We start from the raw sequence: 72,089 nt of genomic DNA, 5'->3' as shown, positions 1-72,089 counted from the left end.
GCAAACTCCCATCATGCTTCTTCTGGAATAGCACTGGCACTCAGAAAGGGGCCTTTGATGGTCGAATGAACCCGGCTTGTAGAAGCTCATCTAACTGTTTTCTCAGCTCGGCCAACTCTGGCGGGGCCATGCGATAGGGAGCTTTAGCAGGGGGTTTTACTCTTGGAAGGAGCTCAATTTCGTGGTCCACTGCTCGTCGAGGGGGTAGAACCTTAGGCAGCATCTCTGGCATCACCTCTCCGAATTCTTCTAACACTTTCTTTACGCCATCGGGTATTGGTTCTACTTTCGACCCTTCTTTGTAGATCAGCATGGCCACAAACGAGGGTTCCCCTCTCTTTACCCCTTTCTTGAATTGCAAAGCCGAAATCATTTTCTTCCCACTCTTTGGCAAGATATTGGCTGGCACCACACATGGGTGCTCTCCTAAGAACAACAAGCAGCTAGCCACGGGGATAGGGATCGCCTGAGCCAACGTCATGAAGTCCAACCCGAGAACTACATCAAAGTCATCCATAGGGGAGACTGTGAAGTCTACTTTCCCTTCCCATGGTCCCAATCGGGTTGTCACACTTTTTGAGCTTCCACTGATTGCAAAGGCTGGCGAATTGACCGCCTTCATTCGCCCACAGTCCTTACTAATCTGAAGACCACACCTCTTTGCTTCTTCTGGTGTGATGAACGTGTCGATCGCACCCGTGTCCACCATGGCCTTGGTGGCTTTCCCATTGATCGTCAAGTTCACGTACATCAAGCCTCTACTTTGCTCTTTTTTTATAGTGTTCAATTGGGTGCGGAGGGCACTGAGGAACCTTATTGAGCCCATCTTGGTTGGCTCCTCTTCAGCTTCTTCAACGCTCTCTGGCGCTTTCATGGACTCTTGGGATGAGGTCCTTAAGGCATTCAGGGCTCCTCGGTGCGGGCATTCAGCCACTCGATGCGATCCCTTGCAAAGAAAGCAAGCTAGCGGTTGTCTGGGCCTGAAAATCCCCGTGTTGTTTGTCTTAGGCTGGGTGCTATCTCGCCCAAAAGACCTCCTGTCTGATCCCCCACCGAAGGGTCGATCCAACCTAGTGATCTTTCCCCCACTCCTAAGGTTAAAGCTACTGCCCGTTGATGGAGGATTTTTTCATTTTAAGGAGCCATCATTGTAATCATGACGGCGTTCCGCTGCAGCCATGACCGTGGCCACATCTTGCACTTTCTGCCTTTGTAGCTCTGTCCTCGCCCACGGCTTGAGGCCCTCAAGAAAATAGAACATCTTATCCTTTTCGGACATGTCCCGAATATCTAGCATCAAGGTAAAAAAGTTCCTTACGAACTCTCGCACCGTTCCGGTTTGCACCAACTCTCAAAGTCTCTTTCGAGCCATGTACTCCACATTCTCCGAAAAAAATTAGTTTTTCAGCTTTCGCTTCAGATCCGTCCAAGTCTTGATCGGGCACTCGTCATCGACAAACTTGGAGCGTCACCACAACTTGGCATCCCCTACGAGGTACATCGATGCCATTGTCACCTTGTCTTCCTCTGAACTGATGTGTATAGCTCGAAAGTATTGTTCCATGTCGAACAAGAAATTCTCAAGTTCCTTAGCATCCTTTGCCCCCTCATAGCATCGAGGCTCCGGCACCTTGGGTCTTTATCCCCTGTCTATCGAGCTCGAACCCGATCTGGCCACAGCCAATTGTAGGATGCTCACCTGAGCCCTGAGCTCCTCAAACTCCTTTTGGAGAATGATCAAGGCATCTCTAGCCTCTTCGCTCACATTGTGGAGAGTATCGGATAACTCCCGCTGGGTTGTCTCGATCTCCCTCACTCGATCTTTTGTCACCATATGAGTTTTCATAGCGGCCACCACGACCTCTAGTTCCTCAATTCTTTGCTGATGATCCGGTCCACCACTTGTGGCCATCTCATCCATTTCTCTAGCACTTCTCAACCGTGCTCTGATACCACATGTCACGGACTAAGCTTTTCTCTCAACAAGCACTAGCCCGTGCGGTACTTGAATGGACGCTTCCACCCAAGTCAACCTTCAATAGATCGAGATCTGAACAAACAACCATAAACCATGGTTAGTCTCAAGCATTCACAATAAGGCACAATATAGCGAGGTCAATCTCAAGCATACACACAACAAGGCACATTCACATCGAGAAAGAAAGAAACACATCGAGGCAACAATCGGGACAAATTATATTATAAACGGGAATCATACATCGGGACCTCCCACCATCACCAGGGCCAGGGGGCAGCCCTTGGTGGGTGGCCTAAGCTCGCATAGCACCCGGTGAGACAGCCCAACACTACGCTGCCGGCTCACTCCCCCTAAAGAGCCTTAGAACTTTTAGAGCTATGCTACCAGTAACCGTTATAATGTTTGAAATGTGGACACTTTTTCTAGTACAAGTGATCTACCCGATCATGGCCCTATACATGGGTGGCTCATGGCAATCTAAGTCCCGGTCATGACCCTATACAGGGTGGCTCATGACACCCAGCTTGCGGACCATTAAGCGAAAAGTGGCCGTGGGTAAACGAACAAGCATTCCTATGTGTTTCTCACTGTCACTTCAGTCTTCACAAACCAAGGAAAGATTAGTCAATAGCCATAACTCCTCTTGCTGGCTCAAGCTCCCTATGAAATGGACCACTTTAATAAGAAGGATTAACACAGAAAAGAAGTCACTATGCCTTGATTTTGCCTTGTAATTTAATATTTTCAATGGTGGAGGTCGCCAAATTCTTCAGTTTACACCCACCATTTCTGACATGTCCCGGATTTCAGACTGGTTTCCTTTCTCACGTAACTCTTATTTTTTGCCAAGTGACGTCCATATGCATGGGGAGAGGACCCAATATTCTTCTGGATGTCTTCTTTCCCTGATGGTTTTTTCCTTAACAGATTACCTTTTTGTCTCCTTCTCTGAACAACCATCCAAGGGCCAAAACCCTCTTCGCTTTTGTCACTGCAAGTGGAAATGGTTTCCTTCACCCGTGGTAGTTGATTCCCGTTTGAACCCTCTTCGCCGTTTGAACCACCTCCTCTATTAACTCCATTCGTGGCTTCTGGGCATATTTCCTGTCGATGACCAAGTTTATCACAATTGAAACACAAGGCTCCTATGCTTTCATACACTATGACTTGTTTCCTGCCCTCAACCCTAATAAATATTGGTAAAGGTTTATCCAAATTCAACCGAACAAAAATGCGAGGGTATCTACCTCTTTCCCCTGCTAATGTGTGGCAATCAACTCTTAAGAGTCCTCCAATGCTTTTCCCTATCTTCTTCAGGATTCCCAAATCGAAGTATTCAACTCGGAGCTCAGGGAGTCTTAACCATACCGCCACTGAGGAAAGAGATGCCTCGGACGCCCTGAAATTTGGTTCCCATTTTCAAATGGCAAGGAAACGACCTCCAAAGAACCAAGGTCCTCCTTTTAAAACATAGTCATAGTCTTCGACATGCTTGAACTTCAACAGAAAGAAATCCCTCCCCAGGTCAATCACATAAGGACTATCTTTTAGTTTCCAGAGCTGATTAATCTTTAAAACTAAGTACTTATAGTCCACAGTATTACCAAAAACTTTGACGATAATTGAGTGCGATCATCTGTCCCTCACTCTTTGTCTTTCCTCCACCGTGAGTCTAACTTCCAACTCATCAGCATCTCTATTATCCTCTTGAACCAGATCTTCAGTTGCTTCCATGGGAAGATCTTCGTTGATTCTATCATCCTCAACATTATAGCAACCATACTCTCCCCCCAAGAGAGAATCTTTATACGAAATTCTGGGTCTCGAACTAGGACTTTCAAGAAGAACACTCCCAGCCTTATCATCGATTATTTCATGCTTATCCTTGACCTTCTTCGTGCTTCGATGAAGTTCAGCCACCTCTTCTCCCGTGAGTTCGTTTCTCTCAACCTCCATAGAGACTCCTCCAACTGGTATTTGCGTGTAATTAATGATGTATCATTTACAATCGAAGAACGGAAGAGTGGTTATGTCATTTTTTTAATATCTTATTTTTAGATTATTAGGTGATCTTGCATAATTCAGCTGCTTTGATCAGTTTTGATGCACGGATGTTTATTGGACTAGCTAAATCAAACCCTTGATTGTTATTATTCATAGTGTTTGCCAGTCATCAAATCAATCACAGTCAGTCACTTTGAGTTCCTTGGATATTTTAAAATTATATTTTTTTAACATTTAAAATTTTTATTTTTACATTTTAAAATTAATTTTTATGATTTTTTATTTTTTAAAATTAAAAATCATGAAATTTTAATTTTAATATTAAATATATTAAGATTAAAATTTTTTTCTTAAATTCTATAAAAATTAATATCCACCAAATAATTTGGGAGAGAGAGAAATGAAAAAGTTCTTTTTTTTTCCTTTCCGTTGTTGTTTTGACTTTCATAGACCATGACGTCAACCTTTTTTACCGTCCGTGGCAATTCCGTAGTTTTCCCTCAAGTCAGCGCCTATTTTAAAACCCAAAATAAACCAGGACTCTTTCACTCAGCCGAGCTGCCTTTGCCTCCTTCCCGCGACCGAAAAATACCATTCGTTTTTCTCACTCCTCCGACGTCGTTTAACTATATGGTTTTTTAGCTAAAAATCGCTAGTGTTTTTCCGTTTATCGGAGTACATTCCCATGCATTTGCCTTGAGATAATGGGTTGCGTCTTCGGGAAGCAATCACAATCACCGTCATCTGATCACAGGCGGAGCAACACAACTTCTCTACCTCATACTCCTCGTACTCGTCGTCACCGGAGCTCTGACGAGCCATCCACGGTATTTTCAGTCACTGATGCCGTTGACGGCGTTGTGGATGTCAAAGAGCAGGAGAGACCGAGGCAACAGAAGCTAAAAGAGAGACACAACGGTGATTTCCCGGTTAACATTCCGGCGCCCGAGAGGCGGCGAACGCCGCCGGACCTGATCGACAAGGGTGGTCTTCTTGGCTGATGGCCGTCGCTGGGGAAGCCATCCATGACTGGACCCCGAGGCGTGCCAACACCTTTGAGAAGCTCGACAAGGTATCAACTTTTCTTCAACTTGATTAAAAAGCTCCCATTTTTATGATTATTTTTATCTTAACAATTATGGGTTTTTTTTTTTTTTTTTTTGTTCTGGGTTTAAAGATTGGGCAAGGGACTTATAGCAATGTGTACAAAGCCAGGGCTCTATTAACAGGGAAGATAGTGGCATTAAAGAAGGTTAGGTTTGACAATTTGGAGCCAGAAAATGTAAAGTTTCTGGCTAGAGAGATTCTTGTATTAAGGAAGCTTGATAGCTTGACCATCCCAATGTAATCAAGCTTCAAGGTTTAGTTACTTCAAGGATGTCATCTAGTCTTTACTTGGTTTTTGAATACATGGAACATGATCTTGCCGGCCTCGCTGCCTGCCAAGGAATCAAGTTCACTGAGCCTCAGGCACTATTCTTTCTTCAAATGGGTCGTTAGTTGTTCCTGTTTACTGCTTGTTTTTTTTTGTTAAGATTCGAGTTGGATTTTGGAGTTAATATGCATGTTAGATTAGTTACATATTTTGCTCTTGCTTGTCTAACTGAGATTTTGGGACTATATGGTTCTTGTACTTTTTTGCATTGCTTGTTGTGGGCTTTTGATGTTACTCTAAGTATTTCTCTAGCTACTTGGGTCCCATGTCTAGCGGTTTTGATACCCAAATTTCTTATCTTTATTTTGTACTATTTTTGGGTATGCAAATCATGAAACTTTCGTGCTTCACATCAATTTTTGGAGTTGGATTTACGGTTCTTTTAAATTATTCCTTTATTTGGACAGTTTCTAGATGTAATGAATGACAAATAACAAGAAAAGAAAAGAGGCTACTTTTTTAGATGCCTAAGAAAACTAAAACCTCCATTCATTTTTTTAAGAGTTAGTTAATAGTATAGCTACTTATCTATCTTCTGGTTTCTAGAAACAGAACAAGCTGGTAAATTGTAAACAGATGATTCATTACCAATTTACTCCTCTCATCCTTCATTTCCTTGGCAGCAAATAGGAAATGATAATTGTTTCCTATAAGTGATTATGTAGAGAGATACCTAGGTTTTTCAGATATTTACAACAATGATTCACATCATGCAAGGCATATTGTGACTTATGTTCCTCTAACATGCTGATTTCCCACCTTTTTCGAAGCTAAATTCCTTGGGGAAAAATTATTTGTGTTTTGTGAAATTTAGAAGTGTATAAGCTTTTATGGTCGTTTGCTTTAGAAGGTTGGTTAATTGTTGAATTTAGATATTTGTTGCACAATGTGGAAAAGTGCTGAGAAATGTCATTAGTTTATAATTATGATGCTGTTTATGAAGGTATTTCTAAGAGTAAATTAGAATTAGAATGATCATCTCAAATTAAATTAGGATGGAATTGAGTTTAATTAGCATCTTGCAGAAAGGAATGTAGAAATTCTCATGTAAGGTTGGTTATGGCTTGTGGCGTTATGCACTTGTGATTGTCAGTGTTTGGGTAATGAGGTTTACGTGGCTGAAGATGTCAAACTTAGATGATCGGTTTATTTGATGAATCTTCCCTCTGGCAGGTAAAGTGCTATATGAAGCAGTTACTTTCTGGGTTAGAGCATTGCCACAAACAAGGTGTTTTGCATCAAGATATCAAGGGTTCTAATCTGCTTATTGACAATGAAGGAATTCTAAAAATTGCTGATTTTGGACTGGCTACCTTTTATGATCCTGAGCGGAAGAAGCCCCTGACTAGCCGAGTAGTCACTCTCTGGTACCGTCCACCTGAACTACTTCTCGGGGCAACTTATTATGGTGTTGGGGTTGACCTTTGGAGTGCTGGCTGCATTTTGGCAGAGCTAATTTCTGGGAAGCCGATAATGCCAGGAAGGACAGAGGTATTGACTTTCCGTGTCTCTGTTGTTGATCTGTTCTTAAAGTCTGTATTATTTTCTAGTCTGTATTATTTTCTAAATCAAATCAGATCTTTTGATTTTCTGTGAATCTGGTGGAATGTGAGTTGGTATCCTTGATGAAAGCCCGCATTTAACTATGCTTAGAAATATTTGTTATCGTATATTGCTTACTGTATTTGATTTCAGTGTATGGTATATTAATGCATATAATCATGGGCCAGTATGGGTTGAGTTTTAGATGTTTAGAAACACATTGTGGTCAGGTTTGGGACCTTTGTTGGTGAAGCCTTTGGAAATTGAACATTGTAGCTGCTCTTATTAAGCTAATTCTGAATGGTCTTGGCTTATTCTTCTGTACCTAGTGTCAATTGACAACAGAAACAATGCTTAACATAATTCTAGGCAAGGTTTTCCTTTTTCTCCTTTTCCAAGTTTGTTGTTAACATGGTTGGGAACTGCCATTGTCAAGTCAAATAAATATATATACTGTGCTTATGATGTATCAATTAATAGTGCATCACTCTTGGGAAGTCTTAAAATCTAAGTAGTGGTTTTGTGTTATAACCAATATTGCTTCCAGTTGGTTTAATTTTGTAGTGTATTGTTTTCAATCTGTTGATAAAAATCTTCCCTTTTCTCTTTTTGGTCTAACATCGGATTTGTCTCCTGCTTAGGTTGAACAATTGCATAAGATATTTATGTGGATTCCCTTCCGAGGAATATTGGAAGAAATCCAAATTACCAAATGCTATACTCTTTAAGCCACAGCAGCCATACAAATGCTGTATAGCAGAAACTTTCAAGGATTTTCCATCTTCTTCTTTACCTCTAATCGAAACTCTTCTTTCAATAGACCCTGAACAGCGAAGTATTGCCACTGCAGCTCTTAATAGTGAAGTGAGTTGTATTAGCTTATTAATGCATCTCTCAAGCAAATCAATATTTGTGTTGTACCTGTAATCTGCATTTCAGGGCCTTGCATAATGTATATCCTTTGCATTATCATATATCTACTTTGGAATACTTGATATTCTGTTCTCGCCATTAGCTTGCTGCAATATTGATAAACTAGTTTGTGAAATATTTGGTTTTCTGTTTGCAGTTCTTTACCACTGAACCATATGCTTGTGAACCATCCGGTTTACCAATATATCCTCCCAGTAAAGAAATGGATGTAAAATTGAGAGATGAAGCAAGAAGGTTGGCTGGCTTTCTTTTTTCTCCTTTTGTTTTCTTTTCTAAGTTTGCTACATGCATGTAGCTGATATATATTTTTCCTGTATAGGCAAAGAGTTCTAGCCAGCAAAGCTAATGCAGTTGATGGTGCCAGGAGAATTAAAGTTCGTGAACATGCTAGTCGGGCAATTCCAGCCCCTGAAGCAAATGCAGAGATTCAAACAAACTTAGATGTGAGTGGGAAAAAAACTCTAATCCAACTTCAAACGACTACTGTCTGTTTGATTGCGTTTGTTCTGTTTTGCCCATGGTTTTCTTATGAGCTTCAGTCACTTTTTGTTTGCTGGTTTCCAGAAATGGAGAGTCATCATGACAAAACCAAATGCTAAGAGCAAGAGTGAGAAATTCCCACCTCCCCATCAAGATGGAGCTGTTGGGCACCCTGTAGATGCATCATATAAAGGGCCTATATCTTTTGGTGCCAGTGACACTTCTCTCAGCTCATCAATCTTCAACTTCAAGTCATCAGGATCTGCTAAAAGTTCTGTATCCATTTCCAGAAGAAGGAAAACCAATAAAGGCCCCCAGAAGGCTCCATCTCGAAATTTCATCCGTGGTTTCAAACTATCCTCAATAGGCCTATCAATGGATATGCTATTCAGGGGTAAATCTGAGGTATTTCATAGCCAGAAATGTTAGAAGTTCATAAATCCTTTCTATTTGGAGGTGGTGTGATCTGCCAATGCAATTCTAGTGGTAGTTCTTTCGAATATTGACACTATTTTTATGTAAAGCCAATCTTGCTCAAGATTGACATGGTCCCAAGTTAAATTATTGTATCTGGAAGGTAGGAGTGATAATGGTTCAGATCGAATTTGGTTCAGTTTTTTTAGATAATGTATATTATTAAGAATTTTTAAAATTCAATCCGAATCTGAATGATTGTTTTTTTAAATTGATCTGATCTAAATTTAATTTTACTAATTTGGTTTGGTTCATTTATTTTTAAAATTTTTTATTTTTTATATATTATTTTAATAAGATTTTTAATTTATTTAAATGAATTTATATATAAAATAATTATTTTTATTTTATAAAAATTTAAAATATATATAATTCTATTCGATTTTTTTTTTTGTATATTTTGATTTGAAATTTGATTTAAATTTAATATATATATATATATATATAATATTTGACTTTGATCTGAATTGAAAAAGAAAATAATTAATTCAAATTGAATTAAATATTAAAATTTCAAATCGATTTTTTATTTTTTGATTTTTTTTTGCTCCTATTAAATAGATAGAAATTAATTTATAATCTTTTCATATTAGCCCTACTATGAGTGCCATCATCAGCCAATGCAAATATGGGATCATATGTGAAGTTGTTGAGCTATCTTGGAAATTCTTTCATCCCATGAATTATAAAATTCTTTTTGAAACAATGGATCATGGTCATTTTCATCAATTTATTTTATTAATTTCATAACAAAAAAATTACAAAAAAAACCCATTAAAAATTGTACGTAAATCTATTCATAGATTGGATTGGCTTAAGCTATTAATCTTTGAAAATTTTTGTTCAAAGTCTGATCTAGTTCAAAACATATTAGATTACTATTAAAAATATTTAAGTATTGAAATACTAATTTTTATGTTAATATTTTATATTATTTTAAATCAAATTTAAATAAAAAAATAAAATTTTTATTTATTACATAATGATTCAAACTAATCAAACCAAATCCAAAATTTAAAAAGCATGTTCAAAACTCAATCCTGATTATTTGCACTTCAGTATTTTCTCTTTACACTTTAATTTTTTTTCGATTTTTTGTAAGTAAAATTATTTAATTATTTTTTTTCATAATTTTTCAAAATTTTATAACTTTTAAGAAAAGAATTTTTGTAAAATCATAAATTTTTTCAAAAATAAAATTTTCAAAAATTATAAACTTTTTTAAAAGTTTATTTACGAAAAATTATAAAATTTTGGAAAGTTACGAGAAAGATAAATAATTTTATTAACAAAAAATTTTAAAAATAAAATTAGAGTATGAAAGGAAAAAGTTGGATAGCATTTAGTGTGTTGTATTCATATTTGTTGCCGTGGTCCATCCCTTGACAAAATGAACACAACGACTTTAGAAAGACTTTGGCCGGTCCAATCAACGTTTAAAGAGTCACAAATTTAATGAAAAGCCCTCCTTTTTTGCTACATAAAAATTTTATTTGTACTGATTTCTCCTTCGTTATTGTCCTTTCCGTTCCTTCATTATTAAGACTCCGCCACTCTGCCCTTTTGACGATTCACCCCTTCAAGTAACATTAAAAATTGAGGTAATATTATAAATGATTTTTGAATTATAATAAAATATTTAATTTAATATTTAAAAAATTAATTACATTAAAGATGAATATCAAATTAATTAAAAAATTACATTAAAATTTTTTACAATTTAAATATTATATTAAATAATTTATTATAATTCAAGACTAATAACGTTAACCTTAAAAAATTTAAATAATTAATTGATCCCTACGGAAAGTAACAGTAATTTGGGACTTTTAAAATTGAATTCGTTAATGGAATAATGAAGCATTTGGCATTTGATATTTACTGAAAAATAATATATTCCATAAAAATCATGTAAAATATAAACTAATAAAGTATTCAAGGGGATTTTTTAAAATAAAAAAAAATAATTTTTAATTCAATATTTGTTATAACATTTTTGAAATAATAAGGCACATTTTTTTAAACTCAAAATTTTTCTAATTGCAACAATAATACTAAACTAATCTTAAATAACAAATTTATACTTGGCTAATCTTAAATAACAAATTTATACTTTGGAACAAAATCAAGAAAACCCATGCAAGATTTCTATAATAAAATCAAATAATTTTATTTTTTTATCTATAAATATTTAATCGATTAATTTAATTAATATAAAATATAATCAAATACTAAAATTTTTTATATTCTTGAAATTTATAAATCAAAAATATTTTTTTTACATATTATTAATTATGTGATGGAAGCCAATAAAACCGACATAATTATATGCCATTCAATCAAATAAACCCATTTTTCCATTACCAATTTCATCGAATAATTTTAACTTTCATATATTAAAAAACTCATCAATTTTCCACACTTTGGGAAAGGGGAAGACCAAATCTTTTGGAAAAGGAGAAGACTAAGACTTTTTTTTTTTTTTTTTTAACAAATCATTCAAAAGACTCCTCTTACCGTACAATTGACTTAGAGTAAAAAACTAAGAGAAAACTTTTTAATTATTTCAACTTTATTTTAATAAGTTGTTATATGTTTATTATATTTGAATAAATTTTTATATTTCCATTTGAATTTATATAAATATTTATTTTAAATAAAAATTAATATATATTAAAATTTTATTTAAGTATAAATTATAAATTAAAGTTTTAATATTTTTTAAATGAAAATTAAATATTAAAAATTTATTTAGAGCTAATAAAAATATAAAAATTTATTTAAATAAAATGATAAAATTTAAGAAATTTTTTTATTATTTTAGTCATTAACTTTTTATTGAGAATTTTTTTATTTATATCATGTAAAATATTAATGATTTATATATTTATATCATATTTTATATATAAATTATATATAATAATTTTTATTCACATAAAAATATAAAATATATTTTTGATTTTATTAAATTTATATATAATTTTTATTAAAATTTTAAATTACGTCATTTTTATATTTTTTTCTCATTTTTATCCCCGTACGCGCTTTTTTTTTTTTTTTTTTCTTTTAAAGCTACTGCTTCTTAACTAAGTTTCCCTCCCATATGGGTTTCTTCCCTACGCTATTTAAGTCTTCACTTCATTTTCTTCATTCAAGCTCTCACACTCTCTCAACTTTCATTTTTTTCTGAAAAAAAAGTACAGTGTTAGCAATGGCTACGCCTAAAGAACACATCAAGCAGATCAGGAAAACAAAGTTCTCCATAGGAGGAGAACCCAACCCTTTGACTGAGGACCTTCATCAAGCTGTTAGGAACTTGTCTGCTGAGCTTTACACCAAAGACGTCCATTTCCTCATGGAACTCATCCAGGTAATATATCTGTTAAAATTATTTTGTTTTACATTTTCTTTTCTTTACATAAAAGGGTATCTTTAGGCAGCTGAGGAAGTGAAAAAAAACAAGTAAAAGCCTGGGTCGAATCACTTGGGAATTAGGGTTATAATCTTTTTATCTTTGTCGTTCTTTGTGTCACAGAATGCAGAAGACAATGAGTACGTGGAGGGGGTGGATCCATCGCTTGAGTTTGTCATAACCACCCGAGACATCACGGCCACAGGAGCTCCAGCCACATTGCTGATGTTCAATAATGAGAAGGGGTTTTCCTCGAAAAACATAGAGTCGATTTGCAGTGTTGGGCGTTCCACCAAGAAAGGGAACAGGAAACGTGGTTATATTGGGGAGAAAGGTACGTATATTTGCCTTGTCTAACTTTTCACTTATTTGGCTGCATTTGCATGGCTGTTTTATGTATTTCATCATTCTTATTCTTAAAGCGGTGATATCCACATTTATTAAATATTGGTTTTATAAAGTGTAAGTCAACTTATAATTTGTAGATATGATAATTTAAAATATAATACGATGACATAATATAAAATAATATTAATAAAAAATATAAAAATAATATTGCTTAAAATTTTAAAAAAATTATAAATAAGTTTAATAAAATCAAAAAATTATATTTTATATTTTCGTATCGATATAAATTATAACATATAATTTTCATGTAAAATATAATATGAATATAATATTTTACACGACACGATGATACAAGTTACTAGATCTAATAATTAGATACAATAAAGAAGTTATCACTATTTTTTTTGTTTAAGTACAATTGATCACTTAATTAAATTTATCTCATTTTAAATATATATGCGAAAATGTTATTCTTAGTAATTTTATATTTGAGATTGAAAATCAATATTCATTTTCAGAAAATATTTTTCATTATGTTGACAAATTTTTTTGTCTAAAAATTCATCCTCCAATATATTAATAAAATTTTCTTGAAAATTATTTTTCTTCTTCAAGATATATATTTTTTAATATTATGATAAAACTTTTATTTTTAGATTTTTTAAAAATTCACAAATCTTTCAATATATTGATAAAATTTTTTATTTAAAATTTATTTTTAAAACCTTCTATATATTGGTAAAGTTTATTTATTTAAAATATCATTTTTTAAAATACAAAACCTTCTAATATACCGATAAAATTTGTTTTTTGAATTTTTATTATACTTCAAAAAGAGAAAGCAAAAGAATCCCAAAGCTTTTATTTCTCGAATCCCAAAGCTTTCATTTTTCTTTCTTCTCTCCTTCCTAATCACTTACCTTCTTTCTTAAAATTATTTTATATTATCATGAGTAAATATTACAAGTAATCTCTAAATTTTGGTTTAAATTTTATTTTAATTTTTAAATTTTAAAAATCTTTAATTGAGTATTTAATTATTTAAATATATATCAATATAGTCATTCTGTATTCTATCTATGAAATTATTTAAATTAACGATAAATATTAATTAATATCTCATGATGATGTTAACAAAAATCTCATATGATAGATAAGAGATTAAATAAAATTCTTTTAAAGTTTAAGAATCAAAATAAAATTCTCACTTAATTGTAAGTTTTGAATATTTATTTTTTATTTAAAACAAAAATCTATTTAATAAGTTATATTATAAAAAATATAATTTTAAATTATATTTGCATATTTTTGCATTATATTTTTTGTTATAATATAACTTATTAGATAGATTTTTGTTTTAAATAGAAAATAAATATTCAAAACTTAAAATTAAGTTAAAATTTTTAAATTCTTTTTTTTAAAAATTTAATATATTTTAAAAAACAAAAAAATTATGAAAAATATTAATTTACTCATAAATCATAATAAAGCATATTATTTTTATCCAAATAATTTATTTTTAAATATTAAATATCTTTTATTTTTCTTTTTAAAATATTTTATAAAATGCATTTTATAAAAAAAGAAAATATAAAAATCTTTTAAATTATATTTTTATTTTATATGAATATAAAGTTTTTATATTTTTGAATAGATTAATAAATCTATTTTTGAAAATAATATGAAAAATTTTACATAATATTTTAAAATGATATAAAGTTTTTATTTAATTTATTAAATCGATATAAAAATTTTTACTTAATTTTTAAAATAATATGTAATTTTAAAATATTATTTTGAAAATTTCAACTTAATTTTAATTTTTTAAAAATCTAATTTCTATTAAAAATATTATTTTATTGATAAATAATATTATAATAAAAATTAAAAAATATTTTAAATTATAATATTTTAAAAATATATATTTGAAAAATATAAAAATCAATTTTTTCTTAAATTATTTTTATCTTTTTCTTTATTTATTTTTTATAAAATATATTTGGAAAAGGAAAATAAAAGATATTTAATATTTTTAAATATATATTTTATGAATAGAAAATAATATTTTTATTATAATTTATGAATAAAATAATATTTTTAATAGAAAATAAATTTTTTGTTTTTAAAATGATATTGAAATTTCAATTTATTTTAATTAAAAACGATTTTATATTAAAAAAATATAATTAACAAATTATATTATAATAAAAATATAGAAATATAATTTTAAATTTAATATTTTATAATACATATATATGAAATAAATAGAATTTTGAGATAGTTTTGTCATTAGTACTTAAATTTTGAAAGAATTTTATTTTGGTCCCTAAATTTCGAGAGGATTCTATTTTGATTTTTTATATCACGTAAGATGTTAACTAACGTTATCACGTTATGTCAGTTGACATTTATTATTAATTTAGACGATTTCATAGAAGGAGAGATCACATTAATACATATTTAGACAATTAATGACTCAATTAAAATTTTTTAAAATTTAAGAACTAAAATAAAATTTAACCCAAGACCACAAATACTATTTACTATATTATTATGAAAAAATTAATATTTATCTCTAAAAATTTAAACTCAAACCTAGTTCTAATAACCTTATCACTACGCTCCATCACCTACCCTTTTCCCAATTTGATTTTCGGTCAGTCAACCTCTTTTTGTATAATTATCTTTCTTTTTTTATACCCAAGAAATAAGATAAATAAAATAATCAATAAAACTAAATATAAAAAAATATAAAATAAAAACAAGATAAATATATATAAATAACATAAATTCAACAAATAAAAAAATAAAATAAGAAAAAATAAAAATAAAAATTCAAAGTTTATAATTGAGTTCAAAAAGTCTGAATTCAATCGATTTAGATATCGAATTAAGTAAAATATATACAATTAGATTTCATTATAATCTTATGTTAAATTGGGTCTCTTCACTTTGTCAATTGATTTTATATTAAAGCCTAGATTACTTTTATCTGTTTATCTCTTCTAAGTTTGTCACATATTACCGTTAAATATTGGGTTTGACCCCTACATTTGTATCTATAGAACTTACAAGTGTTTGGGGCATTTGTATAACCGGTTGATATTTTAGCCAAAAATTTGAGAAATGGAGCAACACATGTCAAAATGTTTCAATGAAATATGAGAGTGGTTTACATGCCACGAAATCTGCTATGAATTTTGTAAGCTAGTCTGTTCAACTTGCTTGATTCTTTGTTTAGGTAAAAAATAATTGATCGTTTTAATATCATAATTGAATATCCGAAAAAAAATCTCTGTATCGACACTGTAGCAACTCAGTCAAATCAAAGTAAATTAAATTATGTGTGAATATCTTGTTATTTAAAGATGTGTTACGTTATCTTTGCAGGAATTGGGTTCAAGAGTGTCTTTCTGATCAGTGCTCAGCCTTACATATTCAGCAATGGCTATCAGATTCGGTTCAATGAAGCGCCTTGTCCCCACTGCAGTCTTGGCTACATTGTTCCTGAGTGGGTTGATGAGAACCCAACCCTTTCTGGTATTAGAAAGGTATATGGATCGAGTTATGCCCTTCCAACCACGACAATCGTCCTGCCCCTGAAGCCTGACAAGGTCAAACCTGTGAAGCAGCAGCTCTCAAGTGTTCATCCTGAAGTTTTGCTATTCCTTTCGAAGATTAAGTGTCTTTCTGTCAGGGAGGACAACGAGGATCCAAGGCTTGATACTATAAGTGCAATAGCTATTACAAGTGAGACGAATTTTGTAACAAGGAAGAACATTGATGCAGAGTCCTATACTCTCTGTCTTTCTGCCGAGGAAAAGGGCGACGAGTTTGGAAGAGAATGCAGCTACTATATGTGGAAGCAAAAGTTTCCAGTTAGGCAGGAAAACAAAGTGGAAAGGAGAATGGACATTGAAGAGTTGGTGATCACGTTGGCTTTTCCAAATGAAGAGCGTCTCCGTCGAGGGACGATCTTACCTGGGGTCTATGCATTTCTTCCAACAGAGATGGTGACCAACTTACCCTTCATAATTCAAGCAGATTTTGTTTTATCATCATCAAGGGAAACAATACTTTTAGACAACAAATGGAACCAAGGGATTCTGGATTGTGTGCCCACTGCTTTTGTAAATGCATTCATCTCACTGGTGAAAATGACAGAAGATGCTCCAGTATCTAGTTTGCCTCGGATGTTCACTTTCTTGCCTGTCAACAATTCCTCGTATCAGAGTTTTGATGCCATTAGGGAATCCATAAGATTAAAACTGGTGGGTGAAGATATTCTTCCAAGTGATGAGTCATGCACGGAGCAGAAGTTTTTTCACAAGCCCCGTGAAGTGGGCAGGATTATGCCTGCTTTCCGGGGTATTGTGGAGAAAGCAAGAAAGGAGGGGGTAGGCTTGCACAATCTTTCATCCCGTCGAACATATGTCTTGCATTCTTCTTTTGATGTTGTTAAATATGATTATATTCTGGAATTTTTGGGAGTTAGACCAGTCAACCCTGAATGGTATGCAAAGTGTATCCAGAGTTCTGATCTTGTGTTGGGAGTTTCTGAGGGCATTTATCTTGAGCTTCTTGTCTTCCTTGCTGAGAATTGGCAGAACATGTTCCATGGTACCAACATCATGAACATACCACTTGTCAAATATGTTGATCCTTGCGGAAGTGTGTCTTTGTGCAGTATCGGTGACTCCAGACGTCAAAGTCAGGGGGCAATATGCTGGTCACATAAATTTCGTAGTATCTCATGGTTGATTGATTGGAATAGGGAATTCACGGGTGTTGCCAACCATTTTTTTCTTCCCGAAAGTACACAAAAAGCCATTCGTTCATGCTTTAGCAAAGAAAAATTTTTGGAATGGCTTCGAAACCAGGTGCAGGTTGTTCCTATAAGTGTACAAGAGTATGCAGCAGCTCTTATTAACCATCTTGGTAGCAAGCCGAAGCCTGTTGTAACCTATGCTCACTTCTTATATCATTCATCGTTGATGAACTTTGTAGCAGAAAAGGAAGTTGTTTCTTTGTGTGGCATGATGCCACTTGTAGACAACTATGGTAATGTGATTGCGACCAGAAATAGGGGGATTCTTGTTCCAGCCAATGGAAGCAAATGGGCCAGTTTGATTGGTTCTAATCCACTGAAAGCTGGAGCCTATATTGAGTTAGGAGAAGACTACTTACGTCCTGGAAATTTTGCTGGCCAATTCACTCCTAAAAAGAAACTAATGGAGTTTCTAGGAACACATGCTGCTGCTTTAGATATCCCTTCTCTGCCTCCCCCTAATGCTGCCATTCCTGCTGTCTCTTCGCCACTCACAAAGGAAAACACTTTCTTGCTGTTGGATTGGATTCAGCACATGAAAAACAGAGGAACGCCAATTCCAAAGAAGTTTTTGCGAAGCATAAAATATCGAAACTGGCTGAAAGTTACCATAAATGGCTCCTCTGGCTACAAACCACCATCGCAATCATTTTTTTATTCCGCCTCATGGGGAAATATTTTGCAGAATGAATCTGTGTTTGTTGATATCCCGCTAATTGATCAGAACTTTTATGGAGACAAAATAAGTATGTATAGGGAGGAGCTGAAAACAATTGGAGTGATGTTTGAATATGGAGAAGCATGTGAATTTATTGGGAAGCATCTCATGAGATTGGCATCTTCATCAATGTTAAGTAAAGACCGGATGCTTTCCATTCTTGATCTCATCAGATATCTGAGAACAAAATTCCTCCCTCCTGATGCATTAATCAGCAGTATCAAGGAAGAAGCATGGCTAAAGACATCTCATGATTACAGATCCCCAGAAGGAGCTGTTTTGTTTGACGAGGAATGGAAAATAGCTGAACAAATATGTGATGTCCCCTTCATTGATCAAGCATTTTATGGCGATCAAATCCTTGGCTTCAAAGAAGAACTCCAGTTGCTTGGTGTTATAGTTGGCTTCAGTGGAAGTTATCAGCTTGTTACTGAAAACTTGAAATCATCTTCATGCTTGACCTCTTTGAAAGCTGATGCTTTTCTTTTATTGCTGGAATGTATGCGACATGCAAAATCCTCTAAGAGCCTTGTTACAACCCTTAAAGATGCGAAATGTTTGAAGACAAACTTTGGTTACAAATCACCGTCAGAATGCTTTCTATTTGATCATGAGTGGGGTTGTCTTTTACAGGTTTTCAGTGGTTTCCCGATAATTGAACAAGCTTACTATGGTTATAGCTTCTCCTCTTACAAAAATGAGTTGAGGAGTTTAGGTGCTGTGGTGGATTTTGACTCAGCAGTCAAATCTTTTGCTAGCTGTTTAAGGCAACAGGCATTGTCATCTTCTGTTACAAAAGACAATGTTTTGTCATTTCTGTCATGCTATAGACAACTGAAGACAATGTCCCATAAGTTTCCCTCTGACCTCAAGAATTGCATCCGTGAAGAAAAGTGGTTGAGGACTCGGCTTGGTGATTTTAGGTCTCCAAGAGATTGCATCCTCTTTGGTCCGAAGTGGGAATCCATCTCTCAAATTGCTCTCCTTCCTTTTATTGATGATAGTGACAATTGCTATGGAAAGGACATTCACGAGTATAGAGAAGAGTTGAAGAGCATTGGAGTAGTAGTCGAATTTGAAAGTGGTGTGGAGTTTGTGCCTTCTTGTCTCTGTTTTCCTCAACGTACTCATAGTGTAGCTCCCACAAATGCACTTTCATTGCTCGAATGCATAAGAATTTTGTTGGAAGTCAAGGATTACAGCTTCTCAGAGGCATTTCAGAAAGAAGTTTCAAAAAAATGGTTAAAAACCTATGCTGGTTATATGAGTCCAGGTAATAGCTTATTGTTCGATGAGAGTTCAGACTTAAAACTAACAGATGGACCATTCATTGATGAAGGGTTTTATGGTTCTGAGATTAGAATGTACAGAAAAGAGCTCAATTCAATAGGAGTTACCGTTGATGTTAAGAAGGGAAGCACATTGCTAGCCAGCCACCTTGATTTCCATTCTGATTTTGCTACAATCATTCGGATATATAAATTCTTGGAAAAAGCAAAATGGGAGCCTGATAGTGAAGCTACACGGAAAATCTGGATCCCTGATGGAAATGAAAATGGAAGGTGGGTCAAACCTGATGTTTGTGTTCTACATGATAAAGATGGTCTCTGTGGTTTGCGGTTGAATGTTTTGGAGAAATACTATGAGAACGAAACACTACCGTTTTTCTCTGGCACATTTGGTGTCAAATCAAATCCTTCACTTGATGATTATTGTAAACTTTGGAAGGTCTGGGAAACTTCAGGACACCAATTGTCACATGATGAGTGTTGTGCATTCTGGAGATCTGTTGTGCGGTATAAGAGTTCAAAGACTGAAAGTTTGGTAAAGGTTCCTGTGGATTCAGGTTCGGGTAGGATAATGTTATTTGACAAGCATGATGTGTTTATCGCTGATGACCTTCAACTTAAGGATCTGTTTGTGCAGTCCTCTTCTCGTCCACTATTTGTTTGGTATCCTCAGCCAAGCTTGCCTTCTTTGCCTCGGACTGTGCTGTTTGAATTGTACAGAAAAATTGGGGTTCGCACGATATCTGAGGCTGTACAGAAGAAAGAATTATCCTTAACTAATGGCTTGGAACTTAAGCAGGTCAATCTTAGAGATGTTATGATTGGAAAAGAGCTTGTCCGACTTGTTCTTGGCTTTTTAGCAGGTTCTTCAATGAAAATGGAAGCTGACAAAAGGCATGAAGTTATTCAGTGCCTCCTCAATCTCACTGTCCTTGAGACTTTCGAACCAGTTGCAGTGAGATATACTTTGTTACTATCTTCAGGTGAAACCGAAGAAGTTAGAGCGAGTCAAATGATACGTTGGGACAAAGGGAGCTCAAAGTTTTTCACCCAGAAGATGAACGAGTCTGCCGGGCAAAAGAATCTCCTTGAATATGCTACTGATTTCTCTAACGCAATTGCTGAAGGAGTGCTGTGGGAAAAGGAAGATCAGATTACTTCACTCTCTGAGCTAATCAAGCTGGCCTTTCTTCTAAAATTCAATGGAGAGGCTGTTGGTTTCTTGATGAAATCCAAGAATTTGCAGGTGTTTGTGGAGGACGAGGAATTCCTTTCTGCTGCCTTCCCAAATGAATAAGGGTATGCTACGAACTACTAATGTTTTGTAATTTGCATGTATGCCTTCTTTCTATCGCAACAAAAGTGTGTTTGTTTTTTAAAGCATAGCTTGTGAAACATATGCAGGTGTGTGACTTTAATATTGATGTAACCGTAAGAACTGGTTTGTGATGACTATAGATATCTGTGTACTGGTTGTTAATTATGACATGTTTTTGTTCTGTTTCTGTTTCTATTGGATGTCCTTTTCTTTTATATCAACCTGATCCGGTTGGTTCATTTGTATGCATGATGCGCAACAATGTGACATGGCATATAGCACTTCATATCTGGCAGTACAGGATAAGGAATTTCTTTTATTCTGTTCAATTTTTGTTGATTATTTTCACATAGAATGAATCGCATTTGCTACAGATTCATGTTCTGCAATTTTCCTTCAATGCAACAGCTGACGGTACCCGACTTTTATTCTATAATATAATAATTTACTGATCCTCGTCTCTGTATCTGCTTGCTGGGTATAAATTACGTTTGGATCATGAAATCATGTTCATTCTTTTGTCTGACTTTGCACGATGAACATATAAATTGCCATTCTTTCGTGATTTAGGATTTGTTTTTCTACATTTGATGCTTTAGAACAGGTGCATTGTTTAACCCAGGGTCCAGAGCCACCATTCTTTTAAATGCAAATACAGGCTTACTAGTTACATGTTATAAATCAACAACAAAAGGAAAGAACTTATTTTATAAGCTTTATCAGTGTTTCCCCACTTTGACCATAATGGCTATGAATTCTCCATAAAATTTTATACCACTCCATCGGCTTTATTGCCTAGAAATTTCAAAGGCAAAAGAGAATAAGAAAACCTCAATTATTATGTGAGTGTTTCAATTTCATAACAATGTTCTTGGTTTCATCTATGATACCATATGAGCTCCCATACCTTCAAAATATTTTAATTGTAGGGTAGTTAATTTCTAGCTAGCTAGGCTCTCTCCCAAAATATTCAAGCAATTCCCTTTAAGGAGATAAATGTCATCGGACAAATTTTAATTTACAATATTCAAAATTTAATTCAATTAATTTATATAATTATTTTTAAAAGATATTTAATAAATCTAAAATCTAAATTTTAACACTTATAATTTATTTTTCTAACTGTTGATCTCTTTTGTGAAAAAAAAAAAATCTATGAAATTGAGTTTCACTATTTGATGCATACAGTACCTATCTTTGTGAAAGAAAAGAATTAGAGAAATGGTAAAAGAACAAAAGAAAAGAAAAAGAGGTGATGCACTCTCTTCTTGTACATTTAGCATGAATGATCTACCTAGTTGATGATTTTGCATTGATCAGACGGCGCCGGGAAATTTCATGACCACCACAACCACAAGATGGATAATAGCATGCTTTAACGTTCAAGAAGTTCCTTTTACCCCTGGGTATAACCCTCCTAATTTTCATTGCTTTCCTTCCTGATCTGTTCTTTATCTTGGTAACCAATTCCTGAAGGAAGAACAAACCGAGATAATTTCAGATATCAGCTAGCCAGAAAAATTGCCACCTTTTTTTTTTTTTTTTTCTGGAGAATGAATGGGATGCCCATCAACTAGCTATATTTGTTTCGAAACATAAATGTTAAGTCAATTACCTCGTTGGGAATTCGGGATTTGACAATCTCAGCAGCATCAACATCAGTATCACTCAGCGATCCTTTGTTCATGTAATCACCTTTGCCTGCATGCATGCATCCAAACAAACAATTCATTAGTGAAAAGTGAAAATACTCAGCATGATTCACAATTCATTAGTGAAAAGTGAAAATACTCACCATGATCATCATCCTTATTGTGTAGTGAGTCGTTAAGGTAAAGTCTGAAACTTGGTGATCCTGGAGAGGCTAGACGGTGTTCTTCAAATTCCTGCTCATCTTCTGTTTCTTCCATGGCCAGTCTTTCTATGGTTGTGGTCAAAGCCTCTATTACCTTCTCCTTTTCATCACCATTATCATTACCCTTATTATCCTTTTCTTCGGCTATAATAACCTCCTTATCAGAAAAGATCTCCTCGGGCTCGGTTGGCTCTGATGCTACCTTGGCAGACCTTGTGCTATCTTCATCACGCTCCGGAGATGATACAGTACTTTTTCGGTCATTGGTGTGAGGGGATCCACAGTCGTTCTCGTAACCATCCTTGAGGAGCTCGTTTTTGGAAAGAGTCGTCGCTCCTGCCTTGTGTTTCCTAATCTCCTCCAGCTTTCGGCTGAAGTAAGGGGGTATATTAGGCTGCATCTCCCCATTTTCCTGCTCCAGCTTTGACGCTTGGCACCCCATTGAAAGATGGAAAACAACAGCCAGACAGAGATGGGAATAGAAAGCCAAACCACAGGCGAGGGAATGAAGGATTCCAAGGACGAATTACTTAAAAGGATTCCAAGATTTGTTAAGGCAAACAACATGAAATATTGTGCTTTGCATAGGTAATTGACTCTGGTATTACAGTTTTAAAAGAAGACCAATATATACCTTTGATTATTTGTTTCATAGCTCGGCCTTGTCTTCAATCTATTGAAAATTTACTATTTTTATCATGCTGGCTTCGTTATACTGATTATAAGTTGTCGATTTGTTAAGAGTAAACCACCTAAACCCTAAACTACCAAATATAATCTTTTTTAAGTTGTTTTGAGGCATGAAAATCTCATATCAACAGTCCAAATGGCCAAAAAAATTTACAGCAACTCAGGTGAAATGTTAATTTTGTTAGAATTTGAACTAAAATTTTAAATTAACGTATAGAAATTAAATCTTGATTTTGACCATACTACGAAAATTAATCTCGTAATTTGATATTAATTGTATTACATTCACAACTCCAAATCATTAAAATCAAACAAATTTCGAAAATCTTGACAAACATAACACCATTATTAGATTTATGAATGACAATGGAATAGAAAGATTTTATTTTATTTCTTTTATCTTTGAAATATAATTTGACTCTTTAATACATCTAATTAAATTTAGTTTGAACTGATATCTCGTTAATATTTTCAAAAGTGATGCTAAATGCATCTTATTTTTTTCTCTTCATGTTCTATTTTTTTTAAAAAATATTTTTGAAAATAAAATTACTTAATTATCTTTCTCACAATTTTCTAAAGTTTTATAATTTTTTAGAAATGAATTTTTGAAAAGTTATATAATTTTTCCGATATAGATTTTTTGACAATTATAAACCTTTACAGAAATTTAACTTTTTAAAAATTTATTTTCGAAAAGATTTATAATCTTCCGAAAATCTATTTCTAAAATGTTATATGATTTTTCAAAAAGGTTTATGATTTTTCAAAAATTTATTTTCAGAAACTTGTGTGAAAAAAATAATTAAATAATTTCACTCATAAAAAAATTAAAAAAAAAATAAATTGAGGTATAATAAAAAAATGAGTTGCATTTAGCAACACTCTTAATACTTGAGCACAACTCAAATTTTATTTTAATTTCAGTGTAATTTTCAATTGTAATTTATTTAAACATAATAAAACTCAAACACGGGACCAATCTAAAACCTTTAATTCCAAATTTTAAGGTTCAATTTAGGAACAGATGTTTGGGCCAAAAAAGATTTAGCCCATGAAGAAAAATTAATGGGCAAAACTGGTCATGGGCGTACTCCAATCCATCTCATTACAGTAGGTCTCCTGGGCCCATTTGCTTGCATTTTATACGAACGGCTCCTTTAGGGTTTTGGCGAACTTTTGATGCTAAGGTTTTGGGGTTGAAAGAGGGTTTTAGAAAAAAAAAAAAAAAAAAAAACCTACCTGCCAAAATGGATTCATCTCTCAATTCTGGTGATTTGGATCGATTCCTCAGTGTATGGTCTCTTTCTCTTTTGTTTCATTTGTTAATTGCTGTGATTTCGGTTAACAAACCGTCCAAAGTTAACATCTTTTTACACTGTTGGGATTTTCATTTTGTTGCTTTGTGAAGTTTTAGTATAAAAGAAAATCTGAAAAAATGGTGGTAAGTTAGGCTAATATGGGTTCTTAGCATTCTCTTTAGCTATTGTATTTGACATCTTTTGCCTTTACTTTGAAAGGTGTTGCTAGTAACAAATTCTTTATCAGAAATTAATAGTCTGAAGAGTAGGTCCATTGTATAAAATATTTGGTATTTTGCATCAAAATTTTGTGTATTAAGTATTATTGTCTAGGTGGAAGTATTGGATTCTGGTTTAGTTTTAAACATTGTGACACATTGTAGATCTTTTTTACGAATATCCTAGGCGCACTTTTTAAGGTTAATATGCGATTTTCAATATATTGGAAGAAAATACTACTTAATATGGTAACCGTAAAAAGTGTAAAAATTGTCTTTAGATATTCATTGGAGAAATCCATTTAGTATTTGCTAGTATGTTGTGTGATTGATAAGATTAACATATTGGGTATGAAGGAGCATTAAAAGGAACCCAGAAAAATGAACAAGAGGATCTTAGCTTATGTCTCAAGGTTGTGAATTGTAATGGATTGATGATTGCTGAAATAGTTTGACAACCTTTGCTTTAGTTATTTTTACTGTAATAGTTGAATATGGCCTTTCCAATGCCTTGTGAAGTTTAGAATCTTGCCTTTTTTGGTTCCTGATTACTTTTGTTGTGGCTATACAGCAAGAAAAGGAAAAAGCTATGGTCAATGAGATGGTGACAAAGCTTACAAGTGTGTGCTGGGACAAGTGTATCACAAGTACTCCTGGAAGCAAATTTAGCTGGAGTGAATCAGCTTGCCTTTCTAATTGTGCTCAGCGTTACTTGGATGTAACCCTTGTCATTATGAAACGCTTTCAGTCCATGCAGTAAACCGGGGGAGACTTTGCCTGCAGTCCTGGTTACTAGTTGTAACCTTTTCTTGCTTCTCAACTGTTAATTGTTTACTGAAAATCTGCTGTATTTTTTTTCACAGAAACATATTTTATTCTGTTAAAATTCCTATACAATGATGGCTTTCATACAGAGTGTTTTACAAATAAATTATCTGAACTTTTATTTGGTCATAAAGTACTGCACTTTAGCATACAGCTTGTTGTCTTTGGAATTCTTTTAGCTTGCTTAGAAGTTGGAGGCACACAGTTATTAATGGTGACTAACAATCTTGCAAGCATTTTATTGTGCCATTATTTCTAGTTTTACATGCCAGGGTACCTATAACACTAGGGTATATGGAGAAAATTAGTCAATAGTAAGCTCCAATGGCACATTCGGTTGTTTAAAGGAATCCCCATCCTGGCACCACCATTGTGCTTACATGAAAATCCACGAGTAACACCAATTTAAGCACCTTTTTATTGATGCTTTGAAGGGATATCATGAATCACCATCACCATTGTCACTTTCTAACGCGTGCGAAGCATGTGTCTTTGTCAATTGATTGCACCTTTAGTAACGATCATTAGATAAAGCCTCAGTTTGTGCAAGGTACACACTCAGGAATGACTTAAAACCACTAGAAAATCAGACAGCCAGAAGAAAGCAACAAGCCAAGGCTGAATATTGCAAGCTCTAAGGAGAGAAGAAAAATGGGGGAAAAAGGAAAACTCATGGAGAGATTATTCTTTTCTCTTGGGGACGAATAAAACAGCCCCAAAAATTCGTATGAACCAAACCAATGACACTACAACACAGTTTTGCATGTGAAAAATTAACAACCTAAGAGCATTAGTTTCCAATCAACACCAACCCAAATCCACACCGCTTTTTCTCCTCTTCTTTTCATTTTCATCTTCTTCTAGAGACAAAAAAGGAAAAAAAAAAGACTTTTATAATATTTTTCTCCTGTTTAATTTACAGGTCAGAATTTTGTTTCAAATTGTTGATTCTCGTTTGTAGATTCAGCAATGCTCCTACTGTTCATCCTCTTTGATTCTCCAACTTTGGATAAAGGAAGAATCTCAGGTGATATTTCCCATCTTTCACTATTTCTTCCCCAACTAGAACGCCTAGGATGATGCATGACACCACGCCCCTCCGTGTTCTCTGGGGGAAGGATCCTACTTAAATCAGGAGACACGTTGGGCAATCCGCTGTCCTTGTCCATGCTTTCACTGCTGATTTGTCCTTCGTAATCGCCTCTCTCTCCTAAAGCCTCATCCCAAACTGGCTTCCTTCCCATTTCTATGTCACCAATGGCTTTCCCCTTGTTTGGACTGATGAAACCTCCATTCAATGTTCTAGGTGGAATAGCAGGTTCCTTTGGAATCTTCGCCCTGAAACTTGTCTTGGATGGAGGGATGCTGGTGCAGAATATCTCCATGAAGTTCTCAATGACTCCTTTGTTGTATGGATTCTCATTACGATCGTAGCGGTATCTAAAGTTTTCATACGTAGACTGCCAAATGAACAAAAAAAAATACTCTGCTGTTATAATTCTAAGAAAATACGAAGCACTTACAAAAAAGATTCAAGCGTAAGCTTATCACTTCAAGTCACATGCCAGGAAGTAATCCCCATCATTTAGCAGAAAAATAACGTATGTCTACGCAGATTCAAAGTGCTAGAATTAGCTATTTCTGTGATTTGAAGGTATAATGGCCCAGAAAAACAAATTACCTGGTTTGTACTGATTAGATACAAATGGAAGACAGTTAGTCCACCAACAAACCAGACTGAAATGAAGGTGTAGATTATTAGCACAATGGAGGCAGGAGTTTTAGTCATTGCTTTCCAGATTGTTGTCTTCTCGCCATCCATGATCCTCCTGATATACACCCAGCAAAATCCATGCACATATAAGCAAAGAAGAGTTGCAAAGAAGACAAACATGAAGAAGAACCTGTAATTCCGCTGCATCAAACCAAGAAGAAAAGGAATTCAGAAACATCATCATCATCGTACATGTCCCATGTGAATGTACCAATGCAAGTAATAGATACATTGAACTATTCTTTAATTGCAAAGAATCTCGAACATGCTGGGAAAAGCCAATAGTAGAGATATAAAAAATGACGGGAAAAGGATGAGCTTTAAACAGATATAAAAAGAAGTAGAGAAATAAACCAAAAAAAGTTTCCTGAAAATATAGCACTGCCATTATCACTAGTTTAGATGAAGAGAGCAGAAAATATCATGTAAAACAATCTGTATTACCAGTCCAATACACTGCCCAACCCAAGGGCAGTGATGGTCGAATCTGTCCACACAATTATTGCATATCGAACAGTGAGAACATCGGGGAGGTCTATACAGCTTACAAGTATCACAGTACTTGATCTTCACACTTATACCATTGATAACAATGTCCTTTCCACGCGGAAAACGTGATGGCGGAGTTTGGCCAGGCAGAACTTCAGCAATTCCTTCATAACCTTCAGGTTCAGGAGGGTGAGAGTTTCGTGGAATTATACCAGGATCTCTTCCTGAGGTTACTAGAAGAAGAATTATATCCTGGGAAAACAAAAGTGCATCCATAACTCATTAGATTTGCAGTGATTTTGGAAGTCTTTAGGCACATCCTTCTTTACAATAATTAATAATACCAATTGTCATAAAAAAGTCTTGAAGATCAAAAAATGATTGAGGAATACAAAAAAAACTACTTATTTATATAATTATTCCACATATAAAATATGAAGAGAATAAAATTGAATCTTGATGTGATAACTAGAGGAAAACACTTCAAATGCATACAATAATCCATAGCAGCTCCAAACGATTCATGATATCTGTCTAATGATGGTAGAACTCGTATTCAAAGGCAAGCCAGCATTGACTTTTAATAATCATTTTTACAGAGTTGGAGCAGATTGTAAAATCACCTTAAATACTACCATTTTCAGAGTTAGATACAGATCATCATCAGTGCCAGAAAGCATGAAACAAGAAAAATAATGGTTTTAGGAAGGAAATGAACTCACACATAAAGTGAGAGCCACAACAACAGCCATTATGGATAGCCCCAAGTGATGAGGAAAGTCATCCATCAACTTTCTTGCCACAAAGACACAGAAGACAGCAACAGGAGCAGCAATTAAGAAGATGGTGAAGAAAAGGGATCTCACATCAGGTCCAAATATAAGCCTTCCCCCCAAAACAAATACCTGCAAAAAAGAAGAAGCCCCCAAAAACATTAGGGAAAAGATTGGCATAACCATAGTTAAAGCAAAGGCGTTACACTTAATTACATTTCAAATTTCCCACAATTATTGTCACAAAAGTAATTTACACTTGTAACTTAAGTGATCTTCCATATGCTTAAAGTTGGTCAGATTGTTCAATAAAAAAAAAGTTGGGTCAAATCTCAATTAATTCACAAAATTCCAGAGTTTCATGTCAGGTATAATCAATTCACCTATTGGAAAGTGTTAATCAACCTTTTGAACTTCCAAGAAAATTGGATCAACATAAAAGCAACAAGAAACTAAAACCAAAACAACCCAATTAGCCAAACACCATTTTTTTGGTTACAAAACTTAAACAAAAAAAAAAAAAACCTTTCTCATCATACAGCAACAAACCCATAAACATGCACCTCGGACTCCATAAAATAAACCCTAAATTTCAGATCTTTGATCAACAAACCAATCAAAAAAAGCTTTTTTGCTTACATTGCTGCCCTCCCAAGCTTTATAAGTTCTAATGAAACCGTCTCCATGGTTAGCTTCACTGGCCAAATCTGGTGGAGGAGGCTGCAAACCATACATCTCTAAAAAATTCAGTCTTTCTTTTTCTGAGAATTGGTTACAGAGAATTGAAGAATAATAGTAATGAAAAATTTTTTCGGCAAAAAGCAGCAAAGAAATTAGAAAAGGCGGCTCTTTTTTTTTATTTGGGTTCTTTGTTTTTTTACTTCATTTTCATATTGATGGCAACAGTTTTCATTGACTTTTCTGCTTGTACTCCTTCCCCCGCTAACTTTAAGCCAATCAGCCACCGCCGTCTAATCGGCTATGGTCCACTGTCGCGCTGGTCAACAGTGGGCTCTAAATATTCATTTTATTTGTATGATCCTTTTCTCTAATTTGTGCTTCGGATCGGTGCCGTATAATCGATTTAATTTGATATAATATTAAATTAATTAGATTAAAATTTTTTTTAATTTAAATTTAATTAAAATAAAATAAAATTATTTAAATTCATTAGATTAAATTCGCTTAATATATAAAAATAAATTTAATTTTTTATACTTGAATTTAAATTCAAATTTAAAATATTTTATTAATTAAAATAATTAAAATATAAAATTTTAATTAAATTTATAAATTATTGAAATCAAATATAAAAATATTTTAACTCAATTAATTTGATAAATTAAATTATTTAAATTCAAACTCAATTTAATAATAATTAAATTAAATTAAAATTTTATTTAAATTAAATTTAAATTATTTATAAATATTAATAAACCATTTACATTCTCAACGTCGCTATAATTAAAAAAACCCAAGCGCAGATTAAGATTAAGATATATAAAGGTAGATACGCAAAAAACCTGTACATAAGCTCTTGCTCGCGGCAAGGTCAGTAACCCACGAGAGGACTGATTCCAATGTGGCATCTGACACATATGATTCTCTTACACGCTTCATGACGTGGCAGTTGGTGGTGGAGTACTAAAAAAATGGGTTCAAGCCCGAAGGGAAGGATTTGATGCCACTTGACGAAGGCAAGATTACAGCTTTGGCATTCTAAGCAACAAATTTGAAAAGGATGGCATTTTCTTCCTTGTCTTCTTCTGAGGGAGGTGTCTTTAAACAAACAAATCCCAAATGGAATTGGATTAAAATTGTGGAGAGACCAATATTCCCAAGTAGAAATTTGTCTCTTCCAACTGTAAGATTTTTTGTTCTTACTATAAAACATACCATTGACCTTGTGCTAAAGACAGGAATAGCCAGCAAATTCAACACAAGAGGAATCTATTTAAGTTAAATAAAATCTTACAAATATTAATTCTACCCTAAAACGATGGTTAGATGAAAATTTTTTCTTATCGATCATCCAAATGATATATGAAAAATCACGATTGAAAATATATCTTGTAGTTAAACTAATGGGTAGGTGAGTTGCTAATTTTGAATCACTCAACTCTTATAAGTATAATTTTAAGTTGAGTTACTAATTTTATTTTAGTAAAACCTAATTGATACCTAATTTTGATAATAGTAGTTTGGCAGTAACAAAAAAAAATTATAACCTACTAATCTAGGGGTCAAAGCCCATTCAAAACGTAAAGACTAAAATAATAAAAAAGTCATTAAATTTTACAATTTTATTTAAATAAATTTTTATATTTTTTATATTCAAATAAATTCTTAAGATTTAATTTGCATTCAAATAAATTTTTAATTTTTAATTTATATCTAAATAAGTTTTTAAACTTTTAATTTGTACCTAAATTAGCTTGCGATGCACTAATTTATTTATTTATTTAATTTGAAATTATAATTATGAAATAATATTAAAATTTAAATAAATATATGAACAAAATATAAAGGTATTATTTAAAAATATTAAATTTCTTATTTTTTGAAAATTTTAAATGAAAACAGATGATTAATCTCTTCATAAACTATTTTCAAATTTGTGTAATTATCAAATTAAAACTTGAAAATAAAGCATATAAATTTACAGAATGATACTAAGTTTACGGATATAAATTGGATAATGCCTGAAAATTTATATTTAAATTATATTTTTTATATTTAAATAAACACTTCATAAACTATATATTTTATATTTAAATAAATTCTTAATATTTAATTTACATTCAAATAAATTTTTAATCTTTAATTTGCATCTAAATAAGTTCTTAAACTTTTAATTTAACCTAAATAATTCTTTTATTTAAAATAAAATTTTATTTAGATATAAATTAAAGTAAAGGGTTTATTTGGATATACTAAAAGTATATAAACTTATTTAAGAAAATAAAAATAATTTAAGAACATTTTTATATTTTAGCCAACCTATAACAAAAAGATTAAAGTACACATTTTATTTTATGCTAATCAAAATTAAATCAATCAAATGTTTTGGTATCTTATAAATTTAAACAAGTATTCGATGGATTATAACTTATAAGCAAATTTGCAAATACAAGCCATATATAAAAAAAATTACAATTTAAAATCTATTTCTATGAAAAAAAAAAATTTTAATTGCAAAAATTTTAAGACCGTTAATTATTTATTGCCTAAAATTAGATATTATGTTAGCAAAATGACTTAATATCCAAATATATCATCAAATTTTAGTAAAAAATATAATTAAATCCATAATTTTTTTTATTGAATCTAAATAAGATTATAATCTTTTATTTTCTATAATTATAACCATAAACTTTTAAAATTTACTAAAAAAAATAAATTTATAACAACTTTTAAATTCTTCTACAACTTAAGTTATTTTTATACAAAATCTAATTGAAATAGCAGAAAAGATTAATTATGACTTATCACGTGTCTATTTATATATCTCTAAGTATTTTAGAGGATCATAGCTTTAATTCCGAAATAATACCCACATTTTCAGCTGAAAATCTACAAAAAGAAACATGAAAATCTTTCAATATCGAATATCCTTAAATTATCATTCCCTCATTTTATAATTTTACTGTTATAATAGTTTTACCCATTTTTTCTCTGTTTAATAATCTCAGCTCCTGGGAGTTGTTTTAGGGATGATCCAAATGGTACTATACTTAGTATACAAAAAATATAAGAACAATTAAAAAAAAAAGAGAGCAGATCAAATAACGTCCTGCACAAGTTGTGAACGGAAAGGACTTAATTAGTTGCAATAAATACTTCGAATATCGATAATCCATAACTTATTTAAGTCGATTGCAAAGGATTTTACTTACCGATGAAATAAGAATTGAGCTTCAAGGAAGCTCACACGATTAGGGTTGACAATTTAATTTGATTTTATTAAAATTTGACCTAACTTAATTTTATAAGATTGAATTTTTTTTTTTTGAAAATTGAATTTTGGATTGAATTAAATTAGATTTAGCATAAAAAAAATTAGAATCAGGTCACATTTTAAACAAACCCATCTTGCTCTAACTGTAAACACCTTATTTTGTCTTAGATTTTTTGTTAATCGAGATTAATTTAAATTCGATTGTAAATATTTTTATTCATTTTTATTTTAAATTTTTTTTTATTTTTGTATTTATCATTTTTATTTTTTATGGTCTATCTATTGTTTATTTTTTTTTTTTCATTATCTAATTATTTAAAAAAAAAAAAAACTAAAAAAATGAGATTAAGATTGATGCTAAATAATCAGGATTGCACTGAACTCAATCACATAGTTTTATAAAATGATTGCAATTTACAACAAGAAGGACGGCCACAAGAAAAGAGAGATCACAGTCATTGTTGCCACGCCATCGTTTTATTCTTCCTTCATCGTCGTCTTCTACAAAAAGGAAGCTCTTGAGGGAGTCTCGGGGTTTTTTTTTTTTTTTTTTGCTTTTCAGATTCCTGAATAAATCAAATACCCAAAGAAGCAAAGTCTTTCAAATATTTTTTTATATAAATCGATCAAATCCAAAAGGATAGGGTTACTTGAGAAAGGGGAAGTCTGGTATTTGGTGGGTATTGAAAATAAATGACGAATCTGTATGTGAAAGCAGAGCCACGGCGACAGTCCATGGCAAATATTCTTGATAGATGAGGTTCATTTTGCCTTAATCTTTGTTCATTTCGTCACCTTGTTTCTATTTACGTATTGAAGAAGGAAGGCTTTGCTTCGAAAGATAAGGTGGAAGATCACCTGTACAACCCATAAGTATTCATTTGTTTATTTGGAAGGATATATTATTCACAGAATCATCAAAGTTTCGAAACAGAAAAAAGTGAAACCAACCAACAGAAAATAGCAACATGACGACTAGTAGGCAGCGAAGCTGAGAAAGTAGTAATGGCAGTGAAAAGAGAATGTGGTCGGATTCTAGCTCATCATCGGCTTCTGGTGATGACCCCACCGATGTAAACCCCAATTTCGATCTCAAACTGGTGGATGAACGGTTTGGTTTGTTGACATTGACTGAACTGGTCGAATTGAGGCATAATCATCGTGAAAATGGCGATGGAATCGCTAATGGATCGTTGAATCAGGAGAGAATCAATGATGGCGATGAAGACAATAATCGATTACGAGTGGAGAATGAGGGAATGTTTGGCGATGAAGGGTCTTTGAGTCTCAGCAATAGCGGATACGTCACTGAGAGAGGGAGCAGCAGTGCCACGAGCACGTCCAGGATCGATGAAGCGGGTGAGATTGACGATAGTGAGATTCAGGTAGTGAGGAATGATGGGTCACTCGAAGAAATCACCGATTCTCAAGCTTCCTCTTAGGTGCCCGGTAAATGCCATGTCGATGAGGATGATACTTAGATATCATGGAAGAAGCGAAAGAAGCACTTTTTTTATTTTGAGTAATTCTGGCAAACCAATATATTTCAGATATGGTGATGAACACAAGCTAACTGGTTTTTCAATAACACTTCAAGCCATTATTTTTTTCGTGGAGAATGGGGGAAATCGTGTCAAATTGGTGAAGGCTGGGAAACACTAGGTAGTCTTTCTTGTGAAGGGACCAATTTATTTAGTTTGCATTAGCTGCACAGAGGAGCCCTTTGAATCATTAAAAGGACAATTGGAGCTTATTTACTATCAAATGATACTTATCTTAACAAAGTCGATAAATAGGTGCTTTAAGAAGGATCTTAAGTTTGATATGACACCTTTGCTTAGAGGAACTAATGTTGTTTTCTCTTCCCTTATCCACTCTTTTAGTTACAGAAAGCCAGAATGGAGGAGCTGAAAAAGCAACGACAGTGGGGTTCACGACGATGAAGCCACAGTTGATAGTGGAAGCACCAAAGGTAGTTGATACACTGTAATTCTACAAGACCGCGTTTGACACTATCAATAATAGCTGTACTATTTACCCAAAGTGCAAGGCTGAGCATGAGCTTCTTCATACCCTCTCAGTTCAGTTTGAGCTCGCTGGCTCTACCGTTCTTGTATCTGACATCGCTGGTAACTCTGCTCTTGTGAAAAGTGAGAAAATTGGATTGTGCTTTGCATCAAGACTGAGGATGTGGAAGCTGTTATAGCCAAAGTCGTGAGCGCTGTAGCCATTGCAAAGGGTGGTGATACGTGCTGTGGTGGACACGTGGGCAAGGACAAGGCTCCATATAGATACAGTTGGCTCATTTGCTCTCTTGCCAAGAATGTTGCTGAGGTCCCTGCATTGTTGGGATCTAGTTCCTTAAATATTTTTGAGAAAAAGTTAAAAGTATCAATTTTTCTTAAAAATAAATTTTTTCAAAAAATTATTTTTGAAGAAAAGTTGAAAGTATCAATTTTCTTTGAAAATAAGCTTTCTAAAAAATATTTTTGAGAAAAAGTTGAAAGTATCAATTTTTCTTAAAAATAAGTTTTCAAAAATGGATTTTTGAGGAAAAGTTGAACGTATCAATTTTTCTCGAAATTAAAATTTTTAAAAAATATTTTGGGGAAAAGTTGAAAGTATCAATTTTTCCTATACAAAAGCAATCATTTTTTCCTTTTTATTTTCTTGAATTTTTTTTAATGTTAAATAATCCAACGATAAAACCTCTGCAAGTAAAACAGTAATTTCTTGTATACTCTTGAGGTGAGGAAATTTTTTTAATTTTTTGCTAAAAGTATTAGAGTCAATTGAAAATAATTTTCAATAATTAATTACTTGATAAATTTTTAAGGCTTATTGGATAACACAAAATTAAGTTAGTACCATCTTTTGATGGGCGTTGTGAGGGTACTATAACCTTCCTCACACATAACCGAACTCTCGAACCCTGTTCTGGTTAGTAGACCCGAACCTATTCTTTTATAGAACCTTAAACTTAGGTGTTCCCTAAAAGGATAGATTCCTTAGGTGGCCAATCGCACCTAGATAAAAAAAATTGGTGGCGACTTCTTTAAGTCAATGTCTAGTGATAAATCTTCAGATCTATATGTTATGACAACTTGACGACTCCACTGGGGACCTCTGAGAGTCAAGCCAACAAATAAATTTGTGTTATCCAAAAGCCTAATAAAATTGAACTTTTTGTATAGATTTTTTATTCATTCATGTTTATTTACTTTATTAATTATGTCATTCATATGCATATGCATAACATGAGCTCTATACCCAAGCTCCATCCCTCTAAGAGGGAGTAAAGTACTTATTGCTTTCGTGAGGTCTAATGCCTCCGTAGTGGCTAGCAAAATACTCCCACTCAAATTAAACTTTTTTTGCTTGTAGCCTGTAATGGGTGAGGATTGGGGTACCTTACTAGTCTGTGACGGACAATGATGTAAAAAGCAATTTGAGAACCTTTAGACTTTAGCTTTGAACTACATATAAGTGAATCTTAGAAGTGCCTAACCCTAAGATAAAACTCTTTCTACCCAATGATAGATATACATTGAAACTAAGACACAAAAAATGTGTTTACCTAATCATTTTGATTGTCTGACTTTGTGCATCATTTTCATTATCATATGTAATATTATGCATTGGCATCACTTTCATTTCATCTATAAAATTAACTATGTTGTTTGTTTGATTTTATGCATCTGTATTATTTTCATGATCATGTTTTAACACAATTATTTGCATCATTTCATATTAGATTTCATCCATAAAAATGTACATTTCATTCGTGCATCAACGTATCATGCATAAAACATAGCATAGCATTTTTAATCCTAATTGTGATGCTAAAGGTTTAAGGATAGCTCCACCAAGTAACCCCACTCACCAATACAATATAAGAGCTCAAGTCAGACAAATGGAACAAGAAAATTTCAATCGTCTCGAGAGAATAGAGAAAGCTCAAGAGAAGTTAGAAGGGGAGTTGAATAAGATTTTAGAGGCTTTGAACAAGTTAAACAAGGGGAAAGTAATAGAGGAGAATGCTAGCCAATAAGATCATCCCTTATAAGAGAAAAATGACCCACTGTATCCTCCTAATTTTAAGCCACATCAAGTCTAGCCTGTACAAGGTCCACCATCACAACAGTTCACCTATCTTGTAGAGTATACATATCTCAGAATACCATGAGATTCAAATTAAGGACAGTACCAAAGTTATATAAATTCTATCTTTACTGAAAAAATAGTAGAACCAATATTAGCCCCTAATTTGGATGATCTTAAAGAATAAAAAAAAATTGAGGCCTAAAAAAAAAAGCTTGTAGAAGCCTTAAAAACTAAACAAAAGATAAACTTGTTAGAGAAAAAGCTAGGAGTAGTGGAAGGAGTGGGTTTTTATGGTTTTGTTGATGCTGATAGACTCTGTTTAGTCTCGGATATGGTATCCCTTCAAAGTTTAAAGTGTCAGAGTTTGAGAAATACGATGATACAAGGTGTCTGAAAACTCACATTACTATGTACTATCAAAAAATGACTACCCATACCAATAATAAAAAACTCTTGATGCATGTTTTTCAAGACAATCTCACTGGCTCTGCTATTAGATGATATATTCAATTGGACATGATCTGCGTTTGTTTTTGAAGCGATATGACTCATGCTTTTATTAGTCAATACCGACATATAATAAATTTGGCCCCTGATCGTCTTTTTTTACAGAATATAGAAAAGAAAGCAACTGAATCATTCAAAGAATATGCTCAGAGGTGAAAGGACATGACTACTTAGGTGCAACCTTCTTTGACTAAAAAGGAGATCACCGTATTATTTGTCAGCACTTTGAAATCTTCATATTATGAAAAGATGATAAAGAATGCAACAAAAAATTACACCGACATGATGATCTCTGGAGAAATTATTGAGAGTGCCATCAAGAATGGCAAGTTGAAAGGAGGAAAAACCAATAAGGCATCAGAAAAGAAAGAAACTGAAGCTCAAGCTGTGAGTTTTGATAGGCGACAATTCAGGGGTTATCAACCTTATCCACCCCAAGATTACTTTTCATACTATCCTGCTGTGAATAATACTTCATCTTATTCATACCAACTAGCCCCACAACCACCTAATTCATCCACATACCAACCTATTTTTATCCTCCAAGCTCTCACATACAACCTTAACATTCAAACGACTACAAGATCCCAAATTCATCCTATTAGCCTAGCAAGTGGTTCACGAGAGTAACAGACTATTCAAGAAAAGCTTGTATTTGATCCAATCCCCATGACTTATATGATGTTATACCGAGAGCTCTATAATAGTCACTTGATTGCCCCTAAGCCGTGTGGAGCCCCTCAAGTCACCTTATCTTAAGTGGTATAATCCTACAACTCACTGTGACTATAATTGAGAATTACTGACCATTTCACTAAAAATTACACTGCTCTAAAGCATAAGGTGTAACGATTAATCAAGGATAGAATGATAAGTTTTGATCAATGAAGAGCAACAACACCTAATATTAATAGTAATCCATTACCTAATCATAATATCGATGCTTTGAATGAGAATAAAAAATATGTTAATTCAAAAAGGCCTGAAGAGTCGCAATGAATCAAGGGGGCGAGATAAAAATCCTTCACCTGATTGCACAGAGGCATGATTTTAAAGAAGGATGTTAAAACTGGTTGAATGCTACTTGTCATTCTAAGAGTTCTTTTAAAGTAATGTTAGGATTTCTTTTTTGCAATATGATTTCACTTGTTATCATTTTAATAAATGCAAGTTAATGCATTTCATTACATTTTCTCTTTCACTCGACCATTATTTCATGCTCTGTTACCTTTCATAACTTTACATTCCCATTTTTAAATTTTAGATGATGAATATTTAGACAATGATAACAATAATTTTGAGATTTAATTTTGAGAACTCATCCACATTAATATGAGGAGATGATTTGAGCAAAAAAGTAAGCTGTTACCAGAGGTGAAATAGATATGTCTTAAAGATGTGCAATCTTTTATATAGGTTTATGATCTTTGTTCAATAGATGATGTTCAAGAAAAGTATTCATAATTGAGATGAAAAATGACCATCTTTCTTTTACCATTCGAAAAATCATTTATTGCTACCCCTTTAAGCCTATTATGATTTTTTTTTTTAAGAACCCCAACTAAGGATCACCCTCTACACTGGGGGGTAATTTTTGAAAAAAAATTATCACAAAAGGTCTCAAAGATGGAAAGAGAAAGAAAAGCAAAAGAAAAAATAAATGTCACACATGATTTAGGGTAAAATAATGAGAATCCTTTGTGTGAGGAAAGAAAAAAAAATGAAATGACGTGGGGGTAAAATGCCAAGTTGTATCAAATAATCTTTTGGTCTTGAACTTTTTTAATACATGTTTTAAGCCTATTATATCCATTTCTTTTATGACCCCTCACCTTGACCTACATTACAACCTTGAAAAGTTCATTTGGATCAAGTGTGAATGCTCAACTTGAATGATCATATGTTGAGTAAAGACATGCTCATGATGAAACAATGGAATCATGCTACATTACTCTAAAGTTTGATATGTGGAAAGATATCAACAGTGGATGAAAAATGAAAAAAAAAAAGATGATGAAAAAAAAATGAAAAAATAGAGAAAAAAAAAGAAAGAAAAAAATGAAAAAAAAGATTCAAATTGAAAACCTGAAAAGGTGATTTGGGTAGAACAAGATCTAGGTCAAATGGTTCACATAGATAGAAGATCAAAGACATCTGAAGATCCCTCAAAGATTGGGACAAAATTCGCCAAGCTCCAAATGACTTCAACAGTAAATGGAATGAGTTTTTTAAAAAAAAAATCCTAGATTAATGTTGAAAATTGTCTGAATATTCATCCCAATGACATGTATCCAATTTATTTCCTTTCCCATTTGTTTTGTACCGAAATAGATCCTCATTGATTATCTTTACCATAATTCACCTTGTGTTCTCTTATTGTTACATCCCTAGAATAAATCAAGAAAATGTATGAGTGCATTATAATTGTTAAGAATTAAAATGATGATGAATGAATGACAATGTGCATAAAAAAAGTCTTGTATTACTTTAAAGAAAAATCTAAGATAATGGTAGTAACAAAATGAAAAAATGGTAGAAACCTAAAAGAGATGACTTGAAAGGACATATGACGTGACTGAATGAAGAATATGATGATGGATTGGACAATAAAATGAAGATGAGGTAAATCTTGAAAAGTGGTATAATCAAGTGATGAATATGGGGATGTATTGGTCGATATAACCTATGAGTTATGGTTAAGTGATGAAAATGATATGGAGTAATAGACAAAACTGGTGCTGAGAAACTTATGAATGATAACCAAGTGACAGATGATGAAATTTGTTTTGAAATGGCTAATATTGAGAAGCTTATGAATGATGACCAAGTGATAGAACATGAAATTTATTTTGAAATGATTAGTGCTGATAAGCCTGGCGTGTAGGGTAATAGGTAAAATTTATTGGCGCTGAGAAACCTTCGGATGCTGATCAAGTAATGGAAACAATGATGATCAGTTGGTGAAGCTTGTTCCAAAATATTGAAAAGCTAAATAAGAGGAAAATATGAGATGGTAGGGTCTTGAGGACCGTATTCCACAATTATTTAAGATTTCATGACATTATTGACATTCGCTTTACATGCAACATGTTGGCATCGTTGCTTAAATAGTACATTCACATAATTTGATGTTTGGACATGCACGATACTATGAGAATCTAGGTTGTTGCATTTTCATCATTAAAAAGGCATTTGTATTTTTGGTCATAACATTTATTCATGTAAATTTTTGAGTCACTTGAAAAATAAATTATGAATATTTTGATGAGAATTTTTGAAAACTCAAATAAAAATCTTTGAGTTTCAAAATGAGAATCTTTGAAGAATGAAACCTTAAAGTTTATCGAATGTGAATCTTCGAACAAATGAAAAATTTTAAACTTTTGGATGTGAATATTCAAAATACAAAGCTTTAACTTTTTGGATATGAATTTCTAATGTTTTAAATGAGAACCTTTGAGCTTAGATGTGAAACTCTAAGTTTTATTACATGTGAGCCTTTGAACTCAAATAAGAAGCTTTGAAATTTTACATGTGAATCTCCAAAATTCAAATGAAAAGCTTTAGATTTTTGGATATGAATTCTAAGTTTGCTAAATGAGAACCTTTGAAAAGTCTTGAACTTTTAGATGTGAATCTCCAAAATTCAAATAAGGATCTTTAAATATTGAATGCGAGTCTTGCAAGTTACAAATGTAAATCTTGAGATATTACAAATTTGAATGAAACTGAAATTTTGAGAATCAAATTTTAGTAAATTCTTACAAAGTTGAAAGATTCTTGCGAATCTAAACCTCTGAATGTTGAACTCAAATTGTGAATCCTTAAGTTCCTATTACAAAATTCCTTCAGTCACGACCTATAACTCATTTGGACATGATTGTTAAGGAGCAATTTTATTTTTTAAAGTTTTGTTGCCTCTGTTTAGAAGAGCAATTTATTTTTCAAAGTCATGGTTACCTCTATTTAGAGGAGCAATTTATTTTTCAAAGTCATGGTTGCCTCTATTTAGAGGAGCAATTTACTTTTCAAAGTTTTGTTGCCTCTGTTTAGAGGAGCAATTTATTTTCCAAAGTCATGGTTGGCTTTATTTAGATGAGCAATTTACTTTTCAAAGTTGTGGTGCCTCTGTTTAGAGAAGCATTTATTTTTGAAGTCATGGTGTTTCTACTTAGAGAATTTATTTATTTTTCAAAGTCGTTGAGCCTCTGATTAGAGGAGCCGTTTATTTTCCAAAGTCGTTGAACCTCTAATTAGAGGAGCCGTTTATTTTTCAAAGTCGTTGAGCCTCTGATTAGAAGAGCTTTTTACTTTCTAAAAGTCGTTGAGCCTCTATTTAGAGGAGCTTTATTTATTTTTCCAAAGTTGTTGAGTTTCTGTCGTTGAGCTTCTATTTAGAGAAGCTTTGATCAAAATTTTAACAAAAAAAAAAGAAAAAAAAAAGTCAAGTTGAGTTTTAAACGGGTGTCTACGTCTTTGCACAATTCCTGTTTCACAGAAAATGCATAAAGAAGGGGCAGCTGTAGACACCCTATTTTGTCCAAGGTTCTTTATTAATCGAGACTAATCTAAGCTCGATTGTAGGGATTTTTATTCATTTTTATTTTAGATTTTTTTTTTTTTGTATTTATCATTTTTATTTTTTATGGTCTATCTATTGTTTAATTTCTTTTCCTTTTTCTATTATCTGATTAATTTTTTTTAAAAAAAAAGTTGAAAGAATGAGATTAAGATTGGTGCTAATTTTTAGCTTTGGGTGATAATCAAGATTGCCCTAAAACTCAATCACATAGTTTTATAAAATGATTGCAATTTACAGCAAGAAAGACGGCCATAAGAAAAGAGAGATCACAGTCATTATTGCCATGCCATCCTTTTATTCTTCCTTCATCGTTGTCTTCTACAAAAGGAAGCTCTTGAGGGGTCTCAGGGTTTTTTTTTTTTTTTTTTACCTTTCAGATTCTTGAATAAATCAAATACCAAAAGAAGCAAAGTCTTTCAAATATTTTTTATATAAATCGATCAAATCCAAAAGGACAAGGTTGCTTGAGAAAGGGGAAGTCTGGTATTTGGTGGGTATTGAAAATAAATGGCGAATTCGTATGTGAAAGCAGAGCCACGACGACAGTCTATGGCAAATATTGTTGATAGATGAGGTTCATTTTGCCTTAATCTTTGTTCATTTCGTCGCCTTGTTTCTGTTTACGTATTGAAGAAGGAAGGCTTTGCTTCGAAAGAGGAGGCGAAAGATCACTTGTACAACTTATAAGTATTCATTTGTTTATTTGGAAGAATATATTATTCACAGAATCATCAAAGTTTTAAAACAAAAAAAAGTGAAACCAACCAACAGAAAACAGCAACATGACGACTGGTTGGCAACGAAGCTAAAAAAGTAGTAATGGTAGTGAAAAGAGAATGTGGTCGGATTTCAGCTCATCTTCGACTTCTGGTGATGACCCCACCAATGTAAACCCTAATTTCGATCTCAAACTAGTGGATGAATGGTTTGGTTTGTTGACATTGACTGAACTGGTCAGATTGAAACATAATCATCGTGAAAATGGCAATGGAATCGCCAATGGATCGCTGAATCAGGAGAGAATCAATGATGGCGACGAAGACGATAATCGATTAAGAGTGGAGAATGAAGGAATGTTTAGCAATGAAAGGTCTTTGAGTCTTAGCAGTAGCGGATATGCCACTGAGAGAGAAAGCAACAATGCCACGAGTGCGTCCAAAATCGATGAAGCGGGTGAGATTGACGATAGTGAGATTCAGGTAGTGAGAAACAATGGGTCACTCGAAGAAATCACCGATTCTCAGGCTTCCTCTTGGGTGCCCGATAAACGCCACGTCAATGAGGATGATACTTCGATATCATAGAGGAAGTGAAAGAAGCACTTCTTTATTTTGAGTAATTCTGACAAACCAATATATTCCAAATATGGTGATGAACACAAGCTAGCTGGTTTTTCAACAACACTTCAAAGCCATTATTTTTTTCGTGGAGAATGGAGGAGATCGTGTCAAATTGGTGAAGGCTAGGAAACACCAAGTAGTCTTTCTTGTGAAGGGACCAATTTATTTAGTTTCCATTAGCTGCACAGAGGAGCCCTTTGAATCATTAAAAGGATAATTGGAGCTTATTTATTGTCAGATGATACTTATCTTAACAAAGTCGATAAATAGATGCTTTGAGAAGGATCCTAAGTTTGATATGACACCTTTGCTTGGAGGAACAGATGTTGTTTTCTCTTCCCTCATCCACTCCTTTAGTTGCAGGAGGCCAGAACGGAGGAGCCGAAAAAGCAACGACAGCGGAGTTCATGACGATGAAACCACAGTTGATGGTGAAAGCACCAAAGGTAGTTGATGCATTGTAATTCTACAAGATCACGTTTGACACTATCGATAATAGCTGTACTATTTACCCAAAGTGCAAGGTTGAGTAGGAGCTTTTTCATACTCTCTCAATTCGGTTTGAGCTCGCTGGCTCTACCGTTCTTATATCTGACATCGCTGGTAACTCTGCTCTTATGAAAAGTGAAAAAACTGGATGTGTGCTTTGCATCAAGACTGAGGACGTGGAAGCTGTTATAGCCAAAGTCGTGAATGCTAGAGCTATAGCAAAGGGCGATGACGCTTTGTTGTGGTGGACATGTGGGCAAGGACAAGGCTCCATATGGATACAGTTGGCTCATTTGCTCTCTTGCCAAGAATGTTGCTGAGGTCCTGCATTGTTAGGATTTGGTTCTTTAAATATTTTTAAAGAAAAGTTGAAAGTATCAATTTTTCTTGAAAATAAGTTTTTTCAAAAAATTATTTTTGAGAAAAAGTTGAAAGTATCAATTTTTCTTGAAAATAAGTTTTTTAAAAAATATTTTTGAGGAAAAATTGAAAGTATCAAATTTTTTTGAAAATAAGTTTTTTAAAAAATATTTTTAGGGAAAAGTTGAAAGTATCAATTTTTTTTAAAAATAAGTTTTCAAAAATGGATTTTTTAGGAAAAATTGAAAGTATCAATTTTTCCTGTACAAAAGCAATCATTTTTATTTTTTTTATTTTCTTAAATTTTTTTTAATGTTAAATAATCTGACGATGGAATCTCTGCAAGTGAAACAGTAATTTTTTGCATACTCTTGAGGTGAAGAAATTTTTTCAATTTTTTGCTAAAAATATTAGAGTCAATTGAGAATAATTTTTAATAATTAATTACTTGGTAAATTTTTAAGGCTTATTGGATAATACAAAATTAAATTGGTACCATCTTTTGATGAGCGTTATGAGGGTGCTATAACCTTCTTCACACATAACAGAACTCTCGAACCTTATTTTGATTAGTAGACCCGAACCTATTCTTTTAGGGACCCTTAAACTTAGGTGTTCCCTAAAAGGATAGATTCTTTAGATGGTCAATCGCACCTAAATAAAAATGATTGATGGTAACTCCTTCAAGTCAATGTCTAGCGATAGATCCTCGGATCTAGACGTTATAACACTAACTAAACATAATATAATATATATTATTTATTTATTTATTTAATATTATATTTATATTTAAAAAATATTTTATTAATTTCAGATCATCAAATCAATTATGTTTTATATATATATAAAAGTTGAGTTTAGATATAAAAATAATATTTTAATATTAAATTGAATCAGATTCCGGGCGAGCAAAATTCAACTTTGACTCATTGTTATCTCTATATGCGACTTGTCCACTTAAAGGCTACACCTATCACACCTGACCTTGAGAGCCATAGGTCTTTACTGCAGATCGGCAATCGAACGAAGGCGTAAGCTCCTCAGCTGTAAGTTTCAGGTGATGTTGAAGTTGGTAAAGATGAAAATCTTCTTTTTAAATTGTGATGCTATTTGTTGGGAAAAACAACACCCACGCGCAGCAACCACACACAAAATAACAAGCTCAAATCAAGAATAAGAAAACACAAATAAATTTGGTTCGGCCCAACTCAAAATGGCCTACTCCAAACCTAATCCACTATCAAATAAATCTTTACAATTGTGAGACTTTTAGAATGAGAAGTCTCCTAAAACTCCTTACTCAAAACTTAACCCAAAACCCAATTACACCCTTTAATAGCCTACTTACTTAGCTATTCTCTTGGTGTCTAACTCTCTGGGGTTACTAAACTAAAACCAAAACATCTTATTTATAGGGGTGAAACCCTTTATATCTTTACTAAACTCCCGATGTGGGATACAAGATAAATTCAAACTTACTTAACTTTCGATGTGGGATTCTGAGATTCAAGGCAAATCCCAACAAATCCTCCCTTGACTTGAATCTCCAAACACTTCAACAGTATCTGCAAAGCTAACATGCTTACCTTTCTTCTTTTCTTTCATCACAGGCATTCCAGCAACTGAGCCTCCATCAAACATGTACAAGTGATTGACCCTATTCCCTTGTAGAATCACACTACCATTCTTGTACACTTTCAACCAATCATTACTACCATAATATGTGTACCCTCGAGAAGCTAACTCACCCAAAGCAATCAAATTGTAGTGACAATTTGGTACATACCTTACATGACGAAGTGTCCTAATAACACCATTGTGAGATTTAAGGCGAACACTCCCAATGCCTTGAATCTGCACATTTTCTTTGTTAGCAACCACAATATCCCCATACTTTTCATTCTCATTCAACTCTACAAAGCAGCTTCTATCATTGCAAACATGAACTGTAGCAGCTGAATCTAAAACCCAACCTTTATCACTTTTCAAAATCTGGGTCTCATCCACACAAGTTGTCAAAACAACATCATCATCATCATCAGACACGACAGCAGCAGTATCACTCTTTTTTTCATTTGATTTCTTTTCATCATTCGCCCTTTTGAAAGCAGCCATATCCCTTATCAGCTTCCTGCAGCGCATTTGGATATGTCCCTTCTTACCACAATAATAACATTCTACATCACTGTAATCTCTGTCTCTTGACTTGGATCTCCATCTTGATCCATCAATCTTCTTTTGAGTCTTCCCTCGATCAAAACCCTTCACAGCTAGTGTACTCCCCCCAGGTGATGAGTTCTGAGCTCCCATAAACCTTTCATTCTCATGCAACAGGGCAGTCACATCATCCAACTTCAAAGTAGACTTGCCTACCAACACAGTCTGAACTAAAGGCCTATAAGACTTGGATAAAGATGACAACAAAATTAAAGCCTTCTCTTCATCTTTTAACTCATCAACAGATATCGCTAGCAATTGAGAAACCAATCTATTAAACTCATTCAAGTGATTATGAAGACTCATACCTTCTTCCATCTTCAGAGAATACAGATCCATCTTCAAACATAATCTATTAGTCAACGACTTCGAAGCATAAATACCTTCAAGTTTATCCCACAAACTCTTTGGAGTACTCTCAGTCAACACACTGTATTTTACCTCTGGAGCTAGCGCCAATCTAATAGTACTAACGGCTTTCTTCTGAATCCTATTCCAATTAGCATCAGACATTCCTTCAGGCTTACTACTCTCTAATGCCTGATCCAACCCTTGTTGTACTAATAGATCTTGAATCGTACTTTGCCATAACATAAAATTACTCTTTCCATCAAATAACGGAATCTCAAACTTAGGCATAGACATACCAGACATACCTTCTTCAGACATCTTCAAACACTGCTTCACGATCTCTTGGACCCACGAACCTTAAACCTCGAACCTCGAACCTCGAACCTCGCTCTGATACCACTTGTTGGGAAAAACAACACCCACGCGCAGCAACCACACACAAAATAACAAGCTCAAATCAAGAATAAGAAAACACAAATAAATTTGGTTCGGCCCAACTCAAAATGGCCTACTCCAAACCTAATCCACTATCAAATAAATCTTTACAATTGTGAGACTTTTAGAATGAGAAGTCTCCTAAAACTCCTTACTCAAAACTTAACCCAAAACCCAATTACACCCTTTAATAGCCTACTTACTTAGCTATTCTCTTGGTGTCTAACTCTCTGGGGTTACTAAACTAAAACCAAAACATCTTATTTATAGGGGTGAAACCCTTTATACCTTTACTAAACTCCCGATGTGGGATACAAGATAAATTCAAACTTACTTAACTTTCGATGTGAGATTCTGAGATTCAAGGCAAATCCCAACACTATTTTGATCATTTGTATTTTCCTTTTCTGATGTTTACGAGGAGACCTTGATAGAAATTAGCCTCATCACTCATTTATAATACAAGGCTCATGACTATACCTGGCTATAGAAGGCCTCCTGAATTCACAGCGCATTTGGGTTTCCATCCTCCAAAAGGCATTCGTAGTTCATACGCCACAGGTGCAGCTTTCTAAGGTTCAATTTGGGATTTTTGTAAACCCAAAGGCATTTTTGCCTTATCCATTTCATACACCACTTCATCAGTGATTTGAGGCCCACTAGTTTGGTCTAAAGAATATTTTGTCTATTGGGCAAACCTCGTTTTCTGTAGCAGCATTAGCAAATACCTGATCCTCTCCCAAAAATCCTGTTCCTTCAGCCCATTCAGTGCAAATTTTTATTAAAAAATTCAATAAAAACAATAGTTAATGAAAAGGAAATCTTAAGTTAAAAAATTAGTTAAAATGGAAATCGTTTTCACCTTTTTATCCTAATCACTAATGCCTTCAAAATAAAATGAAATTTGGTGCAAAACTAGGTGCTCTCGCCGTAAACTTTTTCCATAAGAAAATATATAAAAAGCAAACACCTATTTAATTTCACGGTTAAACTCAGATTCTCCTGACTACTTTTCTCTTTCTCTATCTGTTTCAACCATACGAACAATTGTTATAACCATATGTACATGTTACATAACTATACATACAATGGCTATAGATATGTACATTTATTATGACTATATGTACATATGTTATAACTATATCTATATTTACTAAAATTATATGTATATGTTACTAAAACTATATGTAAATGTTATTATAACTATATATATTTGTTATAATTATGTGTATATTTACTACAACTATATGTATATGTTACATTCATTAACGTACCTTACAAGTTGTTTTGGAATTGATAGTAGATTATTGAAAAGTATTTTGTTTTCAATTACTATAAAAAATTAAAAGATAAATATTGCATTTGAAAAAAAAAAGGGAAAGAACCAAAATTTAAGGCATTTAAAGATTGAGTTTCTTTTCATAAGTATGTATAAAGGGCCAAATTTTATGTACGTTTAAGAGAAATATGTATAACGATCTTATGACATATGAATTAATAAACATTAATATCATATATGATCAATAGTTTTCATGAATTAATAGATTGGTTACATTACAAATGTGCAAAGTATCCCCCTATGACTAAATGCAAAAAAATATTGAAAAAAAACTTCATGTTATTTAATTTGATTTTGATTCTACACAATAAAAAAAAATTGCATCTCAATTTTCATTTTCATCTATCCATATACAATATATATATATATAAGATGTATTTGGTATACAAAATTATAATAAGATAAAATAAGATGATATTATAAATAAAATTAGATTAAATGATATTATCCTATCTTATAGTTGATGCATATAAGGATTATGATAAGATAATTTATTTATTAGTCAAAATTATCATTCTTTAAAATTTATATATTTAAATTATTGATGTAAATTTTAAAGGTATAATATGATATACAAATTCAATCTCATAAATTAAAAATAATATATTTGAATCATCTTATATCAAGAAGATAATTAATTTTCTTTGCAATTTTATTCATTTCTTTAAATACGAATAAAATATAATATAAAATAATTATTATCTTATGTGTAAAACGTAACCATATATATAAGTCCTCTAAAAGTTAAATTTAAATGGATAATCTTACTCTAACTACGGTTAAATTTAAGGGTTGAAGCGATAAAAGATGAGAGGATTCTTTAAAATGTTAGTAAAAAGTCATTCTCACTATCCATTGTAGTAAAATCAAAATTTTCCATGATCTTTCTTCCCCTAAATTGAACCCCAGTTTCGCTGCTCATTTTCTTCTAAAACTATCAACAGACTGTCTATTCATGATCTTCTTTACCATAATACTCGATGCCATTTGAGTTCCCTCTTTTTTGATTAATCGTGTTCACACCAGGATTCCAAAGAAATTGATCAGGATGATTTTCTACTGAACTGACCCCAAAAGCCACATGATAAACAAATGTGAGGTTCATTATGGATTTGGTAATTTAAAACATGATAGGATGGCATGACATAAATACGATGCAAAAAATGATACGAAAGTGACACAGTTTAAAATTTTAATAATAACTATACATGAATTTAACAAAATCGAAAAAATATATTTTATATTTTCGTATTAACACGAATTATGACATGTAATTTTAAAATAAAACACAACACAAATATATAAAGTTTAGTATTTTTCACGATATAAATATATGAATCGTCAAGTCTAGTTAGTTAATTACATAGATTGCCTGGTAGAAATGCCATCAACCCTAACAATTTCCGAACAATAATTTGGCTAAGGCTAAATTTTCAACGTACTAGCTTATACCACTAATACTTCATTTGCCAAACTTTGTACTAAATAATTAGTGCTTATGAAAAATAAATTTCTTCACCTAAAATTTTTGGTATATAGGCTGTTTAATTTCTTAAATCATACTAAAACGTGTTTTATTCCATCAAAATTATGTAATCGAGATTAATACCAATAAATAAAAGATCCTAAGTAAGATGCGAATTCAAAACCACTTATATTAAACAAAATCCACATGTCTCAATTGTTTCTTGCAACTAGATTCTTACTTTTGATAAAAAAAGACATTAAATCGTATTAACTAAATTTATTATTTTTTTATACATATGAAAAAAGTATAAGAGAATTATTTTTTTTTACATGAAATTTGAGATAAATAGATTGTTTAGTTTCCTAAAATATAATAAGATGCATTTTATTCCACAAAAATTTTGTGTTCGAGATTGACACTAATAAATAAAAGGTCTTAATTAAGATGTGAATTCAAAATCACTTATATCAAATAAAATCCATATGTCTCAATTATTTCTTACAACTAAATTCTTACTTTTGATAAAAAAAAAAAAAAAAGACATTAAATCGCATTAATTAAATATTATTATTTTTTGTACTTATGAAAAACTATAAGAGAATTAATTTCTTTTATTATATGAAATTTTAGGTAGATAAATTATTTAGTTTCCTAAATTATGAAAATTGTGTATTCGAGATTAATATTAATTAGGATGTTGATTCACAATCACACATATAAAACAAAATTCCGGTATCTCAATTAGCTTGGCAAAATTCTTTTAGTTTTGATAAAAATAATGTAAATCATTTTAATTAAATATTGTTATTATTTTTTGCACATATGAAAAAAGTATAAGAGAATTACTTTCCATTTTTTTTTTACATGAAATTTGAGGAGATAAATTTTTAGTTTTTTAAATCATGGAAAGATGTGTTTTTTAATACAAAAATTGTGTATCCAAGAATATTAACACTAATAAATAAAGGTCGTCCTAATTAGGATGCAAATTCAAAGCCACTTATATTAAATATGTCTCAATTATCTTTACAATGAAATTCTTTTACTTTTGATAAATTTAAAAAGCATTAAAATGCATTAATTAAATATTATTATTTTTTGTACATATGAAAAAGTATAGGAGAATTAATTTCATTTTTTTACATGAAATTTGCGGTAGATAAATTGTTTAATTTTTTAAACCATAATAAGATGTGACTTATTCAATGAAATTGTGTACGCTAATAAATAAAAGGTACTAATTAGGATGCTAATTGAAAACCACATAGGTAGTGTTTGGTATTATTTTTAATATTATCATAGTAATTTAATCAACAATATGGTTTAATTACTAAAGTGATCTTATCACTTGTGATTTGGAATAACTTTATTTGACTAAGAATCATTAATTTTTAGTAATTAAAGATTACTATGTCTAGTGAAAGTACCAAAATAATTAGGCACATTGTAATAGTTATACACGTTAATGATTTTAATATTATTTAAAAATAGTAATTTGTACATAAATTATTAGTAATATTTTATTTGCTTCATAATAAATATAATTAAATTATTGAATTAAAAAATATTTGTTGATAGTAAACTAGTTTTTATAATATAAATTATGTAAAAATATTTGACTTAGAAAATAAAATTAATATATTAAACCAAAAAATTATATTATATATAAATTTTAAAAATTTTAAAAATGAAACAAAATGTTTTTAAACTTGTGACAATGATTATTAGTTCGAAAATATAAAAATTATAATATAGAATAATTATAATTAATTTTAAGAATAAACAAATTTTTAATTTACATATTAAGTGGGTAATATTGACTTTTGTTAATATTACATATCATTTCACAGTTAATAAAAGTTTTCTATACCCTTAGATAGAAATTAGATCACTTTTCAAGATAGAAATTTCTATTTCATTAATGTTGTGTATTCAAGATTATTAGTAATAAATAAAAGGTCCTAATTAGGATGCGATTCATAACCAATTACATTAAATTATAGAAAGTCCACATGTCTCAATATTTTTGGCAACAAAATTCTTATAGTTTTGATAAAAAAAAGTTAAATTGTATTAATTAAATATAATTATTTTTTTACATATAAAAAAGTATAAGAAAATTGAAAAAATTAAAAATAATCATACAAAATTTATTTATTTATTTATTTATACTCATATTTAACATCATTAGTAGGGTTATATTTAAATAAATGTATCAATATTATCAAACTTAACTTTTTTATCACAATGTCTTATGCCCTTGATGCTTTTGCCTATGCTTTTTAATTTTGGATATATAATGACACATTTATTCATTTTGCATTATTATTTAATAATTGTTCCAAATCAAGCACTTTCTCTCAAGTCCCTCTTTCTCCATTTCTTTTATAGTATAAAGCGAAAGAACTTGTCTTTTTTTTTTTTTTTTATGGGTTTTCACCTTTCTAAGTTCTGATCTTATGATTATATTTGATATATAAGATTATTGATAGGATATGATGATAATCATTTTATATCATATTTGATTTATATCTAAAAAGAGGGATAGAGATTGCAATGAGAATTAATACCCTCCTGACATAGGATTATTCAATCATCCCCACTTGGGGAAGATTATTTTTATTTTATGAGATTAAACTTACATGTCCAATTATATCATTAAAAATTATATTAATAATTTAAAATTTATAAATTTTAGGAAGGATAATTTTGATAAATAAATAATTTATTTTAATTCTTGCATACATTAAATACAAAATATGGTGATATTATTTAATTTAATCCTATTCATAATACTATCTTATTTTATCTTATTATAGTCATGTGTACAAAACATGTCCTATATACCTTATATAAATATATAAAAGCCAAAACCCGTAAAAAAGATAATTTTCCAATGTGGATGTCTTATATTATTAACAAATGGAAGATCCTAGGTCCTGTATTTTATTTTATTTGAATTATTTTTAAAAAATTAAATTAATTACATTTATTTTCTATTAGTATTTATCACTATCAATTAAATTTATATTAAACGTAATAAAACTTTAATTGCCATCATCATAGAATAATTTTGTGTTTTTTTTCCAATTATAATATTCAACTTTTAAATTACATTTGTATAAAAATATGTTAATTTTAAAATGATTAAAAATGATCAAATCAATTAAAATTAATTTTGGAATATATCAAATAAAATAAATTTCATTACCATTATTACACTAATTTCAAATAAAATAAATTTTAATTGTCAAGCATAAATTACTTTTAATTTAAAATACTAGTACTGATCTTGATTTGATTTTTAAATTCATTGTAGTTAATTAGACATTCAAAAGTTACAAATCATCACATAATTATTTTCAAGACCCATTATATAAATAATGGTGTTTTGGGATGCTTGAGAAATAAATTGCATCCCTACAGTAGTTTTCCCTATTGTCGTGATATTCTTTTAGCAAAAGTAAACCTAGCTTAGGTTTTTTTTTTTTGTAATGTTATATATAGATAGATTAGATAAACAAATTACTTTATGTTAGATTTTGTATTATTTTGGGTACTGATTTGTTTTTTTCTTTTGTGTTAAGATCTTTTAGATTAATCCTTCATCATAATTTTATAATGATTTATTTTTTGAAAAAAAATTATTTTGAAAAGAAAATTTAAAATTAAGCAAAATTTCTTGAAAATGTAATGTTTTGGATTTCTTTTTAAGTTTTGGCTATTGCTATTAGTTCTATTATAGTTTAAATTATACATATATTTGTATATATTTTTATAATTTTTTTTTAGTTTTTGTTATGATATTGATTTATATACCAAATTTCCATTATACTTTATCATGAAATAAAAGAGCAAGTTAGGTGATAAATTATAAAAAAGTGATCACTTATAACCTATCCTATCATATGTATCAAATATGCATTATATTTTTTATTTTTTTGTATGAAGTGAATTGATTTATTTCTTTTCTTAGTGATATGATTTTTTTTTTGTTTGTCATTTTATATTATGTTTGTTGTTTTGATATTATCACTTTTATGATTTAACTTGAAGTAGAGCTAATTACTATCCAAGTAAAAAAAATTGAAAAGCAATTCTTTAGTTTCAATTTTTTGATACATATAATAAGATAAGTATTATAATGTTTACAGTAAATGATAGTTATTTTTACCAAATAATTAAAAAATGTACTTTTTTATTCAACATTTTACTATGCTATTTTTTTTTACAAAATTTTTTAAGGTGTGAAATTTTTTTTAAAAACATTTAGAATAAGTTAAATTTCTTATAATTTAAAAAAAAAAAAGATATAGTATCATTTTGATTTAAGAAAAGTTAAATCCAAATTTGAATTTTTATTACCTTTAATATATTGGAAACACGATGATAAATAAGAGTTAAGCATGCATAATTAAATTATTAGGTTTATATTTATTGAGGCTGATAGATTTAATTTTAATGAGAATACTAACAACATATTTTATCATTAAAAAATAATGTTTTGTCAAAATTATAAATATAACATTTTTTTAAAAACAAAACAAACTGATTTTTTTTTTTATAAATAATACTCTAATTTTTATATAGTAGTGTATATATATTAAAAAATTATCTAATTTTGTGGTTAATCAATCTTTTTTACGTGCAATAGTCTAATTTAGTATCACATGTCCAAATTGATTTACTTAATAGCATTTGACTTTCAATGATATTATAAATTTCGGCTTGAATTTGCTAAAAATTTCTAATTATTAGACCAAAAAATATATATAAATGAAAATTTAATTACAAATTGAAATAAAAAAGAAATTTGCTACTCATATATTCCAATATTTGTATGCATAATCATCTCTCAATCAAATTTTCATTGATATAATTTTTATTGCCTTTTATTTTAAGGTGTTTATAGATTAAATGAGTATTATTACTAATTAGAATTTTTTTTAGTGTAATTACTTCTAATTCACTGTTATTGTTAATCAACTATTAGTATTTAAATGTTCATTTTACTTTATTTAAAAATTATTATAAACTAAAATTATCATCCGTGCATTGTATGGGTATAGAAACAAATCCTTAGCTTTTGTCTGTCGTGCCCAATGCTTGGGACAAAATACAAGCTTAATTAATTAAGTACTGCCTCATTTTAGGCCTTTTCAATTAGCTTAATGCTTGATTTGATGATAATTCCTTAATCATAAAGATATCATCATTATTTTTTAACTAGCTTTAAACCCATACGATGTATAAAAATATATTTATATATCAATAAATCTTATATAAATATAAATTTTTATAAATGATAATATAAGTTATGAAGTTTAAGAACAACTCATAACTTATATAATCATTTTTATTTAAAGTTATATATTTTAACATAATAAAATAAATTAATTACATATTGAATATACTTATGCAATTATCATTGATTCTAAAAAATCCTCAAACTATAATTTATTAAATCCAAATAATATATAAACAAAAGACAATAATTATTTCGATTTCAAGAAATTAAAATTTTCATTCTTAAAATCAATATCACATACAAACTTTTTTCATGAGAGATTTTTATATAAGTTGTTGTTGAAGCGAAGATACATCAATTGATACTCCAGTATTTTTTGCTATATTTGAAGTAGGTGTTATTTTACTTGATTAACCAATAGATTTAACAGATGAAGGTGAAGAGATAGATAAAATAATAATTTGTAATTTGACAACAATTGAGTTATAATCTAAACTATATAATTTTATAACAAATATAATCATTATAATAAGTTTATACATACCTTTTTCAATAATTTTTGACATTCAAGCTTAGGATCAAAAGCATACACCTTATTCACTATAAGTTTGATACTACTTATTTCAAGATTATATTTAATTGCTCTCATCTCGAATATACAAATTTCACCATTGAGATCTTCGAATATCTCTTAGATTTTATAATCTCTCTTTTCCTAAATCATAAGTATAAATATATCATTCAATTAATTTGAATATTAAATAATATTAAAATAATTTTTAATTCAATACCTTAACAAATATTTCATAAAGATCGTTAATATCTCTATTAATTAAATCCTTAGCTTTTGTATTGAACAGTATGAACATCGTCCTTCCAGTATTATCATATGTTTCGATATTCAACTTGTACCTATAAAAAATGTAAAATTCTATAATTATGAATATAATATAATAATTTAAAATACTTTTATTATCCTCATGGAATAATAATTTTTTTATGTATTAAATATAAAAAATATAAATACTAATTACCTTAGAGTTGGATTAAAGACATTAACATTGCAGAAATAACATTGAAATTTCTCATCAACTTCATATAGTTTCTTGTTACACCCACATGACATAAAATACCAACCAAAACTGGTATCAATTTTCTTGATAGTTACTCTACCGATGAAAGACTTTCCTTGTATATACCTAATTCTAAAATAATCAATAAAAATTATATACATGTAAAATCAATCATTTTTAAAGCTATGTTGCTCTATAAGAAATAAAGTTACTCAAATACCTTGCACATTGGCTTTGTGATTATTGCTTTAATCTCTGACAAAGGCTTTCTATTTGTAAACATTAAAAACTTTATTTGAAGGTAATCTTTTATGCAATGTGCGATAAAAGTTCTACACCAGAATCTTCCTTAGGCAAACTAAATACCAAAAAAAAGTAAAATAAAATATTAATTTATCATAAAAACATTAATTTAAGAAGAAATTTGTCACATAGCGATTTTTAAAACCGTTCACATGTCAATATTTTAAGCCATTCACATAAGATATTTTCCATTTTTTGCCAAAAGCTTTGGCTTTTATATATTTAAAGTTGATTAATATTGAAATATTTTATTTTACCATTAACATTTAGAGATTCTTTAATTTAGAATAATAAAATAAAATAAAATTATTATATTTAATAATAACAATAAATTAAATTAAATTTTAATTAAATAAACGTAAATTAATATTTAGATTTTAAAATTATAAAACGTTACAAATGAAATCAAATGAAATTTCAATATAATTTTGTAACCTCACTCCTATCCTAGTCATGCATTGACTCCACTACCCTTGAATGTGGCATTTTCGACTTGTCAACTGTTAGCTAATAAACAATCCTTTGATTAAATAAATATATCTTATATTATAAACGAAATTTGACTTTATTTCAAATGCTTAATCAGATGTATTTTTCCAATTCCTTCTTCTAGTTACATTTATAAGCTCAATGCAACCAATTGTTGTTATATCTACAAAAATAATCTTTCAGTTTTTGGTATTTTAAGAAAGTAGATTAATTATAATAAATTATTTTATAAATGTAATTGTAGTATTTATTAATATGTTGATTGATATTGAAATATTTATTAATTATATATTGATTGATTTAATTGGATTGAGAGTGATTTTAGGTTAATATTAAAAATATAAATATAATCAATTTAATTTTTTGAATTATTTTTAAATTAATAATGTACTAAATTAAAATAAATATAAATTTAATGTATTAAATAAAATATAATACATTTATTAGATGCCACATGACGATTTTTAAAATCATTCACATGTTAACATTTTAAGCTTTCAATATAGGAAATTTTTTATTTTTGCCAAAAGGTTTGGCTTTTATATATTTATATAAGATTAATCCAATGTGAGCTAATCTCATTAGACAATAACCATTATTAAGAGTAAAATGCTACAAACTTTTAACGATTTTTATATAATATTTATTATTTTCATGATCTTTAAAACTAAAATTTTAAATCCACTCATTTAAAAAAAAATTGAGGTAAATACAAGAGAGTTAGTTTCTTTTTTTTTTTTTTTACATGAAATTTAAGATAAATAAATTGTTTAATTTCCTAAATCAATCAAATTTGACATTTCATTTACCTCGTGTATTCAAGATTAATAGTAACAAATAAAAGGTCCTAATTAGGACGCAATACCACTTACATTAAATTATAAAAAGTCCACATGTCTCTATATTTTTGGCAATAAAATTCTTCTAGTTTTGATAAAAAAAAATGTTAAATTGCATTAATTAAATATTATTATTTTTGTACATATAAAAAGTATAAAAAAATTGAAAAAATTAAAAATTATCATACGAAACTTCGTTTATTTATTTATATCGTTAGTAAGATTATGTTTAAATAAACTTATCAATATTATCAAACTCAATTTTTTTATCACGATGTCTTATACCTTTGTCGCTTTTGTCTATGCTTTTTAATTTTGGATATATAATGACATTTATTTTAGATTATTATTTAATAAATGTATCAAATCAAACACTTTCTCTTATATCTAATAATTTAAAATATAATACAATGATCGACATGAATACAATACGAAAAAAAAAAAAAAACTAAAGTAACATGATTTAAATTTTAGCAATAATTATATATAAGTTTAATAAAATCAAAAAATGTATTTCATTTTTTCATGTCAATATAAATTATAACATATAATTTTTATATAAAATACGATATAAATGTACAAATATTTATCATGTGGACATCCATGTGACAGTAACAATAATGTGACAAATTTCATCATATTTTTATAATGGCTGACAAAAATTGATGAATTTTAAAAAATTTTTAAATTTTATAAATTTATAAATTAAATTTTAAAAATAGTAAATAAAAATAAAATTTCTCACAAACACCATAAATATGTGATGCAATTTACTCTCCTAGTTAGATACACTTAATAAAGGCAGCCTTGCAGGCTGCAGCCACTTAAGATTCTTTTCTTTTCTTAATTCTTTTCCAAACATTTTACATATCGGTAAATGAATATTCGAATTAATTTTTTTTTAAAACAATATGTTTAATTCCCTTTTTTTTTTTTTTAGTTAGTTGTAATGTCGCATGGATGATGTTTTGGATAATGTATGGTGTTAAGATTATGTAAAGATGATGAATATGATAAAATGATAATCATCTTACATTATATTTTACTTGCATCTAAAGAAAAAGAGAGAATTGTAAAAAGAATTAATCGTCTTTTTGACATATGATAATTTCATCTTTTCAAAGTGGAGATAATAATTTTTAATCTATGAGATTGAATTTACACGTCTTATTATGTCCTTAAAAATTATATCAATAATTTAAATTATATAAATTTTAAAGAAAAATAATTTTGATAAATAAATAAATTATGTTATCATAATCCTTATATATATATCAAACATAAGATAGTATAATATTATTTAATCTAATATTAATCATAATATTATTTTATTTTATTCTATCATAATTTTATATACTAAATACACCCTAAGTGTTTTTTAAATTGTTAAAATTATAACCTTAAATTTTATTATTTTATTTAAAAAAGTTTTTATACTTTTATTATACTTAAATAAGTTTTGAATTTTAATTTTATATCAAAATAAGTCTTTATTATTCAATTTGTATCTAAATAAACTCTTAATTTTTTATTTTATACTTAAATAAGCTCTTAATATAAATTAATCTTTTGTTTGAAATAAATATTTATTTGAATACAAATAAAAAATAATAATTTGTTTAGGTATAATAAAAATATATAAAAAAAAACTTATTTAAAAAAAATAAAATAGTTCATAGACATTTTTTTTTTTTTAGGATTTTAACCTTTCGAAATTGATTCAGGTACTTGCCGCTGTGTATAGAAATGGTATTAGAGCTTGCAACTTGTCAAGATAGTGAGAAGAAAATCATGTTTCTAAAGTTTTGATTATTGAAGTTGGAAAAGAAAAAGCCAAAAGAGAGTCTTATTTTCATGGATCTATCTACTCTTAGTAACTCTAGTTCTCAACCTTCTTCCTTCAGATCTTCTTTTAGTTTGTCCTCTCCTCCATCTCCTGTACTTAAAAAATCCTCTTCTTCTAACTCTAAGTTCTTATATGAAGTAGATTACATTCCAGAAGAAAAGAAAACCCAACAAATAGTTCTACCCCTTGTAAATCCTTATACAGCTTTCTCAAACTCCTCTCCTTTTATTACTAGATCTTTAAAAACTCTTTTAAAACTCAAATATCCAGCTCCAAAAGAATATGTTCAAGCCACAAACTTTGATCAATGTATTCTTCCAGCAGGACTTCAAGAGCACTTTGTTACTCTTCAGATCCTAGAAGAATTTCCTCACCAGTGGTCAGAACAAGGATACATTCACATTCACTTTGGTGTTATCAGAATAGCTTTAACCTTCCATAGCAAAAATGGAATTCCTGTTTGTACCAAAATGGCCTTATTAGACACCAGATTTAAAGATTACAAATATGCAATCCTTGGAATCGTTGAGACGACACTCAATGCAGGAACTGTCTTCTTCATAATCTTTCCAAATTATAATATGTCTCTTCATGATCCAACCCTGTTAGATGCTTTAAAAGTTTAACTCCAGATCGTAGGCACAGAAATGAAAGGCCTGCAGGCAACCCTTCACTACCAGATGGCATATAGAGTTCAAGATCATGCCATTAACTTGCCTCTTTCACACTCCAGTGATGCAGTTTTTGTTAAAATGGAAACAGCAGACAGAACTCCTAAACATGTTCATATTTCAAAGCAAATTTCCAATGAAGAACTTGGCACCCTTCTCTCAAAGACATGGACGATAAGTTATCAAAAGATTTGAAAACAAGATGAACCAATTGAACACTTTGATCTAACCTACAAGACAAATCATGATGGTACTATCACAATTGAATTTGATCACAACAAAGAAAATGATGTTCCTCCTCCAACAATCTTTCCAAAATAATTTATGATGCAAAGACGTCATGCTGATCTCCTTGATGTTCCAGTCACACACTTTCAATCCGATGAAAATCCCGTGTATGTAAATAGATCTCTAAAAGGACATTGTTATTGGGACATAAACTGTCAATGCAAAGAATGCTAGATAGATGCATATAAAAGCTTCCTGGATGATGATGATGATGATATTCCAAATAAGCAAAAGAAGAAAAAGTCTTCACAGCAAAAGCTCAAAGAAAGATATAAAAATGGAGACCCTGAAGTTGATCTCCTTGGTGAACCCTCAGAAAAGTTTGACTATTATGTCATCCATCCCAAGAAAGACAAACCACACACTCAAACCTACTCAAATCAACCCACACAAAAACCAAATTCCACTCAAGATTCCACCCAACCTTTACCCAAACCTTTACAACAAATCTCCATGATGCAACCAACCTATCTAAGCTCAGATTTCCCTTATTTTCAAGAATTTCATAAAGACCAATACAAACACATTCCAAAAATCCCCACTCCCACTGACAGAGATGAATATGGAAACCAAAAAAATGTTGCTCGTGCTGAAACAGTTTTAAACTGATAGACTAAAAATTCTCTCTAGTAGAATTCATACCTGTATAGAATTGAACATAAGTTGGATCAAGTCAGTCAACATTTTAATCAGAGCCTTGTCAATCTTCAAAATATTATTCTTGAAATTCAGTTAAGGATAATCACACTTGATCAAGAACTCAGATACATGGCTGAAACTAACACTGGATCCACTTATGCTTTCACTGAACAAGAGAAAGAAATGAAAAGCCTAAAGATTCAACTTACAGACCTTCAAAATCAGTTTCGTCAAAAACAACAACAACAACAACAAGCAGCCTCTAGTTACAACATCTTCACACCATATCACACTGGTATATACGATACTCTTTACCAAACCTATACTCTTCCTCTATTTCAACCATACAATCCTCCAACCTTACCTCCAAAACCTTTTTTCACATATTTTCAGTACAAACCTCCCTCAACATCTATCCCAACATCCTCACAACCAACACAATACTTCACTCCTATCTCAGACCAACCAGACCAACCCTCTTTTGGTACAACTAAAAAATATATTCACAGATTTCGAGAAAAATAACCAGTTGATCCAAAACCCAAAAGAGTAGCAGAACAATCACTTTCTCAACCTTCAAAACCAAAACCAAGCTCAAGTTTCACACCTCAAAACCCTACACCACAACCAAGCCAAAAACCTGTACAACTTATGATTTTTCTTACATAAACTCTTCCAGAAATACTTCATCAGATGGTACAAGATAACCTTCCTCAGTTCTCTCTTGAAGATATTTTTCCATCTACCTTTGAAACTGAATCTCACATAAACACTGTCAAATCAGATGAATCAGTTGACACAGATGATACTGATGACTCAGATGAAATGATGCTCCTTCAGATTTTCATGACCGAACCAACAGTTAAAGTTCCAGATGATACTCCAAAAGTCCATAACCCTGATGCAATGGATGCTGAACAACACCCTCCTTCACAACAATCACATGTTTCTCCTTCAACATCAAAGTTCTCAATTTTTGCCATTGATGATGTTCCTCTTTCAAAATGGCCCTCAAGATTTCAAAAATTCTTAGCATGAGGACTCGTTGAATTAAACTCAAATCCTAATGTTACGATGAACACAGTTTTGATCAGATTTATTTTCAGACTAGTTGAAACTCTGAAAAATTTTTGAGACAACATTGGTGAATATAGACAACTTCAATTTCTTCAATGCCCAACAATCACAGAAGCTGTCTCTTAATTTGCTATAATCTTTTATGGATAAAAAACTCACAGATTGGAAAAGATCAAAGAATAATTCTTCAGACTAAAATGATGTTCTCTCCATCCAAAAGACCTTGACAGACACTATCAATAATTCTCTCAGTATTTCTACAAACTTGGCAGATTCGATGATGTCAACTTAAAGTAAGCATTTCTTAATTCTGTTTCAGAAAAACTTGTCCAGCAAACAATGACCTAATTGAACCTCAGATCTCTTGATATTAAATTTATGACTTTTGGAGATATCTACAAAATGATGTTGAAAGCACTTGATAAGATTTGTAAAGAGCACAAATACATCAAAACCTTGGTGCACAACTCTAAAAAGCTAGAAAAGCCATGTTCTTACTTCTCCTCAGGACTTCAAATCCAATGTTCTTTCACAGATCCCATACATTTTTGTAGCAATAAGAAAAAGAAGCATTTCAGAAGATTCAGACCTTTCAGACCTCTAATAATCTCCAGACCCAGACATAAGAAGTTCTTCAGATATGTTGATAAACCCAGAAGATTTTAAAGATTCAAATTTGTAAGAAAGAAGAAAGATCCAAAAATCAAAAGCTCAAAATGTTTTCTCTGTGAAAAATCAGGATATTTTTCAAAGAATTACCTAAAGTTAAATAAAAAGTCAGTCAAGATGATCTAAGATATTGCTAATATCTCAAGTATTAATCTCTCAGATGATGATCTTGAATCAATTTTCTCTCTTGATAATGAGCAGAATAAAAAATCCCTGTTTATGATTAAGCAGTTTGATGATGATGAGTATGTAGATTCAGACTACTCAAAATACTCAGATGATTTCACAGATGATCAATGTTATGAGTATATGTCAATTCAAGAACTCTAAAAAATTCAAACCCTTCAACCTCCAAAATTACCTTTAACTCCAATTCAAATCTTCTCTCACAAACATTCTCCTCCTATAATAGTCACAGCTTTCTTTGATACTGGTACAACCTAAACCATAGCAAACCCCCTTATTTTACCTAAGCACTTTTGGACCAAACAAAAATTCTTTTTCAAAATCGCTAATGAAAATATATTTTCTATCGATTTTGTCAACAACCCTATTACCCTTCAAATCTTTCCAGGATGTCAAATAACTCAAAAGATTTTAGGATCTCCATTTCTCCAGAAAGACCTTGTTATTGGTTTTGATATCATTACTAGTATACCAGGTTTAAAGCTTAGTGGAAACGGTATCAAGTTTGAAAGTTATTTTAGACCTTGAAAAACATTTCCAATCTCTTTACCTTTACCATTCAACCAGATGTTTTTTAAGAATTCAGACACAAGTTCATTCACTTTTCGTGTACAAAAAATCACTCAAATTTCCTTCAAAAATGTGATCACCCACTTTGGAAAAACTTTGAATTTTTCATTTTTCTTCCCTTCAAAAGAGATGAAAATGCCAATCCTACAAAAGCTAGTCATTTAGGCATGAACCCAGACCATTTCAAGCAAGCAATCCAAGAATGCTCCCTTCTCCAGGCTCAAGGATTAATTGAACTAACCTCCTCTCTATGGGCATGTGAAACGTTTTATGTCAACAAACGATCAGAACAAGTTCGTGGAAAATTAAGATTAGTAACCAATTACAAGCCTCTTAACATTTTTCTTGCAGATGATAAGTTTCTTCTTCCAGAAAAAAAAACTTTGTTCATAAATTTGACAAATGTAAAAGTCTTCTCAAAGTTTGATCTCAAAGCAAGATTTTGACAACTAGGCATACATCCACAAGACAGATACAAAATGGTGTTTTACATTTTTCAACACTATTTTCAGTGGACAGTAATAACTTTTGGATTAAAAGTTGCTCCTTCACTATTCCAGAAAGCCATGACCAAGATATTTGCTCTAATTCTTGATAATGCCTTGATTTATATTGATGATATCTTACTGTTCTCTCCTGATGACACCTCTCATGCACAGTTATTAGATAAGTTTTAGCATATTATTCAACAGTATGGGATAATATTTTTAGAGAAAAAGATGATCATTGGTGCTACAAAAATTAATTTTTTAAGTATGCATCTTAAAGATGATCAGTACATTACTCAACCTCATATTGCTCAGTCACTTACAGATTTCCCTGATGAAAATCTTTCAAAAAAGCAAATCCAATAATTTCTTGGCATAGTCAATTGCATGAGTGAATTTCTCTCAGATATTATCCAGCTTACACATCCACTCAGATAGATGCTCAAGAAAGAACCACCCACGTGGTCTCAGATCCAGATAAATGCAGTACAAGCCTTGAAGATAAAAGTAAAATCACTTCTCACTTTAAAGATTCTTTCTGATGGAAAAAGAATATTGCAGACCGATGCTAGTGAACAGTTTTGGTCAGTAATCTTTTTAAAAGAAAAAGATGGACCCAGACAAATTTATGATTACAAGAGTAAAAAATTGAAAGATTCAAAACTCCATTATCACTCTACACTAAAAGAGATTTTAGTTGTAAAGTATGAAATCTAAAGATTTGAATTTCACCTTATATGATTTCACTTTCTTATGGAATTGGATATGTCAGCCTTTGATCAGATGCTCAATTTCAACAAGAAAAAAAATCAAATGCACAGTTACTCAGGCTATCACAGTAGTTCTCATAGTACTCTTTCACCATCGTACATATAAAAGGCAAAGATAATCTCATTTCAGACATGCTCACAAGACCTCTTTTAAAACCTCCTTCAAACACCTTGTAAGTTATTTTAGTCATTTTCATGATGAACCCAACACCTTCTTCTTCACAAGCCTCTTTCTAAAAAAACCATCTTTTTTCTTCCTTTTAAAAAATCATCTTGATGATGAATTTGATTTTCCTGATAAATTTCTTAACCTTCCCGTGGAAAATCCTCCTTCAGAATTACCTAGACTTTTACCACTCAAACCCTTGACCAAAAAGCCTCACACCTCTTGTTCAAATACCAGTCCAAAATACTCAAAAAGTTTGGAGACACCTCCATTCAATCTCTTGGTATACACCCTGATTATCCCTTCATCCATCCCTTTAAATTCCCTGAACCTCTTTGTTTCCCAAAAGAAACAGTTTATTTTATGTGGTACCTTTGTCACCTTTACTATATTGCTGTAAAATTTCCACTTTTGAAGCTTAAAACCCTTATTCACCTTTTTCACCAGTCAATCATCAACCCTACCAAACACCAGTTAGACCTCAGTCAACAACATCTCAAGTTTTTCTTCACCTGATTTAGACCCATTCCCATTTGGATCCAATGGATTGAAACCTATGATAGATATACAAAAGTTCTTCCTGATCCTCATATTGTTTTAATCTTTCACAAATCTAGCAGCTGTTTGACAAAAGCCCCCCAGTATTTCCCCTATGCAGTAATTTACAGCTCCCAAAGATATTCACTGTTTGATTTCCAGTTTGATCACCCAGTTGAATACACTGAATTTCATAGATAAATTTGTGAAATGAATCACAAGTTTCCCAAGCAAAATTGGCCAGAGCTCCAAGATGAAGTTTCATGGGTAAACTATCTTTCAAAATACAATTACCAGCTCAAACTTGATAAAAAGATTTATGAAACCCGCCTTGATGGTGCTTGGACAGAACCTCTTTCTGATACTACCAGATTTGAACTTGACCATGCAAGACCAGTAGAATGGAATCTTTACTGAAAACCTCCTAAAATTTTACCACAAATGGAATGGCAAGATTCTCAAGACCCACTTGATGATTTTGATCCAGATCAATGGTTAGAAAATATCGGCTATGATTTCACACCAGGCGCAGACAACTCACACCTTAACCTCTCTCCAGAACACACTCATCGTTCTCTAAAATGATGACACTCATGGTGCTACAAGACAGAAGATTCCCTGTTCCAATCCAATACTGTATAATTACGCGTGATATTTTCAGTTTTCTCCAAAAGACTCCAAAAAGTTTATTATGATGCCTCCACATCAAGATAACTTTATGTCAAGTCTTCATCAACTTTATGTCTTAGTCAAGTCATAATGAGTCATTGTACTTTAGTATAAGTCATAGTGATGAGTCACTATACCATAAGTGATGAGTCACCGTACCATAATAATGAGTCATTGTACCATAGTTATGAGTCACCGTCTTTTAGCTTTACCTTAAGCCACTTGTAAAGTTATTTTATCCTAGTCTTGTCCTATTAGGTTACTATTTTTTACTTTTTCCTTGTATAAATAGAATGATACTTCTCTAAAAAGTAATCATAGTAAGAATAAGAAAAATCTAGGAATCACCTAAAAAACATCCCTTGTAACAAAATCTTCCTTTAAATATGTTTGGCTAAAAACCTCTCTTCTCTTTTGGTAATTCCATCTTTCTTTTTTCATAGTTAAATCTTTTAGCTTCATGCTTCTCTTCAAGCTATTCAAAGTTTGCAGTGATTCAAGTTGAGTATGCTCTGTAGTTGCCACATTATTATGGATCCTCTGCATAAAAAATTCTTGTTAATCTATTAAATAGATCATTGATCCCTTTCCTTCAGCCAAAGAAAAATTATACTGCCCCAAGATCATACTAATAGTGAGTTACTATAGTGAAAGACATATCTCCATAAAAGTTAGGCTCCCAATTCGACGTTAAAGCTAAGAAGGCGCCAGAGTCTTGAACACCGACTAGAATACCTTGGTTATATGTCTGATCTATGGAACGCTTATGGTTGGTATTATCTTGTCAAGTTTGACTGATCTACATGCTGTTGTCATAGTACCAGATAGTATTGTCAGGACTCTACCACCCGAAGAGTCCAGAACTAAGGCTGTGTCAATTGCTAGAGCCTTGGCCGTACTACAATATTTGCACACACGCGAGTTGCACGTGACTTGGCTTTAGGGCAAAATGGCCATCGACGTCTACTTTTTAGGCCCTGGGGTCAAGTGTGGGAAAGGTAAAGAAAAGACAGTTTTTACTTGTTTTGGTAAAACGGCATCACCCTTTGATATGGCCATGGCTTTTTCATGCCAAACGAGTTACTTTGATCATTCTCAACGTCCGTACGATTACACCTCATAAATAAGACGAAAAAACAAAAGGTCTCGTCCCCTTTATAGTAGATTTGTAATTCGTGTATTTTTATCATATAAAATATTAATATATTTATATTTTATTTTTAAAAAAAATTACGCATCTCGTGTCAAACATGAAAATATTTTTTTTTAAGTTTATTAAATTTATTTATGATTTTTATTAAAATTTTAAATTTTATTATATTTATATTTTTTATTTGTACTATTTTCGTATTGTATCACGATATCATATTAAAAATTATTAGGTTTACTCTAAAGCCCTCTATATTTTCATTGTAGGACATTTTTTTTATAAGTTATAATTATAATTAAATATTATATTTATTTATACAAGAATTACTAAATAATCAAATAAATCAACTAATTAATAAACTAAAATATAATTAGATAAATTCAACGCACACATTAAACTTAAAATCTAAAACCTTAGGGTTTTAGGACATTTTCTTTATTACTAAACCAAGACTCATTAGCTCATTATAAGACATCCATTCAGTAATGTGTTTAAGCACGTTTTTTTTATTGATTTCGTGATAAGGATTTTGCTAATGAGTGTTTTAAGGGTATTTTTAAAATTAATTAAAATATAATTTATAATAATATTTTTATATTAAATACGGTACTTGATCAATAATGTTACGAATTTCATATATTAAAAAAATAAGTTACTTACTATAATAATCTTGAAGACTATCCTTAAGACACTCATTAAAAAAATTTATTATTGATTAATATAAAAAATTAAAAAAATAATTATAATTTTTAGGTTGACAAAAATGGTGAACTTTATTCATCCACTATGCAAGATTAACATGTTATACGAGAAATTAATGCAATTAGTATTACATTAGAAAAAGAAGCCAACTGTACAAAACAAAAATGATAAACGAACAAAGGAGTTTAGAGTCAAACCTTCATAATTACTTTCCTAACTAAGTTCCCGTTTGGATTACACCACACCTTCGATATAGTAGTGCAATTAAATTTATTACACCTTCAGTTAAATTTAAATGTAAATTCTAATGAATTCAAGAGGGAGAAGATGTAAATATTATTTAATCATTTTATAATATATTAAATTATAAGATTAGCTATGCTATTTTCCTAACTAAATGGATTAAAATAGTTTTGTTGACAAAACAATATTATTGTTTTCTTATCAATTGATAAAAAAAATTATTTGTTTATGAAAAAATGGCAATGCTACATGGCAATTCTTGGTAATATAGTTGTATTCAAAATATACAAATAATAATATACAGGTTAAAGGGTCAAAAATATCTTTAAACTATAATTCAATAATTATTTAAATTTTTAATATTTTATTACAATTAATTAACTATTAATTTTTTATTTTGACTCAATTGAAGTTTTAGAGAGATATTAAAAAGGAAGGAATAAAAAAAAAAAAGAAAAAAGAAAAAATATTTTATTTTATTTTATTTTCATAAATATAATTGCGTCAAGTGAGAAATTTTTATATATTTTATTGATGTCATATAAAATTTTTTATCTTAATTGATAAAAAAATTTAATAATATTTATTTTTTATTCAAATAAAAATTTAATTGAATATAAATAAATATTAGAGAGATTGATTAATTATAATAAAAAAATTATATAATTTGTAATTATAATTCAAAGACTTTTTATATCCTTTTGCATAATATATAATAATGGTCATTTAATATCATATCGTATTTGGGTTGTCCTGGATATATGAATTGAGTGGGACCCTGTAAGGAAATTTGACAAAGTGGTATCTTTGTCAAAATCAAATTTCAAATGGATGCCAAGACATGATCGACTGATGATGGCAACATATCCAAATTGGAGCGACGAATGTTAAGGAGGATCAGGAGGAGCAGTATTAGGGTATTAACACTGATAAAAAAAATGGCAACTTCCCTAACCAAAGAATGTGTGACCCAATGAAGGATGAGTTGTAAACCTTAAACCACTTGGTGGGTGACACATCATAAAGAGACATGGTGGAACCCATGGGATTTTGTGCATGTACTAGGAAGGGTACTTTCAACTAGGGCTTAGGTGAAGAGTGGGCTGCTTGCATTGGAGGGCAACCGCCTGTTTCGGATAATCAGCACTCAGGAAAGGGGCTCATGATACAAAAAGCTATGTTGTATATCTTTAAATGTAAAAGTACATCATTAATTAGAAAGAAAACCCAATAATCTGTTCATCTTACCCACTGTTTTTTGTTTGAAACTCCCCACTTTTTTCTTGCATCACCACACTTCCTTTAATTTCCAACTCCCCCTTCCATCACTATAAATATCGACCCCTGAATGCTTAATCGTTCGTGGGTTTGAGAGTAATGAGATAGCAAGAGAGCCTCACCTAACAACAAAACACTTTCTTTTGACAGAGAGAAAGAGAGGGAATTACATCTATCTGCAATACACAAATGGCTCTTCACCTGTCTTGGGCTTTCGTTTTTGGCATTCTTGGTATAGAAATATTGATCATGTTATTATTAGCTTTAATGTACATTTCTAATATCTAATATTCCATGTTCGTTTTTCTTGTTTTAAGGCAACGTTGTTTCATTTTTGGTGTCCCTTGCTCCCTTGTAAGCCTCTTTGTCATCTTCTTTTTCTTTCTTTAGTGACTTTCAGCTTAAAATTTCATGTTTAATGATGATGTGATGCATACAATTTCCAGGCCAACATTTTACCAAATATACAAGAAGAAAACATCCGAAGGGTTCCAATCAATTCCCTACGTGGTTTCGCTCTTCAGTGCGATGCTTTGGATTTACTATGCTCTCTTGAAGAAGGATGCTATGCTTCTCATCACCATCAACACTTTCTGTTGTTTCATTCAGACTTTTTACATTGTTACTTACTTTTACTATGCTCCTAAGAAAGAAAAGGTATAATCTTCCTCATAGAATCATCAATTATTTCTCCTTGAAGTTCAGTATTCTAATTCAATTTCCAAATCGAGAAATTTCAGGTTGTGACTGTGAAGCTTATGCTCCTGTTTAATGTTTTTGGGTTTGGAGTAATCTTTTTCTCAACTTTCTTCCAACAAAACCCCTTGACTCGTCTCCAAATTCTTGGTTACATTTGCATGGCATTCTCTTTGAGTGTGTTTGCTGCACCTCTTGGCATTGTGGTGAGGATAAAATTGAACCACTTTATTTACAGATATCATATAATATATATTCATAATTCAAAAGTCACTGAATTTTAAGTTCTTCTACAGAGAAAAGTCATAAAAACCAAGAGCGTGGAGTACATGCCATTAACTTTGTCAGTGTTCCTCACCTTAGGGGCGGTGATGTGGTTCTTCTATGGGCTTTTGTTAAAGGATATGAACATTGCTGTATGTAACCTCATTCTTCCTATAATCTTTTTGAATCTCCTATTCTCTTTATCTTTTTTTCTTTTCTAATCACTAAAGCAATAATAACTTTTAATTTTTTGTGTACAATATCGAATCAACAGGTTCCAAATGTACTTGGATTTATCTTTGGAATTCTTCAAATGATACTTTATGTAATCTACAAAAACTACCCACAAAAAGTGGTGGAAGATCCAACGCTTCAACTACCAGAACACATAGTTGTTGATGTTGTCAAACTAGACACGATGGTGTGCTCGGAGGTGAACGCTGTAGTTCCTAAACCAAACGACACAAACAACAATGGAGGATCAGTCGAAGCTCAAAACATTAAGGAAAACACTAAGGTTCCTGACGCTTCCAACGAAGTTTAAAAGTTGCATGGAAACAAAAATAAAATTAAATATATATTCAAGTGCGCACTTTAGGTCTGATAAATGGTCCAGTTGGATATGTCTTGGAAGCTAAGTGTAGCTTGGTTTGCATGGACAAAACTTTCGCAGCCATGCAAAATAAATTCCTCCAGTACTCCTTCAAATTCTGTCTCTCGGTCAAAACATCGATGAATCTTTATCTCTCCATCTCTCTTTTTCAAATCTTTTATTGTCTGTAACATGTAATGAGTTTTCTGTTCATGTTTTTATATTAATGAATGTCTATATTTTATAATCATGATGATGATGCTTTCTTTTTGACAGCTTTTTATTTTATTTTATTTTTCTGTTTTACATCTATCGGATTTGATGCTTTTAAAAAGTTTGGTGAAATCAAAGTGTGTTTAAAATATTAATATGATGTTACACTAAATGGGAGGTAATTAATTTTTTGGATATACAATAGTTTTATTAACAAAAAATAATTTGCTTTTAAAGCCTTTTGGAAAATAATTTGAGAAATCGTCAGGTGGCTCAATTTTTTTTTCTTTTTTATAAAAGAGGTTTTTATCTTAAAAAATGAAAAGGGATCATTAATATTAAATTTTGAATTTTAAATTTGATAGCTATTAGCATAAATTAAATTAACTAAATTTCGAATTTTCTTTTCCCAAGATTTTGACAAGTGACTTTAATTATCCATATCTCTTGGCCATTGATTTCTTCCTTTTTCTTATTTAATATAGTTCAGAGATAAAAGATAAATGTGGGTCTTAAACTTTTTTTTGTTAATTAAATTAACATAGTTTAGAGATAAAAGATAAATTTAGGTCTTGAATTTTTTTTTTTA

The 72,089-nt window shown here is 31.1% G+C and overlaps 5 protein-coding genes and 3 pseudogenes across 7 annotated transcripts; 6 read left to right on the top strand and 2 right to left on the bottom strand.

The window, feature by feature from the left end:
* The first annotated feature begins 4,382 nt into the window (after positions 1-4,382).
* On the top strand, positions 4,383-9,089 carry LOC111314060 (putative serine/threonine-protein kinase At1g54610; annotated as a pseudogene). Its single transcript, XR_016345332.1, has 7 exons — positions 4,383-5,054; positions 5,160-5,452; positions 6,591-6,908; positions 7,601-7,823; positions 8,029-8,126; positions 8,212-8,335; positions 8,457-9,089. The product of XR_016345332.1 is annotated as a putative serine/threonine-protein kinase At1g54610 (transcript).
* A 2,875-nt stretch (positions 9,090-11,964) lies between these two features.
* Positions 11,965-20,952, top strand: LOC111314054 (uncharacterized). The gene is made up of 3 exons (XM_089766105.1): positions 11,965-12,216; positions 12,382-12,592; positions 15,997-20,952. The coding sequence occupies exons 1-3, from the start codon at positions 12,058-12,060 to the stop codon at positions 20,736-20,738; spliced, it is 5,112 nt and encodes a 1,703-aa protein (XP_089622231.1). The 5' UTR covers positions 11,965-12,057; the 3' UTR covers positions 20,739-20,952.
* An 822-nt stretch (positions 20,953-21,774) lies between these two features.
* On the bottom strand, positions 21,775-23,318 carry LOC149516923 (uncharacterized). The gene is made up of 3 exons (XM_089765237.1): positions 22,513-23,318; positions 22,375-22,460; positions 21,775-22,229 (listed from the first exon to the last, which is right to left on the bottom strand). Exons 1-3 carry the CDS (start codon positions 23,054-23,056, stop codon positions 22,050-22,052), a joined length of 810 nt encoding a protein of 269 aa, XP_089621363.1. The 5' UTR covers positions 23,057-23,318; the 3' UTR covers positions 21,775-22,049.
* A 1,162-nt stretch (positions 23,319-24,480) lies between these two features.
* On the top strand, positions 24,481-25,781 carry LOC111314051 (mitochondrial import inner membrane translocase subunit TIM8-like). The gene is made up of 2 exons (XM_022915043.2): positions 24,481-24,599; positions 25,395-25,781. Exons 1-2 carry the CDS (start codon positions 24,555-24,557, stop codon positions 25,581-25,583), a joined length of 234 nt encoding a protein of 77 aa, XP_022770778.1. The 5' UTR covers positions 24,481-24,554; the 3' UTR covers positions 25,584-25,781.
* A 595-nt stretch (positions 25,782-26,376) lies between these two features.
* LOC111314044 (putative protein S-acyltransferase 7) lies at positions 26,377-29,545 on the bottom strand (annotated as a pseudogene). The gene is made up of 5 exons (XR_016345331.1): positions 29,324-29,545; positions 28,634-28,816; positions 27,867-28,163; positions 27,330-27,563; positions 26,377-27,108 (listed from the first exon to the last, which is right to left on the bottom strand). The product of XR_016345331.1 is annotated as a putative protein S-acyltransferase 7 (transcript).
* Positions 29,546-34,491: 4,946 nt separating this feature from the next.
* Positions 34,492-43,139, top strand: LOC111303868 (uncharacterized; annotated as a pseudogene).
* A 359-nt stretch (positions 43,140-43,498) lies between these two features.
* Positions 43,499-43,984, top strand: LOC111303860 (uncharacterized). Its single transcript, XM_089765236.1, has 2 exons — positions 43,499-43,621; positions 43,709-43,984. Exons 1-2 carry the CDS (start codon positions 43,499-43,501, stop codon positions 43,982-43,984), a joined length of 399 nt encoding a protein of 132 aa, XP_089621362.1.
* Positions 43,985-69,810: 25,826 nt separating this feature from the next.
* Positions 69,811-71,537, top strand: LOC111318010 (bidirectional sugar transporter SWEET10-like). The gene is made up of 6 exons (XM_022920621.2): positions 69,811-69,967; positions 70,053-70,089; positions 70,182-70,392; positions 70,476-70,637; positions 70,728-70,847; positions 70,970-71,537. The coding sequence occupies exons 1-6, from the start codon at positions 69,925-69,927 to the stop codon at positions 71,237-71,239; spliced, it is 843 nt and encodes a 280-aa protein (XP_022776356.1). The 5' UTR covers positions 69,811-69,924; the 3' UTR covers positions 71,240-71,537.
* The last annotated feature ends 552 nt before the right edge of the window (positions 71,538-72,089 follow it).

This window comes from Durio zibethinus, chromosome 9 (assembly GCF_047325235.1).
Source record: "Durio zibethinus cultivar Kanyao isolate XHJ-2024 chromosome 9, ASM4732523v1, whole genome shotgun sequence".
Taxonomy (NCBI): Eukaryota; Viridiplantae; Streptophyta; class Magnoliopsida; order Malvales; family Malvaceae; genus Durio; species Durio zibethinus.
Note: the sequence above shows the minus strand (reverse complement) of the source record. Positions and strands in the feature narration are given on the sequence as shown.

Coding starts and splice junctions, on each gene's coding strand:
- LOC111318010 (XM_022920621.2), top strand. CDS start 69,925: ATGGCTCTTCACCTGTCTTGGGCTTTCGTTTTTGGCATTCTTG. Junction 70,393..70,475: donor ATGCTCCTAAGAAAGAAAAG/GTATAATCTTCC, acceptor GAGAAATTTCAG/GTTGTGACTGTGAAGCTTAT. Junction 70,638..70,727: donor CTGCACCTCTTGGCATTGTG/GTGAGGATAAAA, acceptor GTTCTTCTACAG/AGAAAAGTCATAAAAACCAA.
- LOC111314054 (XM_089766105.1), top strand. CDS start 12,058: ATGGCTACGCCTAAAGAACACATCAAGCAGATCAGGAAAACAAAGTTC. Junction 12,217..12,381: donor TCCTCATGGAACTCATCCAG/GTAATATATCTG, acceptor TTTGTGTCACAG/AATGCAGAAGACAATGAGTA. Junction 12,593..15,996: donor TGGTTATATTGGGGAGAAAG/GTACGTATATTT, acceptor TTATCTTTGCAG/GAATTGGGTTCAAGAGTGTC.
- LOC111303860 (XM_089765236.1), top strand. CDS start 43,499: ATGTTGTTTTCTCTTCCCTCATCCACTCCTTTAGTTGCAGGAGGCCAG. Junction 43,622..43,708: donor TGATGGTGAAAGCACCAAAG/GTAGTTGATGCA, acceptor AAGGTTGAGTAG/GAGCTTTTTCATACTCTCTC.
- LOC111314051 (XM_022915043.2), top strand. CDS start 24,555: ATGGATTCATCTCTCAATTCTGGTGATTTGGATCGATTCCTCAGT. Junction 24,600..25,394: donor ATTTGGATCGATTCCTCAGT/GTATGGTCTCTT, acceptor GTGGCTATACAG/CAAGAAAAGGAAAAAGCTAT.
- LOC149516923 (XM_089765237.1), bottom strand. CDS start 23,056: ATGGGGTGCCAAGCGTCAAAGCTGGAGCAGGAAAATGGGGAGATGCAG. Junction 22,461..22,512: donor AATGAATTGTGAATCATGCT/GAGTATTTTCAC, acceptor GCATGCATGCAG/GCAAAGGTGATTACATGAAC. Junction 22,230..22,374: donor AATCCCGAATTCCCAACGAG/GTAATTGACTTA, acceptor TTCTTCCTTCAG/GAATTGGTTACCAAGATAAA.